The sequence below is a fragment of the Ceratotherium simum genome, chromosome 21 (assembly GCF_057802395.1).
Source record: "Ceratotherium simum simum isolate JZ-2026a chromosome 21, ASM5780239v1, whole genome shotgun sequence".
In the NCBI taxonomy this organism is placed as follows: domain Eukaryota; kingdom Metazoa; phylum Chordata; class Mammalia; order Perissodactyla; family Rhinocerotidae; genus Ceratotherium; species Ceratotherium simum.
The window spans coordinates 38,828,247-38,900,335 of NC_141920.1; the positions used below are offsets into that span (position 1 = coordinate 38,828,247).

General features: G+C 40.6%; 1 protein-coding gene across 4 annotated transcripts; it reads left to right on the forward strand.

Moving 5' to 3' along the window:
• Nucleotides 1-13,011: 13,011 nt before the first annotated feature.
• BTBD3 (BTB domain containing 3) lies at nt 13,012-45,096 on the forward strand. 4 transcript variants are annotated; one of them, XM_004433750.3, is made up of 5 exons: nt 13,012-13,123; nt 36,505-36,775; nt 37,263-37,353; nt 37,919-38,037; nt 41,051-45,096. In XM_004433750.3, the coding sequence occupies exons 2-5, from the start codon at nt 36,633-36,635 to the stop codon at nt 42,081-42,083; spliced, it is 1,386 nt and encodes a 461-aa protein (XP_004433807.1). In that variant the 5' UTR covers nt 13,012-13,123; nt 36,505-36,632; the 3' UTR covers nt 42,084-45,096. The 4 variants fall into 4 exon arrangements, with proteins under 4 accessions (XP_004433807.1, XP_087301738.1, XP_004433806.1 ...); XM_087445612.1 differs by lacking the exon at nt 13,012-13,123 and adding an exon at nt 33,589-33,654; XM_004433749.3 differs by lacking the exon at nt 13,012-13,123 and having other exon boundaries at nt 34,601-36,775.
• The last annotated feature ends 26,993 nt before the right edge of the window (nt 45,097-72,089 follow it).

Sequence of the window (72,089 nt, forward strand, 5' to 3'; positions counted from 1 at the left end):
ATGACTTGCTTCAGCCAGTGGGATATCAACAAGCATAATACTAGCAGAGGCTCGAAAAGCCCATGAACAACTAGGCTTTCTCACTCTTGCCTTCTGCCATCACCACGGGAAGCATGTGCCCAAGCTAGCCTGTTGGTCCCAGAGGAAGGAGGAACAACACCTAGAGCAGAGACCAGTCACCTCAGTCATCCAAACCATGGCCATATAGACAGCTAAGAATCTAGACATGTGAGTGAACTCAGTCAAGACTAGAACTGCCCACCTCGGCCCAGAACAAATCGCAACCCTCAGACTCATGAACTAACTATATGCCTATTATTTTATGCCACTGAATTTGAAGGTGGTTTTTTTATAAAGCATTATTGTGGCAATCCACCCAGTTAATAAAATAAAAACTAGGATTAGAAAAGATAATGAGCAAAATATTCTTCTATTACAGTCACTCTTTATAGATACTAGCAACCCTGTAGGACATTAGAGGCCTATGTATTGAAGGTTGAACATATCCAATGTAAAGAGTCCAGATTCCTCTCCACTTCTTGGGGATTATCCATCTTGAGTAGTTCTGTGACTTATCAGTGGGAGCATACAGAGATACTTCTTTACACCATGAACAGCTCATGATTTTCTATCTTCGAAAGTATCTCTCTTATGAGAAAAAAAATGTTTAGAGCACATTATCCAGGATGTGCTACATTGTGATTTGGAGACCAGTTGTGACTGGGGAACTGTTAGATGAGGTCACTCCCTCATGGGAGGTGGGGGGTGTGTTAGATGGAAGTTGTATATATAAGTACCTGCGTCTGAAATGGGAGAAGGAAGAGATGGATGGAGAGGTCAGTGGGCGATGTTTCTTCCAAGCCCCCTCTAGCAATCAAGTATAATGACCCCAGAGAGAGAGAGGGGAAGGTCATGAGACGTGAGCTGGAATGTGGGATTTGGATGGGATTTGGTCAGTTGGATCAGGGCAAGAGGATGGAGGGGGAGGCAGAGATAATACTTTGGGGCCCAGATAACAAAGAATCTTTTATAGTAGAACACAGACTTTGACTCTTGTGAAGGGAGAATAGAATGGAACACAGCATATGCTCTTCAGAAGCCCTGGACTTTGGCAGCATATGGAGTGTTGAGCAAAATCTCTCTTGGTGGAGACACAGTACTCACTAAGAGGGTTTGGCATCCATGGTTCTGGTTAAACCACTTGCCACATACCTCGTGAGCACCAAACACTACAGAGTGGTCAGAGGCAAAATCCAGAAGATTCCTCTAGGTTAAATGGATAGTTGGAAATAATTGAGTGGCTTTCAAGTGGGTGTTAAGGCCCTGCATTTATGTAGGTGGGGACTAAGGACAACAAAGCAAATTTTAGTGTTAAAATCAGCGTTTAACCTATAGGCTTGTGATGTCAAGACACTCAGGTTCCAACTATTAAAATTAAAGTTGAAATTTAATATCTCCCTGATGTGATACCACACCTAATAGAATGAATAAGATGGAAGAAGACAGATAACATGAAGTGCTGGCAAGAATAAGAAACAAGAACTCGCACGCAATGCTGGTGGGAGTGTAAATCTGTACAAGCGCTGTTGGGCAACGTCTACTAAAGCTGAGTATATGCAAATCCCTTGACTCAACAATCCTACTTCTAGGTGTAAGTCCAACAAAAATATGTACCTACGTTCACCAAAAGACACGTATAACGAAGTTCATAGCACCACTATTTGCAATAGGAAGAAACTGAAAGTGACCAAAATGCCCATCAATGATCATCTGGATGATTCAGTTTTGAAATATTCACACATGGGATGCTATACAACAATGAGAATGAACAACCCACAACCACAATAACCTGCACGGAGCTCACAAACTTAATATTGAGCAAAAGAAGTCACAAAAGATACATACTATATGATTCCACTTACATCAAGTTCGAAAACAGGCAAAATGAACGCATGCCGTCAGAAGTAAGGATAGTGTTATCCTGGGGAAATTGGGCAGTAGTGTCCAAAAAGGGCATGAGGTGGGCTTTTGGGATGATGGGCATGCTCTCTTTCTTGATCTGAGTCCTGGTTACATGGATGTTTTTAGATTGTGGAAATTCATTGAGTTGCACACTGAAGATTTGTATACTTTTCTAGGTACATGTTATACTTTGATAAAATTTTTAAAAATTGATATTAAACACCAAGTTGAAGTAATATAATATGATAAAAAAATCAGTTGTCCTACAAATAATGGACACTGTCTTCATAGCTGAATCAGTAAATCATATCTGAGTTTCAGCTTCCTTATTTTAAAAATGGGGAAAATTATATCTGTTCTGTCTAGTCATAGCATTGATTTGAAAATCAAGTGAGTTAATGGGCATATAAAAAAGAAACTTTGTAATCTGTGAAAATGTATACACATGGAAAGTATTGCTGGAACAAAGCAAAGAGGGGCTTTAATTTTAATTTTTAAATGATTTTGCACTGTTAAGAAATAACTCCCTTTGGCAAATGATAGTAATTGTAAGTGTTTTGGATCAAGTTTTAAAAAGCAGGTTTGTCAATTATATAATGGTCTTTAATGTACTCAGATTGTTGCTTTTGTTTCAGAAAACAGAAAATTACATGATAGCTTGTAAATGGCACATTCAATTTCACACACTGAGAATGCCTGAAAAGCGAAAGGTCCACATATAATGCAGGAACTCAAATTTAATGGCACCAAATGATAGATAATTTGATTCGTTCAACCACATTTCCAGAAATTAATCACTGAGTGTCAGTGTCTTTCTATCCTTCGTGACTTGGTTTGTCAAAAGAAAACTGGCCTTTTTGCCATAGCACTACTAATCAGTAATAGTTGGTTCTTTGGATTTAGCATTTCAATCCAGAGCTCAGCATCTGGAAACATTTTAAAAGATCAGACTGCTACTCCCTTATTCAATTTAGTAGTTTCACAAAACATAATGAGTTTCCTTTTCGTGCCTCCCAACACGCTTTAGAAACACCTTTAGAAATCAATGGAAAATTTGTTCGAGTTAAAATTGAAAGTAAAGATTAGGAGAGGAAATTGGAGTGGGCGACCTGTAGCTTCTTCCTCTCGTGCTGATGTTTCTCTAGATCAGTGTCTGAACAGTGCCACAAGTGAACTTTTAGGATGGCTACTTCTCTGTGGGGTGGGAGGGTACTGTCCTGTGTATTGTAAGATGTTTAGCAGCGTCCCTGATTTCTAACCACCTGATGCCAACAGTACCCTCCCTGCAAGTTGTGACAACCAAAAATGTCTCCAGCCATTGCCAAATGTCTCCGAGGAGGGGAAGGGGGTTAAAATTTCCTCCAGTTGAGAACAACTGCTCTAGATGGATATCTGCTAACACCTTTGTCTTTAAATCTTCTCTAAGATGTCTACACCTTCGTACAATATCTTCCAAACTTTCTGGAAACAGTCTGGATTGAAGGTGCCCTGCTCAGAGGATGTGCAAGTAGCCTGGTGGTTTGGCAAACCTGTGTTGTCATCTGGGCGTAGTGGGTCACTCTTTGGTGTGTACATCTTTAGAGCATACCTCTATTGAGAGAATTGAATTTTGAGAGGATCACAGAGGACAAGAAAAGAAAACATGGGAAAAGAGGAAATTGTTGAGGGGAATGAAGATAATAGTCGAGTCTGCCTGGGAGGGGACTTCATGATGCCATTTCGTGTCCCTATGTACTTGGTGCATACTAGTGCTGCCCTGCTCATATAACCTTACACTTACTGGTGCAAGAATTCCAATTGCCAGCAATTGAGATTCTTCCCCTTTTTTCTGGCCACAGAAGCACCTTGAGCTTTGAGCAAGGGCTGAATGAAAGTGCAGGGAAATTAGTTTCCCTGGGAGCAGCCCTCAATCTCTGATAGACTAGACGGGAACTGGTGCATAATGATTCCAGCTGTCTTGTCCTTTGATGAATGGGAGTAGTGGACAATGATCTCAGCTCCCTTGACCCTCGAGTGGGATATCCCTGAGTGTGTGTTCTGTGCTGGCTCCCCAATTTCCCCGCAGGCTGGAGCTCGGGGGGAAAACTGGCTGCCTCCCCTTCATTGTTTTACTTCCCCCACTTCACCACCCGTGTTTCCTCAGATCACAGCCAAGTAAACTACCTGCACTTGAATCCCTGTTTGGAAGTTTGGTTCTGAGGAAAATCAGACCAAGCAGGTCTGGTAGGATACAGCTTTATGCTGTCACATTAGATTCTGGAATATTCCCAACCCACAAGCTAACCTTGGGAGAATTAGAACCCACGGGGCTTCTCCTGGTCCAGGTTATTTGATCAGAAAGAATACCTTCTCCAGCTTAATGAGGAGTTACACAGTAACAACCCTCTTTAAAAGGGCAAACAGCACAACATAAGTGGGTGGTGTTTTCTTCATCTATTTTTTTTGTCATTTACTCTATATAGGCACAAAATCTTGCGTGGTAATTCAAAGCTCTGTGAACTGTAATTTACTCTTACAAGGTTATAATCTAGTAACAAACAATTTACGATGCCTGTTTAAAGGGAAAAAGAAAAACGGTTTCTGTAGGACTCTGAACCCCCACAGACTACAAATAACCCCAGAGAAGGAAATGTACTTGTTTTATTTCTTAAAACACAGCTTAGTCATATACCCAATTGATAAAATACAATGCCTTTTACTTTAATGTCTGGGTTTAAGAATCTCTCCATATATAACTCTTCTGTATGTTTTCCTCAAAATTCAACTGGAATGGTTTCACATGATGAATTGAGCCATCGATTGTGAAGGAATGCAGTGCAAAACACAGGTGTGAACTACAGATGTTAAATGGACAATGGACAAGCAGGAAGTGAGTGTTAATCAATATTGTATGCATATGAGCACTTATTTACTTAATGTTTTTGAAATCAGATGAGGATTTTGACAAAACACATAGCATTTAAAACCTTTTTGGAACTCAAGACAACGCATGAAGTCTTTTAAATACATTGGATCTGTCTACTGATTGTTTCGTTGATCAAAGATTGTATTCATTTTTATTATTTATCCACATAATCAAGTTTAAAAAGAGTTTTAAAAGTGTAAAAATGACTAACCCAGGGGCCGGCCCAGTGGCACAAGTGGTTAAGTGGGTGTGCTCCGCTGCAGTGGCCCGGGGGTTCACCGGTTCGGATCCTGGGCGCGCACCAAGGCACCGCTTGTCAACCCATGCTGTGGCGGCGTCCCATATAAAGTAGAGGAAGATGGACATGGATGTTAGCCCAGGGCCAGTCTTCCTCAGCAAAAAAAAGAGGAGGATTGGCAGATGTTAGCTCAGGGCTGATCTTCCTCACAAAAAAAAAAGATAAAAATGACTAACCCACAAAGAAAAGGTCTAAAAGACAGAAAGATACTAATAAAACTTAAGAGAAAGATCTCATTTAAACATATTCAACACTGCAATAGCTAAGACAGAGAAAAAATGATGCAGAGTAAGAACAAGTGGAAATGAACAGAATAAAACACAATAGGACTAATCAAATAAAACACTAGGCATGGCAGATTGAATATTCCCAATCCCTGTATCCATGCCCTTTGGTAGTACCCTCCTATACAGACTCTGGGCTTGCCCATGTGGCTTGATTTGGTCAATGAAACAGTGTCAATTTGATGCAATCAGAGGCTTGAAAATGTGCTTGCATATTTTTACACCATCTCTGGAAGGCCACCACTGCTCTGAGAACAAACCTGGGCTAGCCTGCTAGAGGGTAAGAGACCACAAGGAGCAGAGCTGAGTTGTTCCAGATGAGACCATCCTAGACCAACCAGCTTCTATGCACCCCATGGCTCCATGTGGATGCTTGAGAGAGCTCAGGCGAGGTTAGCCAAGCCTGGCCCAGAAGCAGGACTGTACAGCAGACCAATAGACTTGATGGAAGTAATAAAGGTTGTTGTTTTAATGCCCCTAAGTCTTAGAGTGTTTTGTTTCTGAGCAGTATTAGATATATCCGATATATTAGGTACAGATAATCAATAATCACCGGAGTAGAAAACAAGATGGGAAATATTTGTCATGAATGTGGGTTAGTTCTTATACTTGCAACAGGATATTGAACACAGAGTTAAACTTATCAAATAAATGCAGGCATCATATAAAGTTTTCATGACCTCATTGTCAGAGGTGATTTCTCTATTATGAGATTTGCTAAACAAATATAAAGTAAAAAATCCACAGAATATATACAGAAGTGCCACTATTCAACAGTTCTCATCAAGCACTAACAGTAAACTCTTGCCTGGACTGTTACATTTGAACTCATGGCCAGATTAATCAGAGCTTTGGAATTTTATTAGCAATTATTAATTGTATTAAGCAATACTAGTAAGGTACATATGCCATGTATGCTATATATGCTATACCATTAGTATGTTTCAGCATGATTTTTAAATGTTATTTTTTTAAAGAACAATTGCCACTGATTTCATAATAAAGTTTTAATAATGGTCTTTTAAAAAGAAGGTGAGACTAGTGATTTTCAAACGTTGCTGCATATTAGAACCAGCTGAAGAGTTTTTAAAAAAATCCTAGTGCCCAGGTGACACCCCAGAGCAAATACACCAGAATCATGGGACCATGACCCAGGCATCAAAATTTTTTCAAGTTTCTAAGGTGATCAGGGCTGGCCCAGTTGTGTAGCAGTTAAGTGCGCGCACTCTGCTGTGGCGGCCCCAGATTCACGGGTTCAGATCTCAGGTGCACACTAGCACACCACTCATCAAGCTATGCTGTGGCGGCATCCCATATAAAGCAGAGGAAGATGGGCACAGATGTTAGCCCAGGGCCAATCTTCCTCAGCAAAAAGAGGGGGATTGGCAACAGATGTTAGCTCGGGGCTGATCTTCCTCACAAAAAAAAAAAAGAGAGAAAAAAAAAAAGTTTCTAAGTGACCAATGTACAGCCAAGTTTGAGAATCAATGACCTAGTCCTAGATCTGTGCTGTCCAATACCATAGCCATTAGTCACATGTGGCTATTAATTATTTGAAATTTGGCTAGTCTAATTTGAGATGAGCTGTAAGTGGAAAATACACATCAGATTTTGAAGATGTGGTACTAAAACAAATGTAAAATATGTCAATAATACTTGTTTATATGTATTAAATGTTGAAATAATATTTTGTATATTTGGATTAAATAATATACATTACTAAAGTTAATTTCACCTGTTTTGTTTTACTTTTTAAAATGCGACCACTAGAAAATTTTAAAATTAGATATGTACCTTGCATTTGTGGCTAACATTTCTTTCTATTAGACAGCACTGACCTAGACCGTCCCACTAAAGTAGAATATAAGGTATGTAAATAATTATTTTAATATTCACGTGGCTTTATAAAACCTTGCTTACTGAAGTACGTGTTTACATTCTAGAAAACTGGATACAATGTTCTGTAGGAGGTTCATTTTTAAAGAAAAAATCCTCTGTAACCCAATTACTGGGTTTGTTGCACTGTTTATGTCATTGCTTATGCAAAATAATTTATACGCATTTAATTTTTTTGATTATACATACTCAATTTAATATTTTAAATGTCATACTCATGTAAAGTTTATTTAGGATTCAAAATTACAGGTATAAATAAAATGTGCAAAAGTCAGCTTATTGAAAAGTTGTGTCAATCAATCACATTTTGTCAGCAGGATAAAATATTAAAAGGAAGAGGAGGTAGAATCTGAACAGAATAACCAATACTGTGCCTGCTAACCATTTTATTAAATTTTGATTTTGCATCATCACATATTCTTATAGTAAGAAACACTTATATTGCCATTCTCTTTACTGGGTGGGCAACATTCTACTTGTGACACTGATCAGGGTGAATTCTTGTGAATAGCATTAATAAAAGAAAAATCCTGGCAAGGAGAGTGCTGCATACGAATAGTGTAGAGCTAACTGTGTTTTAAGTCTAATTTAAACCATTTAATGCTAGCACATTGGTTAAATTTACAAGGCACCCTTCCAGGGCCTTTAATTGTTAAAAAATCTGTCCCAGGATGTATTTTAACTTATTTCACATCTCCGAATATCATGATTATTATTCATCAGATGATAATTAACATCCATGGCTGGAGGCCATTCCTTTCAATTTTATTAAAACTCTTCCTTTCCTAGTATAGGGTTTCCTTTAATCCTAGATTAATTTATTTCTCATTCACTGTGGCAAAGCTCCTGAAATGAATATATTCACTAATTCTCATAATAAAATAACATTCTAATTATTTAAAGTATATAAATATATATTTTAAAAAATATATAAGTGTAAATTAATAAATTACATAATAATTTATAATTATTTATATAAATATTGATGAATAAATGACAAGCAGTAGGATATACTGGAGTATATGAGGAAGCTATTTGGTTTAGAACTAATTTGCCCTGAACTTGTTTTTCCAAAAAGGCCTGATGTGTCCTGGGAGTATGCACTGTACATCTGCTTTAAACATTTACAATGTCCCAAAGCCAAGAATGATGCCCTTAAAGATAGGGATGTGGCTCCCCCCATATCAGCATTTCTTTAAGGATAAGTATCTCTTCCCAGAGACTATGGGTTAATTGTTGACTTGCTGTGTTCACCTTGTGACCACTGGCCTGCTGACCACCAATCTGCTAAGTTCACCTTGTGACCACAGACCTGCTGTGCCAGCAACAGTATCCCTTGACTGTTGTAAAAGGGATATTCTCTTCATATGTGATGTGTGCTCTTTGTTCCAAGACGGTATATAACCACTCTGTACACCCCACTTCTTTGCAGTGTTTCCTTCCTTCATGAAGGTATTCTCCTGGGCTATATGGTCCTTAGGTTTGGCTCAAACTCACACTAATTTTGCTTTATAGATTGATTATGGATTATTTGCGTCGACATTTCATAAATAAATATAATTATTACTAAAATGCTGTGTGTTTTCCCCAAATCACTTGCTTTTGCCAGTCCTGGAGTTGGTTTACTCTCATCGACAGTGGAATATTTCATTCTCAGCCAAAAGGAGAAAAGGGGTCACGTCGTGACAGCACTGGTTACAGGACAAACATGATGGCCATCTCTATCTACCTGGTTAACAATTTCCAACTCAGTCATTCTTTGTCCTTTTATGAACTCAAACCCCACCTTTTGTTATTTCATGTTAGTTTTTATGTATTTTCCTCATAAATCTCCATTAGGTCAGGAAAATTTATCTCAGTTTTTTGTTTTCATTTTTTTAACTCTTAAGTTAAATTTTCCTTTAAACAGCCATACAGCCATGATGATAAAGAAAGAGAAAACAAAGAGAAAAGGAGATTACATATGAATGGGTTGTAAATGCCTCTCCTGCCCCACCCTCCCTTACTGTATCCTGTAAACTCTGAAGCAAGTGAGTCAGTGGAATGAGAAGGTTATTTTGATATTTTTTATACTTATTAACTTTGCTCAAAATCTTTTTAAAAGATGCTGCTCTATCCCACTGCCTTGCACCATACTAAACTGTGCAAAGCTGGGGCCACAACAGAGGCAGGATTGGAGAGTGAGCCCCTAGCATCACCTTCCTGAACAAAGCACAATTGGCCCAATAATTTTGTCCCTCACAAGACACTTGCCACATTCTGCCTTAAATTATAGTTATGGTTACCCATGTTTTTCCTGGGCTATTTGATAAATTCCCAGAGGGCAATACATAATAAATGGCAATATTTGTAGATTAAATGGAATATTTTATCCATTTTTGCATGCTCCCAATAGCTATAGGTGCGCTCCAGAACGAATTCAATAAACAACACATTTGTTACCACACAAAGGGCACAATCTGCTCGCCATGAGACAAAAGCCGATCATCAAGAGGCAAAATGGTGGCAGAGAAAAAGGGCAGTTTATTACAGCATGCTAGCAAGGGGGAAGATGGCTGACCAATGTCTGAAAGAACCATCTTACAGGACAAAGACTACAAGCCAGTTTTATAGAGGGCTGGTCTCCGGGTGGGGGAGGCATCCATCTGATCTCTGGATGGAGGCATCCCTCTGGTCTTATTTCCTGACAGTCTTTTGTTTTACTGGATATGCATCAGAGACTAGAGCAGCGCCCTCTACCCTGTTCTTTTAGTTGTCATTGATGATGGCTATCAGCAGAGACTCTCTGCCCGGGGGTCATCACGTTCCTAGGGAACTCAAGAGAACAAAGTTATCAACTTATAGCAGCTGGGAGGGGCCATAAAACCCACAGAGTTAATCAGAGGTCATTCCAAGTTACACATGGCTTCCCCTCTACAATATGGGTTCCCTTATGTCAACCTTGTGTTGAGCTGGTATCACACTGATTGAGTGCTATATCACAGACCTACTCTGAGACTGCAAATTATTTCAAAAGTAAGCTCTTATTAGGTTTCTCCTTCCTAGTAGCAAGTAGAGTGAATTGAACTGGCACTTAAATTGGAATAAAATATTCAGATGTGAATTCAAATCTCTGCTTTACACGATTGGTGTTTTAAGAGCACACCTAGAGTTTGTGTTTACTTAATGGCTCATGTGGCATTTATTTGGAAATAATTAAAATATTAATATGTATCACCTTTTTATCATGTCAGAGCTAGGGAGACCAAAATTTTCTGTTACCTCTTAAATCTGTATTTTGAATTTAATATTATTACCCAGTGAACTGAGAAAATGCTTTCACAGTGCCAATACTCATCTTCTCTTCTCTTTTTGTTTTGTTTCTAGTATTCCTTCACAAGTAATAGCAGTTGCCATTTACTCAGACCCTCTTATGTGCTGGGTGCTCCACCCATTTGTATTTCATTTTTCATAACCTCACAAGTTAAAGATTATAATCTTCGTTTTTCAGATTCAGATGATAATTTATGTAATCTTCATAACCTTGCAAGGTATATTAGTCAGGGTTTTCCAGAGAAACAGAACCAACATCCATCCATACATCTATCTATCGAGAGACACTTGTTTTAAGGAATTGACTCACATGATTGTGGAGGCTGGCAAGTCCAAAATCTGCAGGGTGGGCCTGCAAGCTGGAGACCCAGGGAAGAGTTGCAGTTCAAGTCCAAAGGCAGTCTGCTGGCAGAATTCCCTCTTACTCAGCAGAGGTCAGTCTTTTTCTATTAGGGCCTTCAACTGTTTGGATGAGGCCCATCCACCTTATGGAGGGCAATCTGCTTCACTCAAAGTCTGCTGATTTAAGTGTTAGTCATCTTCAAAAAATATCTTCATAGAAACATCTTGAATATGTTTGACCAAATGAGTACTGTGGCCTAGCCAAATTGATACATAATATTAACCATCACACAGTAGATGAGCACATTAAGGCACAGAGATATTAAGTAATGTGCACAATTTCAGACAGCTTGTTATGGAGATTCTAGACTTTATAAAATGGATTTTTGTTTTCTAAAGCCCATGTGTCTTTCACTATCAATTTGTTGTTAGCGTCCTTGAGTCGATTCAGACTCCTAGCCACTCTGCGTACAGGAGAGCAGAACCCTGCCCGGCCTTTTTGTGCCATCCTCTCACCTTCCCATGCTACATCAGACAATGCTCTACTGTTATTCATAGGTCTTTCAGGGCCAATTTGTTTTGGAAGTGGGTGGCCAGTCTCCCTAGTCTGTCTTAGTCTGGAAGCTCCACTGAAACCTGTCCACCATGGGTGACTCTGCTAGTATTTGAAATACAGTGGCATAGCTTTCAGCATCACAGCAACATACAGCTGTTACAGTATGATAATTGACAGATGGGTCAACTGATGGGGAAACTGAACCTGGGTTGTGGCAGTGAGAACACTGAATCTTAACCACCATCTCTCAAACTAACGGTTTTTCAACTGAGTAGAAATAAGTTCTTCCCGGGCCAAACTCATGTTAAAAGAAGCATTTAGTGTCTGTAGCTGTATATTTTGGAGGTTTAATTTATCCACTAATAAATGTTTGCCAAGGATGATGATCTAATCTAATGAAGTAGGTGTCTGTCATTATAAACAGCTCTGTACACCCAAAGTGGCACTGACAAAAGCTAGGGAATCCTGTCCTTCACAATCTGACAACTTTTCCATGCTTTCCATTCCTGGTGCCAACACTTGAATTTAGGACCCTCCTACTTCTTACTAGAATAAATACAACATTTCATGTCTCTAGTCTTTATTTTCCTAAATTCTTCATTTAATCAGACCACGACCGACCCTTCTTCCCCTATCTTTAGTATTTCTCAATTACCCACTGGAAAAACCTAAAGTTTTGAGGCTAAGCATTAAAAATCATTCCCAGACAAGCTTCAACTACCTTTCCAGCCATCGTTTTTGCCCTTCACTATGAAGAATACACACTCAGGTTAAACTTGTCCCCAACAGGGCTCATGAGCTCACATATTATTTGATTTTTTTGCCACCTATGCCTTTGTATTCACCTTTCTCCTCAGGTGAAATTATCTTCTGACTCCAGCTTTTACTCCATCAGGCTTCTCAAAGAAGTTTTCCTCATCACCCCAGCCAGCAGCAACTCTCCTTCCCCAAATTGCTTAAGAGTGTAGTTAAGATTTGCAGTTTTAGGTATTAGGTGATCTCTATTTATGCACTCTCCTTATACGTTCAAAGACTGGGCTGGAATCTGTGCCGGAAAAAGAATCCCAAAGCCAAATGCAATGGGTTCCCCATTACCGGAGGATGCCCTGTATCCTGCACAGAGGCTCCGCCAAGGTAGGTGCTCAATAAATGTTTAACATATTAACTGATGAATGAACCAGAGAAGAAAACTGCAGTGTGTGGGACAAGGGTGAACTTGCCTCTCAGTCAGGAGGACTCCTGGCCCTCTTCCATTTTCCCCCCTTTCACTGGTCCACGGTCACCTGCTACTCCGCAACCGGACCCCAGGCAAGGACAGGCAGTGCGCATGCCCCGTAGCCAAGGCCGCCTCTGGGCGCGCCACTCGCTCGGCCCCGCCCCCTCCCGGCGCTAGGGCACGCGCGCGCGGCCTCGCGGAGCGTGCCCTGCGTGCGGGTGCCCGCGGAGCCCGCCGGGGGCTGGATCCCGAGTGCCCGGGCCGGGGCCTGAGGAGCGGGCACCGGACCGGGGCGGCGGGTGGCGAGCATTGCAGGAGGCGGCGGCACCCGAGGCGACGAGGAGCTCGAGCGGTGAGTGAGGGCGCTGCGGAAGAGCGAGCGGGCGCCTCCGCGCGTGCGCAGCGCCGGACCGCCCGGCCAGGGGCGCGCTCCCGGCCGCGGGCCGGAGGGGTCGAGCGCGGCGGGGCTGGGACGGGGACTACGGGGGTGGCGTTGGCCCCGGGGTGCGGGGCGCCGTGATACCCTGCCCAGGCTCTAGAGGTGCTGTTCGCGCGGGCGAGCTTCCCCAGGGGTTCCAGGCGGGACGGTGCCGGGCCGGCGCGGGGGTCCCTGCGTCCCAGGCCAAGGGGCAGGGCCAGCTGCTGCCGAGGGGTCCCGGGAGGGGGGGCAGGGCGAGGCGCGCCTCCCTTCCCCGCGCCCCGATCTGGCCGGCTGTACCGGCGCGCGCGCAGTGCGCGACCCCCGGAGGTGGCGGACGTCCAGGGAGGGGGCGCGGCCGGGGGCCCTTGGCGCTGAGCAGGTGGCGGGGGCCGCGCCCCTCGCCCTGGGAGGCGCACGGTTGGAAACCGGAGCAAACTTTTCCCAAGTAACTTTATTGAGGCTCTGCCAGCGGGGTCCGGGGGCCAGGACCCGGACTCGGGGCTCCAGGGTCCGACACCCTTGCCTTGCCCAGCCCTGGTCCCCGCAGGGCCCTGGCGAATGACGGTGGGCTACTGGGGGTTCAGTTTCCTTCTGGTCCTGGAGCTCGTCTTCCAAGTTCCGAGCGGCATTCACGGCCCATTCGCTCTTAAAATAGATGCATAAGTTTGGTGTTTTAGTGAGAAGGATGTTTGGTCTCTTGGGAAGAAAAGGCTTATACCGCCTGGTCTTTTTATCTCAAAGAAAGTATTGTTAGGGCATGCTGGGGATTCCTATTTATCAAGAAACCTATTGTCCTGTGTGTGCTTGGAGAAAGCCAACTAATTCTATTATTAGACTTAAAAAGACAAAGAGAGATGATTGTGCTTCCTTTCTTCTTTTTCTTTTCTTTTTTAATACTCTCCGCCACTTCGTCAAATCATGGAATACAGTAGTTCCCCAAATTGTCTGCACAAGAGTGACTGGGGAGTTTCAAAACTGTGCTCAAATCGCACCGCTGACCAATTAAAACAATGCATCTTTTAAAGATCCCTGGGTGATTCCAGTGTGCAGCAGAGTTTGGGAACTACTGGTTTAGTATAAGAAAGTCAGCATTTTAGTTTTACGAAGTAGCATTCGGTTATAATTGACGAGAGGAAACTAGCTTTATTTTCCTTAGAAACTCACAAAGGCTGATTTGTTTCCCCCCGGGGAGGGAGGGAAACGTCTCTAATGCTTCAAACTTTAGCTAACTATAATATGACTAGTGTCCAGAACATTGTTCTAACTGGTGTTTTGAACTTGTGTTGGGGTTACTAAGCCCACCTTCTCTGCCCCTTGCCACAGCCAAGGAGTTTCATCTTTTAACCCTCTCTCAACCCCCCCTCCGACCCCCCTTCACCCTCTCCCGGACCGCTCTTTTAACCATCCCCCAGCCTCCAGGAGGATCCTTCTACCCCAGACTGTACAGGCTCTAAAGGATTTCTCTGGGTTCCCATAGCAACCGGTCCTCCAGGGGAAGTAGGCGGGTCCCCTTACCTTCGGGTTCCTGAATAGGACTCTTCCTTTTCTGAAGATTTTGAATCACCTTTTTCAGATCTTGGCCTCAGTGCAGGTAAGGGTGAGCTCATACAGTTCTAGTTTTTCTTTCTAAGTAGTTACAGAATTATTTATTAATGGTGTTGTATGGAGTGATACTGCTAGCAGCTGTTTTGTTCTCCCCTGAATATTCATTCTTCCCCAGTCTTTGCAAGGAGAACTTCTTTAGCAAAGTTTCAAAATGAGGTAAAAACAATTTTTTTTAAAGAATTTTCCTTGGGGCACACAAACCTAACAATTGTACATATCATTTTTCTAAAGTCCTAAGATATATTTAAGAAATTTAAAAAGTGAAGTATAAACCTATGTCCATGCCAAAAACCTTAGATGATTTGTGGCAAAAATGTTATTATCAGCTTTTAAATTATTCTGTTCCTAGAAAGTGCTTTGCCATAATTCTTTACAAAAAGTTAAGCCACTTGTAATGTTACACTTTAAAATAACAAAGGAAAGGCACACTTTGTCCAAATATGCCCACTCCTGTCCTTCCCCAACACACACATCCAAATAAAGATAATTTTTCAATCTTTTATGGTCAAAACAGGTATTCTATAGCCATCTAATTCCAGTTTGCCTTGCAAGGAACTGTTAAAACGGCTCTGAACAAAATAGTACAGAAATGTGTGATTTATATGTCTCAGGCTTTTTGGTTTTTGAAACCTTTCAAACTTTATTGTGTAAATAGTAAGAATTCAATCAGCTGATTCCAAAATGCTTTTAGTAGTAGTTCAGTGACTGAGCATGTATTGGGCATTGAAGAGATTTTCTCTTGCTAGTATCTCTTATTTTATGTGCTAAATTTCAGTTAACTGGACTATCAAGCAAATTCTGTAAGGCTGATGTTTCCCATTTCACTCTGAGAAAAGAATAATGATGGGAAACCCTCTCATTTGATGGAGTTTGTAGTTCAACAGTAATGCTGTGCTGCTAAGATAGTACCCTGTCACCAAATCTTTCCGTTTTCGTTGCACATTTAAAAATTGAGGGCTTGCAGCTACTGTTGAGAATTTCTATTGTTTCTATGGTTTTTAAGCATTTTTTTTTTTTTTTCAAAAAAGCAATGATCCCTGTTGTAGACTTTTTGGGAACTACCAAAAAAATTAATAAAAATCACCATCATGTCATCCAGAAGTTGACAACTGTGCATGGGATGATGTGCTTCCTTTTGTCCCTTTTTGTTTGCATAGACGTGTTTAAACAAAATTGGCATTTTAACGTCATCTGTAGTTTTGAATACTGTCCTTTCACTTAATATATCATAGACATTTCCTGTGCCTGTAAATCTTCTTTGAAAATAAGATTTTTAATGATGAATATGTGAAAGTTTAACTAGTTTTCTATCGTTTGACATATTTCCATTTTTCGTGGTCGAGAATATGGTATTACACGCTGGTTGCAAATCCTAGCTTGGCCACTTTCTGTCTAAGTGACCTTAATTACCTAATTTCTTTAATTGTGTTTCCTTTCTCCATAGAATGAGGGTAGTAATGGTGCCTGCAATATAAAGTTTTGGAGGTGAAGTAAACCAAGTAGAGGAGGGTCCTCAGCAGAGTCTGGTGAAGGAAGTAGGCTCAGAAAGTACTAGCAAACACACAGGTGAAGCTGGCATAAATGCCTTTGTCTGAAAGTCTCAGTATCTGAGTTGCTTAGGGCTAGATTTATAGCAGAATTCCTGGGGCAGAGGTGAATTCTTTTATGACTGTTGAGGCATGTTGCCAAATTGCTTATGCCAAGACACATAGATTCCCTTACACTCTGAATGGTCTCCCCATAGTGTTGACACACCCGTGTTTAATCTTTCCTAATTTTCTATAAAAATGTAGTCTTATTTTAATTTATATTTTTTGGTAACTATGAAATTAGTCATTTGCTGTTTATTTGTTTTACCTTTTGAGATTTGTCCAGTCAGGTACTTTGCCCGCTTTACTCTTAATTGGTGATTTTTTAAAAAAATGGTTTTAAATACCTGTTGTATATAAAGAGTATTGTGCATTTATCATATTTGTAGTGATTTTTTTTCCCCACAGCTCATTATTTGTCTTTTAATTTACTTTATGGTGTTTTCCAAACAACACAATAATTTCACTTTTATGTAGTCAGCTCTCTCTATCTTGTCCTTTATGATTTTCCTTATAAACATTTATGTTTGGAAAGCCTGAAGGTGAGGTAAATGAAACAAAACTTTTGGAAATATATTAGATTCTAAATTCTGTATTAGTATGTGGATATGAATTGTCTTATACTACCTCCTCCTCCCCAGCTAGCCAGTTCTACCAGCACCATTTGTTATAAATAGTCCATCCTTTCCTCATTGGTTTGTGGTCTTCCCTTTATTATATTTTAAGATCTTGACTAGCTTTTGGGTCTGCTTCTATTTTAGGTCTTACTCGTCCATGAATTGATTTCTAATCTTAATCAATGCCAAATCTTTTTATTGTAGATTTAGAATCCATAGTAATATCTGGTAGAGCAAGTCACACTGTTCTTTAAAAAAATCATAATTACATTCATCTGTCCTTTCAGATAAAGATTATTTTATTATCTTTAATACATGTACGTAGTTTGAGTCTAAGAGTACTAAAAGGCTTAATGTAAATCAAGTGGTCCCTTCTGCACCCCCAGTCCCCTTAGTCCCCCTTCCCAGTGGCAGCCTTTTGATTGTTTTACTGTTTCTCCTGAGTTTTTCACTGGGGCCGTTTGTCGGGTCTTTCCTCGGGGCCGTTTGTCGGGTCTTTCCTCCTGGGCTGGGCAGAGTGGTCTTTCAGCGCCTGCGCTGAGGAAAGGGTCTAGCTGCCTGTGTTCGAGGAGGCATCTGGCTGGAGTCTTAGCATCCTCTTTGTACAGAGTCACTTTGGGGAAGGTTCCCGTGCTCTCACGGTCCAAAAACTTACCTGTTGTATCTGTTCTTCCAAGAATCAATCTCTAGTCTTGCTGGGTCTGGGACTGTCGTCAGAGCTCTACAGTGAAGTGGGAAGTGCTTCCAGGGTGTAGGGCTTCTAAGACAGCCTTCACTAGCCTTATTTAGCCCGCCACCCTTTCACCTCCACTTTTTGAGTAAATTGGAGTGCTTCTCAGCTTTCCTCACTGATGGTGTAGGTTTTTACTCTTTTTGGTCTGCTAAGTTGCTACTTGCCCATCTGCTTTCCACTTGCATGATTTTGTTGTGGTTTGCACTATAGTTCTTTAAGTCCTTGGGTCTTTGTCTTCTAGAAAGATCTCTCATACTGCCATTTTAGTGGAATTTAGAGAGGGTATAATTGAATGTTTTGTTAAACCTGCCATCTTAATCTGGAAGACTGCAGATGAATCCTTAGAACTAAGAAATATCCAATTATGTTGTATTTTGGTTCTTTGACAAGGACTGCCATCTACATGTAGAGTAGTCAATGTTTCTATTAAGGGATGTGACAGGTTATTCAGACCTTCTGTCTCTCCTAGCAGAGGTTTCTTTTTTTTTTTTTTTTTTAGTGTAATTCCTAGTATTTCTTGTTAGGTTTCTTCTTAGGTATTTATGTTTTTCTTGGTGTTGTGATAGGTTCTTCAAATTGGCTGTTGGTAGTATAAGACGGTTCTTGATTTTGTATATTTATTTTATAGCTGGCTCTTACTCAGAGCTTTGCAGTTTATTCTCTTGGGTTTCCTAGTTATAGAATCAGTTGCGGATAATGACACTGGTGTCTACTTCTTTCTAATAATTATACCTTTTATTTTGGTTTTATGGCACTAGTGTTAGCTTTCTGGAATATTATAAAATGCTTCTGGAACATTTTCAAATAGTAATGGCGATAATGTGCAAACTTGTGTTGTTCTTTATTTTAATACGGAAAACAGGAGTACAGTATTGGCTTTTGGTTTATCATAGTTCCTCATCAGGACAAAGAAAATCTGTCCTTTTATTTCCAATTTACCTTGAGGTATTTTCATTTTTTTAAGGATAGAAATTGAATATTAGCAAATTACTGTTAGCATCTGAAGTTTATCTCAGGTATTTCTTAATAAATCGATTGATTTGAATCCCAGATTTTAAATTGGAGTAAATCCTTCCTTTTGAATAATTCTTTAGAAAAACAAATTCAATGCATGAGAAAATTGAAAAATAACATCATATTCAATGGGTAATCTTGTCTTTTGGGGTGGGGGTGCAGTGGGATACGGTCATCAGGGCTTTTTCAAAAGAAAGTAATCCAAGTCGCTAAATCCAACTGTCTGTTCTCATCTTTCCCGTTGGCAGCATCTGATATAATTGGTCACTCCCTCTTTTTTGACATACTTTCTTCATTTGATTTTGAGGATACCATACTCTCTTGCTTTTCCTCCTATATCACTGGCCCTCTGGTTTCTTCTTTTCAGTTGTTTTTTAAAAATTTGTGCTGTTTTTCTCTTCCCACCAACCTATTATTTTGGAATGCTGCAGGGCTCAGTTCTTATAGGACTCTTGTCACAAAGAGTTGTAAGACTTCAGTAAAATACCATGTAGCTGCTTAAGACTCCCAAATGTATATTTCCAGTTGGGGCAGCTCTCTTAAACTCGTGGTGCTCATATCCAGCTACTTTTTTGACTTCTTCACTTGAATACATAAAAGATACCTCAATTTTAACCGGACTAAGACTGAATTTCTGATCTTCTCTTCACACCTGCTCTCCCAGCGGCTTGCCCCATCTTAGTGGGTGGCAGCTCTGCTTTTTCGGGTTATTCAAGCCAGAAACCTTGGAATCGTCCTGACTCTTCTCTTTCTCTCCCACTCTACATCCAGGCTGTGAGCAAATCCTGCTGCTTTATCTTCAGAATGTGTCCGGAATCCTGTCTTCCAAAAAATCCAGGAATTCGCTCTGTTTTCCCACCTCTACTGCCAGCACCTTTGTGCAAGTCTCCAGCACTTCTTGTCTGGATTACTGCAGTGGTTTCTCCTTTCTTCCCCACTGGCTTCCCTTTAATTTGTTATCACCGTAACAACCAGAGTGATCTTTGTAAAGCAGAAGTCAGATTACGCTTAAAACCCTCCGGTGGATTTCCATCTCACAATAAAAGTCACATTCCTCATAATGATTCACCAAGCCCAACACAATCTGGTTACCACTAACTCTGACGTCTTCCCCACTTCCCTCCCTCTGCCACTCTCCATTCCAGCCATCCTTGCCTCCTTGCCGATCTGAACATATTATGTCTTGTGCTGGGTTTTTCCTCTGCCTGTAATCTTTTCTCCCCGGATATATTCATGGCCAACTTCCTCACCTCCTTCAAGTCCTCACTGAAATATCACCTTGTTGGTAAGGTCTCCCATTTATAATTGCAAGCTATGCCCTGTATCCCTTTTGCGGTGCTGTCTTTTTTCTTTTTCCATTGCATTTATTACCTTCTAAACTGCTATTTGACTTATTTGTTTGTCTGTTATTTTTAGTGAATTGTCCCTTTCTCTGACCCTTTCTGGACCATAAGTTCCATGCGGGCAAGTATTTTATGTCTGTTCATTAATGTGTCTCCAGTGTTGGTACATAGAAGGTGCTCAGTAAGTATTTTTTGAATACATGAATGAATGTAGTCTGCCTTCTCTTTTTTTTTCAATGAATTTCTCATAAAACAGCATAGTCTTTTGGCATCTGTGGATCCAACATTGATGATTTAGCATCCAACTAGCAAGGGTGAAGTTCCAGAAAATGTATAATTTATAAGGGATATAATAATACATAGAGTGGTTATAAGGATTAAATAGGATGCTGTCTGTAAAGTGCTGAGCTGTGCCAACCTGTAGGACCAGGTCGCTTAACTGTGTGAAAAGCCTAGCCACCTGCCTTGATTCACATCTCTATGATGTCAATTGTATTCTAGAAACTACTCTCTTTGGATTTCAGTTTTTAACCAAGAGTGAGCAGTGACATCACCTTGGGAGCTTTTCAAAATACTGCATGCCTGGAGCTCCCTGGGAAATATCAGTGATGTACTGTTACTGTATCAGGTCTGTAACGATCTGTTAAATTGGAATGGAACCCTTTGTTTTCTCCTTTTGTGCTTTCTTGCTGTTCAGGACATTTCTTATGTCCCCCACTTTTTGTCTTCTAAGGTTCTAGCTGAAATAAGTTCTTCTATAAGGTGATTTTGAAACCCTTCAGCTACAGAGAGGCACCTAATTGAGCATGACACTAAATCCACAAAATCAAAGGATCTCAGTCCTTTACCTTCAGTTCCCAGACAGGAGTACATTGTAGTCATCCCTATGGCAGTCATTGTAGCAGTCATTTTAAAGTTTTGCTTACAGTGTTTCGAGAGTCTCCTTTTGTGTCCTTCAAATCCAAGAGTATCTCAAAAACCTCAGACACCCTTTCCTTCTCTTTTAATAGAGGAAGAAATATTTGTATGGTTTGTACTGTCACAATTGCTGTGCAAATAAATGTGGCTCATGTGCAAGAAAAAGATGATCATTTTAGAGATTGTGTAAGCAACCGAAGAATAGACAATAAACCAAAACCATGATCTATGTATCTTTAGAGATGCACAAACCCGAATCTGTTACCTAAACACAAAATGTAAACATTTTCTTCAATTTCTACTGTTTGTCTCAAGGCCTATCTAGTTCCTTATTTTTTTTTATTTACCTCTATTTTCTATAATAGTATATGAGCAAGAACAGTCCCCGTATTCAGTTAGAGGGTGTAAACGTTTTAGCCATGGTTACCATACACATTAGAAATAAAATTTCACAAGCACCACTGTTCTGAACGCATCTACCCAATGAATTTGCACTGCCTTTCAGACTCCAGTTAGCATTGTATCTGGGTTTTGTTATTGCGAAGACTCATTCTCGAGTGTAATAGGTGAACCACACTTAGATGTGTTATTGGGGAAGTTATTAGGGAATGATCTACATTCCTACCAAGTCTAGAAAATGATAAAATTCGTAGAGTTACAGCAGGCATCTCTTCCCAAAATAGTCTTATTGTCAATGTTAAAAATGGTAAGAAGTTACCCAGAAGCACCTCCCGCTCAAGATGCAGGTTCAGGCTCCAAACAGCTGTTGCTTTCTCTTGCACAGCCCTCCCCTCACACCCCATGTAAGACACCCATTCTAGCAGGGGTGCAGCCAGGAGTGCTCCTTCCCACCCTTGGTTTTTTCCCTCACCCTCTCCTGTGGCCTTAGGAGATAGGGTAAGTGCTTGAAGCTGGCGCCCATCTGTTGGGAGAGTGGGCAGTCAGCAGTGGAGGGAGGGCGTAGTCACTTTTGATCCCCACTAGTCAGTCCCTCATGGCAGACTTCTCATCCCTCCTCCAGGTGGTTTCAGCACGTATTTTAAATAAATGCTGTAGAACTTCTTTATATGAATGAGTAGATTTTCTACTTAACTTAATACTAGTCAGCAAGTATTTCTCTGGGACCCCTGGGATCAGCCCATGCTTTCCTGAAATTCTTTGTTACTTTATATTTCTCTTGTCGGTGCCAGGAAAGATTCCTCAAGATGCCAAAATTGATCCTGAACTCTTGGCTAGCATACAGCTCCATATACTCAAAATCATCACAGGCAGTGACATACTCTACCGGGTGGGTGTTGGTTAGGGATGTCAATATATAATGGTGTTTGGGTTGGGTTATAGGAAAATCAGCTGCTCAAGATTTTTGATTTTACAGTCTTTCTCTAGTAATATATAATTATTGAGTGTAAAGTAATTATGAGGATCACGATCCTACTAACATAACACAACCTCTAAAATCTTTTTAAGAATGAAGCTGAGAAAGTGTTTGAACACCAGCTCTTTAGTAAAAGGCTATTTTTATATGAAAAGTTACTGCTGGTAGATTAAATATTTCCTTTGTCTGGACTTCTGCAAAGTCCTAACCTAAACTTTATTTCCAAGAAACTGTTTTCTACTACTTAATATATAGGAAGATTTTAATATAATATGAAATACTATACTATATAGAAATGATATACAGAAAATATTAAAATGATGTGGGAGGAGGCATATTTTACCTTATGTGTCTCTTTAAATGAAGGAAAAAAGTGAACAAATTTTTTTAAATGTTGGCAGCCATGCTTACCTTGGGGGAACAACATAAGTTGCTACTTCTAATTCTCCTAAAGAAATGTGATGTAGGAGAAAGCAAATTATCAGAGAGATTTGCTTCTTTCTTGATGGTTTATGTGAAGTTTCTAGGGATAGTTGTTGACTCAAAGTCCATGTAAATTTTTCTCTTAAGGTCCTCAAGGAAAGTTTCTATTGATGTATCTTGTACCTTGTAGTCTGTGAATTTTTAGAGGTTGGGGCAAAGCTAAAGTGCCAAACAATGTCATAGAACAAATAGAATATTAGCTCCTTGAGTACTAGTAATTTTTGTGGCAGAGATTGTCACATTTCTGTTGTGTCCTCCATTCTGTCTGCCTAATGTGCAAAAAAAATTTTTGGTGTGAGTGGTTGAGATTTATGCTCTGAGAATTAGTTATTGTTTTCTAGAAGAATAAAACTAAAAAGCAGGTATGTGTTGAAACCTGGCCCTGGTCACTTACAGTTTTTTTTTTTTTAAGAATCTTTGTTAAAAACTTCTAGTGGCTTACCACCAATCATGCTTACAATAAAATACAATAAAATAAACTCCTCATGGCCACCTGTGGTTCTCATACTTTTTGGTCTTGGGACTCATACTCTTAAATATTTTGAGAAGCCCAGAAAGCTTTTGTTTATAGGGGTTGTATCTGTTGGTATTTACTGGAGGAGAAATGAAAACAAAGAAAAATTTTAAATATTTACTTGTTTAAAAATAAATAAATGTTTTGGTTGAAGCATATGAAGAAAATTCGGCCTCACACAGATATGTAGCTGGAAAAGGAAGGAGTATTTTAATAGCCTTTTCAGATAATTATGGATGTTCTTTGATACCTCAGCAAAACTTGAATGGTAGTTTCTTAAAGGTTAGTTGACATGTGGAATTCAAAACCATCAGTGAACTTTTTGTGCTCCTGTTATACTAAAATCCATCGGTCTGTCTTGTACATTGAATGGGCCTTTTACCCATGCGTGGTTCTGTAACGTATTTACATTGTTATTAGAAAACATTGGTTCACTGAGTTATGCAAATCTCTTAAATGTTGATGTTTCATTATACAATATCAAAAAAATTACATTCATTTAATATCATCACCAATCTCATCAGAAACTGTCTGTATTGGGAAGCTCATAGTGGTGTGATGAAGATTTCCAAAATTCTAATTTTTACTTGAAGGTTTGACTTGTATCATTGGCAATAGTCAGTTTTCCTTGAAGTGACAGGCTCACTTCATTCATTTTTGAGAAAATGTCTGCTAAATACCTAAGTGTGAATAAGCATGCTTTGCATATTTTCTCAGTTACAGTGGTGTTCCGTGGAAAAAGTGGCTGGTTCAGCTCTAACACAAATAGTTTCACGAGTATTTTCCCTCAAGGCAACCATTCTATTTCAGTTTCACCAGAAATCCTTTGAGCATACTTCTCATTACATCATATGGAATATTAAAAAGATGTGTACTTAAGGGCCTAGGTTTAGTAAAATCAACAATTTTTACTACTGCATCTCCCATAGATTCCCCATGAAACAGTACAGTGGTTATAGCACAGTAGCTGATCTGCATTCATCCAGCTGTTTCACCACTGTTCTAAGTCCCTCAAGCCCCCAGGTGTGAGTGGGAAGGAACGGAGAAGGAAAGGCAACTTGACTGGTCCTTCAGCGTGTGTTCCCTCTGGCTGCTCAGGGTCCACTGGTGTGACCCTCAAGTGGCTTAGGAACCAGCAGCCTCAATAGTGAAAAGTCAAAAAGAGTCACAGAGCCAGGCTATGGAATAGTCCTTCTGGTGTGGAGCACCTCGGGAAACCCTCCCTCTTCTGTTGGGAGCAGATGGCTTCTCCCATGAGGCCTTTGGTTATGTCGTGCACTGGGAGGTTTCCGAGGGCTTCAGTCCCTTGTCCCTACTTCAGGTTCTTTCTCAGCCAGTGCAATTCAGAACTTCTTAAAATGCCTAATAGTTTAAAATCATACACAGTTTAAACAGCAGGCACAAAACAGAATGTATTTACCTCATCCTACCTTCCAAAAAATACACTTTTATGACCAGTTGAACTCGTTATTTGGAAATTGAAGCTATTTTTTTGTTTTTCCAACACACAATTCAAACCATTACTTTATAGCAGTTTGTTTATGTTATCAACCCTATTAATGATTTTTAAAATCATTGCTGATGGTAAAAGTTTCCTTCCATAAACACATCAGCCCAGCAAGAGACTTTCCAGCCACGGTTGGAATAATCAGTTATTCCACTACTGATATTACCGTCTCCATTTATTCTTACTCCAGTGTTTTAAGAGAGTATATGGACGGACATTGAGAATTCTTTATTTTAGGGAAAAAATCAAGCACTTGATTACTTAACACTGGTTCTTCTTAGTAAAGTGCGGCATGGAAATGCATGCGTGTAAGAAGTGCACTTTTCTACTTGTGCTGTGCTCTACAGTCATCTGAAGTATGACATTGCCCATCCCTAGCAGTGTGGTTTGTTTGCGGGGTAGGCGTGGACTTCTAAACTGTTCATGTACTCAGCCCTGTACACACAAGCCTGTTTTATTACTTTGTTTGAAGATTGGGTGTGTCTAATGTAGTGGAAATTCACCCATTCAATATTAAGTACAGACAAAACACGTTTCAAAGCCACATATAAAAGTCTTTTTAATCATCCATATTTTTAGATTATTCATATGACTATCTTTTTTCATGTGAATTGCTGAGAATTTTGTTATCCTTTCCAGTTCATTAAGTCACTAAAATTCTCTGCTGGTGCTATGAATAAATATAGCCAGACCATGAATTGAGACTAGTTGATAAAGGCAGCTTTGTCCTGGTAACTGACTCTTGCTCCTGGTTAACCCACACTTTTCTTTGAATATGTGAATATCTACATTGCATTAAATTTTAGACTTCTAATGAAGCAAAGCCTGTCTTTGAGCACATGTGGGGACTTGCTTTAAGTTGAGCTTTAGTATTTTCAGTTGGCCTAGCTGCAAGATGAATGCAATACTATAAAACCACATTTGTGCTTAGACATGTTCAGGACAGCCTCGGGACACATTTAATAGATGTTACCACTCTACCTCTTATAAACCTGCATCTCAGACAGCTAGAAACATCAGAAACCTCAGTTTCAGACCATTTTAGCCCAGGACCAGCTGCTCTCCACAAATGCAGTCTAGGTGGACTTGAAAGTGTTGGACTTGATCCTCCCTCGTATGTAATGATTGAAAGCCATGTGTGGATGTGGTGCTGTTAGCTCTTATTGGGAGATAGGGACATGCAGCCCTCAGAAAACTCACTCTAATCAGACAATGTAAGGCAAAATGGAATATGAGAAAGTGCTGCATGGAGGGCCTGGAAGTGCTGGGAAACCTTCCTTGTTGAAGTGTTTTTAGACTGCACTGTAAAGCTTGGATGGGCTTCTGATAGGTGGGGTTGAGAGAAGAAAGGGCAGGGAGGGTGGCAGGAACAATGGGCTCATTTGCAGTGTGGAATAGTCCTGTTTGCAAGGTAAGTGAATGAAGAGGACAAGTCAAAAAGCTTGGAGTCAGGTCATGGAGATCCAAAATGCACTGCAGACCATGTGGCTTCCTCTCACTGAGAAAGGTGAGACCGAATTCCTTCTCTTCTTCCTGGTTAGATGCTTGGCCCACAGTGCTGGCATGCTGATAGAACAGGAGAGGCCATCATCCTCTTTTCACGTGGTAATCTCTAGTTTAGGAAGAGCAGCACAGAGTAGTAGGTTAAGACTTGGCCACATGCCACTTAATAAATAACGTTTTTTGTTTCCTTTTTGATGCTATGTTTTAAATTTTATGCGTGTTATCTTAAGAATTACTGACATCAGCCAGGTCTTCTATACTGAACTCTTAGTGGATCATGGCATCCCTAACAGCTGTCTAATGAAATGCTTACCCAGAGACCTGACTCATGTAAATTTTGATCACCACTTTCAGACTGGCTGCTCTTCCTTGGTCTGGTTCCAGTCATTGTTATTACCATGGATCCTATGTGTATCCATGTAGCTCTTAGCTATGGTGAAATGGCTGCTTCTCTGTGTTATTAAAAAAAATAGTAATAAAGGACTAATAGTTGAGTTGCCACTTTTTGAAGATGTATTTTGACTTGAATGCTTTTGATTTGCTCATTATAGTTAAGGTACACATTTAAATACTGCCTGTCTATTGTTATGTGATGCAGAGATTGGGGAAACCGAAATTTCAGAACATATTTCTGTGAATAGTCTTGACTTTCTAAGTGAGACTTATTTGAGCATTATTTTATGAGCAATTAAATTATTTTATTCTACACCTCTGGACAGTTCAAGAATTGACCTACTTATATGGTAGCTCTTAATTAAAAAAAAAAAGACTTGCTGAATGTATTATTTGAATTGAATTTTTGTTTGAAATACCTTATTTTTTTAGTTATGACATAGCAATGAAGTTAAGTATAGAGCCCCCTGAGCTTTTATTCCAGTTACAACAGCGTGAGAGATGGAAGCAACAAGGGAGTACTTTATCAGTGCCAAATAATGATTTCCTGCAGCAAATGGAAGCCATCTCTGAATGTTACTTGGTGTTGATACAGTTAAGGTTATGCCAACATTTACAGTACAATGTGCCTTTATATTGTGTCCTTCACAACAGTCATGGGGAATTGTATACTTTAAAGCTAACTGAAAGTAGCATAAAACATATTTTTTGATTTGGACTTAGAACAGATTTTACTTTGATTTTTTGCCAGAAGCTGCTTTCTGTAATAATCCTCTGTCACAGGCTTCTAATTGTACTTGAATTTTTTGTTAGGTAATATTTTTGTGACTCAGTTTAGAAGTGTATGTGCCTTTTTCATTTTCATTTAGTAGTTTCCACTCCAGAAAAGATATGTTACAAAGTGGGTGAGAAGATTTCTTATAACTTCATATGTGTTCCTGTCTTCCCAAAGCACAATTTCTCGGTGTAGCAGATTTCTTTTTTTAGATCTTGTATTGTTTACTTAAAATAACTATATTTCATTCTAGTCACATACATGGTAGAAATGAAGGAAGGCATTTCATTAAATGGTAATTAATCGAAGCCCTTGTGCATGTGTGTATTAGGATGGTAAAAATGCAAAATTAGTAACTGGTCTGTTCTTTTTGCTAAAATAAGAAATGAAAGTTTTTTTTTCCCCCCTGGCCTTGCCTTTACCAAATCTATCCTGTTGATTTTACAGTGATAAAAATTTAATATCTAAGATAATTTATATCATTACTTTGGGTATTTTAGGGGGTTGTAGTAAATTGAGGGATGGGAGAGCAATATTCGTTTCCAAGCACCCTTGAGTGACTAGGGGCACAACACACATTTAGGCAACTTATATTTAGGAATCTTTTTTTATCTTATAGACCTTTTCCACCAAGAGTTGTGGATGTTGGGGAAATGGGTCTGTGACGCTTACCCCTTAATAATCAGGTTTGATATAAAATCTCTGTTGGTTTGAGGGTTGTCTGGATTTTTTCTTCCCGTTCCATGTGCTCATTGGAAAGATTGACTTTCCCAAATAGAGCAAGACATTCTTTGATTAAGTTATAAGTGAAAAGGGACTTTGGATTTTAATGATCTGATTGTGGAGATGTTTTTGGTTGTCTTCCTAATCAGAAAAAAAAAATGTCACTGGCAGAAGTGAAAAATGATTATCTATGAAAAAATTTTTTTCTTTGACTAAAACACATTATTTTCCTCCTCTGTCAACTACAGCCAACAGACAACCTGGAGAAAGCCACAGCAGGGGTTGGCCAAGGTTGTTTCATTCTAGTATTTCCAATAGGATTAATGCCCCTGTTAGATCAGCACCCCCTGGAGCCTTCTCAGAAAAGACCTCCTGATGCCTGATTTTACTTGTCTTTTGATAAATTGTTTTCAGGTACCTAGGAGAAAGTCATACATATAATGGAATCATTGTAATAGGATAATATTTTTCCTTCTTAAACTAACATTTTAATATAGATTCTATTTGTTTGAAAATAATAATTTCTAAGGAGTCATTTAGCTTCTGGTTTAACCTATGTATAACGTTGTTGTAAGTTGATAATAAATCTTAGATTGCTTGATAAAATATCTTTAGCAAATATTACCCGGAGAGTTAATAGGCTTCTGCTAGTCAGTTTTACGTACAGTCATGTGTCGCTTAACGACGGGGACATGTTCTGAGAAATGAGTTGTTAGACAGTTTTGTCATTGTGTGAACATTATAGAGTGTACTTACACAAACCTAGATGGTATAGCCTACTACATACCTAGGCTATTGGTACTAATCCTATGGGACCACTGCTTATATGTGGTCCATTGTTGACAGAAATGTCACTACGCAGCACATGACTTTATGTGTATAGCTGTGTGCCATGAGAAACTATTAGAAGTGTGTTAATGCTGGAACTCGTACTAGTCCCTTCGGTGGAAATTCTCATTTTGGAGTTTCCATCCTGACTTTCTACTATATCATCGGTTGTCATAGTAGCAGTCTCAATTGAGAATTGTGGTTATATACTTTATCAAATGACTACTTGATGAAAGCTCAATTATTCTAATGTAGCTCAGCCAGAATTCTGAGCTGTCATCTTGCCTGGTTAGGGGAATAATTAACCAACCTAAAGAAGAGAGTCCTTTCTTTCTGTTGAATTTTATGTATTTTACCTTACTTCACTGACTGTAAGATGCTATCAGTATAAGACATGCCATTATTTTATGTACCAACAAGAAAGGAAGAAAAAACCTAATAGTTATACTCAAAAGATGTCATCATTTACAAGACACAACCCAATTTCAGAGATATTAAGGGGGGGGAATCTTACAATAAATAAAATGAGGCATATATACACACACACATAGAGTTTTAGTTGGGTATTGATCATAATCATAATATTAAAATGTTTAACTAAATGATTGTTTTTGCCGAATATTATACAGATTCTTTAATCCTAGAAATCTACAATTGGAAAAGAGATTATGTATATAGTCAACACTTTTACACATGAGGAAACTTACTATGAGATCGAGAGTATATAAAAATCAGCAATTGATTACCTTGTTTACCAAAATATCTTAAACTTTACAAAAGAATTCATAGTAGTATTCCTTTAAATAGCTATCTTTAGAGTATCTCATATGATAAATTTTCTGTATTCCCTTTCAAGGTCACCTCATTTAACGTATGATAGAGAATGATTTGGGATTTAGATGAGTTGTTTGGTATTCCAGACAAGGTACACATAGACACAGCTACAGTCATCAAGTATCATGTTAAATGCCATATGGAATTTTACAAAGAATCATTGTTCCTGCCTTCAAAGAATTGTCACTTTCTACCTTTGGGCGTTTGTTTTCAAATCTAAAGTATAATTTAAGGTTAACTGGAGCTCTTTGTGGTGAAAAGGAGATGACTTAGTGAAGCTGTCCTTGAGCTTTATCCTTCCAGCAGCACGGAGGTATGCCTTGCCCAAATGCTTGTCTTAGTTATCACCCTTGGTGCCAGAATTCAAACTGGGTCATTGTTGAGAGGGATCAAATTGAGTTGCCAGTGTAGACATTGCTGGGTGGCTATCTTTGGGCTCTCTCAGGAGCAGGGTACAGTAGGGCATCTGCCAACAAGTGGCCTCACAAAGCTTCCAAGTCAGTCGACACATCCAGCCTGGATCGTGGGTTCCTGGTGCAGATTTGGGTGTTGGGTGGGGACCTGATCATGGTCCACAACACAGATCTTGATTTTTGAACCTCACCTACAAAATCCGAGCAAGATCCACAGCACCCTGGGACCTGCTTTGCCGGTGGGTGGGGCTGGAGCAAGCCTGCAGATGGGGTGAAATGTCAGTAGCTGTGAAACCTGGAAGATTACAAGGGCAGGGAGCCAGATTAATCTTTGAGTTTTTGTGTTTTGGAAGATTGTATCACAAATGTTTCCTGCTTTGGGTACAATTGCTACTAATAGTGAAAGTTTACCTTTGCAGAGTGTTTTCAACTTTTATCAAAATGCTTTCACAAACATGTAATCTTGCCTTCACAATAAATCTGAGAGGGATGAGAGCTGGTATAATTACCCCATTTGGCAGATGAGGAAAATGAGGCTCACAGATATGAAGTAACTAACCTTAAGGTCTCTTGTTATTGGCTCTTGCTTTTTTCACTATACCATGCTGCCAATACTGGACTCCCTATTTATTGCCAAATTTAGAAAGCATATAGTCTGTTTTCCAGCAGCTGCTGCTGTCTTTAGGGACTGCCAACATTTTGTTGCTTATCTTTTTTACCTCCCAAATCATAAGCATAACTTTTGCTCAGTATTGAAGAGAAAAATAAGCCAACACAAAACATTCTTCCATTGTGACTTATCAGGTTAAATTAGTCTCCTCTGTTATATTCTGTCAATAATTTTTGGATAATACATATCTCTTCAGTTCACCCTACTTTGTTTAAACCTCAGTTAACCTCATTACTGTAGCTGTTTAGGTGTCTTGTAGTAAACCAAGTACAAGTCCAGACAAGGAGTCCCGAGTTAGAGCAAGTTAAACAAGAGTTGTCAGCATTAGTTGTTGACATAGAATTTGTTGCTGTTAACCGTGAGTGGCAGGTGTTCTAACTTTCCTTTTCCCTGGAGAGCCTCTTCTGTTGATGAGCAGCTTCCTTGGGGCTGCTTTGCTTTTATGTTCCTCCTGTTATAGTTCCTCTCCATTTCTTTCCAGAAAGTGTCCTTCCAGCTTTCTTCCTGCAGTGTGCCTCCTGCAGGGTGTGGACTGTCTATGTTCATGGTTTTCATCTCTAAATTTTGCACATATATTTTTCTTTTAAAGTAGATTAGAAATATGAAGATAAAGCATTATGTAAGGATGTGGGGTAGTTACTGTGGGTGAAAATTAGAGCGAGTGGAACAGATAGAATTAGTCAAGCAGTCAGGAAATCTGCATTCTCGCCCAGACGTTGCCCCACTGCTTAACTGTGGACTTATCACAAATCCCTTAATCTTCTAGACACCTAGTTACCTTATCTGTGGGACCAAGTTGCATTAAGTGATTTCTAGAGTCCTTTTCAGTTCCAAATCTCATTCAGGTCCCCACACTGAGTAAACAAGATTCTGCTGAATAAAGGTAGGGTGTCTGGCTGACCTTCCAGTGGTAAAGAGGATGGTTTAAATGAGCTTGAATTCTGTTGATTTTTGTTACTATTGGGAATTGAATGAAAAGAGATAAAGGTGATTGAACTTTCTGACAATTATAAAAATCATCTGAAACTCTAAGTATTATTAGCTAACCTTTAAACTTGGTTCCTAAACTTGCTCACCGTTGAATGCCCGACACCTAATACACTGCATGATCAGCATGTTGTATTTTGAGAGTACTTTCATAAAAGATTGATGGGCTTCTTGACCTATTTACTTCATTAGGGCAGATTAACCATGTTTCATAACAGCTTTAAAATTCAGGAGATGTAGGACCAAGTGATACAATGGTAGTTGGAAAGAAATTTTAGAGGTGAAATTTGACAGTAGATATTGGGCTGGTATCCTTTATTACCCTTCAACCCAGTAGGTGATGTTTCTGGGTTACTGATTCAATAGATGGGGTTTTAACTATTTATATTTAATTTCAAGGGGAGAAAAAGAAGCCATAATTTGTGTTTAATGAAATAGAGATAGAAATGAAAGCAGAGAATAAGTGATAGAAATATTTTGTATATTAAAATGGATCTTAGATTTTCATAGTGTCTTATTGTGTTCTGAGTGGTGGATTACTCTGAAAGACAGATGACAGCTATGGCTTCTCTTTCCAGAAAAATAAATGCACACTCCCAATTTGGCATGCGATTTTAGGGGTTTCATGGGCTCCTTTAAGTCGATGCAAACTTGTCTTCTTCCTCTTCTGGTGGCCTCTGGTCCAAATTCTTGGCAGAAAAGAACCCTGGAATGTTAAACCTTAAAAGCCTTTAGAAATAATCTAGACCAGGGTTACTTAAACTGTAGTCATGAAATCAATGGAATGAATCAAGACCAACATTAAAAAGAAAAGCAAAAAAGAATAAAATATAAAATGCATTTTTTTACTGTAGTTTGAGGGTAAAGTTTGAGAAACACCCATCTATTCTAGATGAACCTCTTCATTTTGTAGCTGAGGAAACTGAGGCCCTTAAAGGCTAAATGATTTGTCCAGACACACCCTGGCCCCCGCCTCCCCCACTTGTACACCTTAATTTTTAGTGGCCAAGCCAGAATTGAACCAGATTACTTGATTGCTAATTTTGCTGTGCCACAGTGCTAATTTTTTGAAATAGAATTGTGAAGTAGATTATTTAAAAATATTGTGTTCATCTGTTTTATACTTGGCATTTTTTAATCCTTTATTTTTCCCACTAAAATCGTCTTGTCGGTATCCTTGAAGATAATCTGGGCTTGAGCTGCTTTTCTAGAGAATTGAGAAATATTTTAGGGCCTCTCAGTCAGCTGTCTACACACCTGCACCCTAGAATTTTGACATTTAGGGCCTAAGCAAAAGACTTTCAGAACAAGACATGAAGGTTGTTAGGTTTTATGTCCAAACCAAATTAAATTAAAAATTATTTGTCCATTCACTTGATAATTGAATGTAAAATATGGGCATCAGATGTTGGTACTGGATCATTGGGAAGACCCTGTAACATTGTTATGTTATCTATATGAGGTTAGTTATCTATATGAGGTTCTCTTAACCCTGAATGTCATACAGATTACCTGGAGGGTCTGGTCCACATCTGGCTGAGATTCTGGGTTTCTAACAGGCTCCCAGGAGATGCTGCTGCTGCTCCTTGGACCACACTTTCTGTAGCAAGGACCTTATGTTACCTGCCTATTACCATGGTAAGAAAGATAGCTCTCCACTGTCATTGTCTTGATTTTATTAACATTTTCATGCTTTTCAAATTGGCTGCAAAATTAAAATGTCATTCTTACTTTTTAAAAATTGGATTAGTTTTTGTAGTTAATAACATAACTTTAAAACAGCCGTGCTTTTCAGTCCCCACATCCATGAGTTGTAATGTTCCCCTTTGCAGCCCTGTTCTAGGTGATTCAGACTCAGCATTACTTCATTTTACTGGTATATTCAGGCTTTTCCACAAAACTTAATTTTCCAAATAACAGAAACCTTTAATTTCAGAAGGAACGTTTTCTAAAATATATAATATTCTGTCTTAAACTATTCCATGCACCTTACTTTTCTCTGTATTTTAGTCTTGGAAGAGCACTATTTGTTGGAGGCTTTCTTGGTAAAGGATATTGAACTGTATGTGAAATGAATGAAAACCACAAAGCCTCCTAAGTTCTTGTGTCTGCTCTTTGTGCTTTTTCTATTTTCTGTGTCCAGCTGCCAGTTATGAGTATGTCTGTCTCAAAGCAGCTCATTTCCCTTTCCGTTCTAGTTGATTACTCTCTCACCTGCAAAGCCAGATACGGATGGGGTTCATCCTGGTCAGAAGGACCTCCCTGTCGTGGGGGCTCTCCTAGGAGGGTGGTGGTCAGGAAATTCAGTAGCCATTGAGCAGGAGAGAAATCTTCTGGTTTTAATAATATCCTAAATAGTTAGCTCGTATAGGAACTCATTTGTTTCTTCTTCATGCCTTTCTCCATATGTTTTTTTTTAAAACTAGTTTCTGCATCTCTGTCTTTCTAACGTTGTGTGTTTGCGGGCGGTTTGGAAGTGTGTGTGTGTGTGTGTGTGTGTGTGGGGGGGGGGTAGCCCTGTGATTGGGAACAGGATAATTGTGATAAATAAGCAGCATGTCAGGGTCCGTCTAAAATGGGTGTGAATAACCTTGTGCTAAAGATCATGGTTCTCTTTCACGCTGTGGCTTTGCAAACAGTTTTAAGAATAGTAATGATGACAATAAAGAGGATATTCCTTGGTTCAGTTGAGTGATTTAGGGTCCCAGGAATTTAGGGTCTGATTTCTGGTGTGTTATCTCTAGTAGATTGTTAGTTATAATACCAGTCGGAGCTCCCGTTTGTGGAGCCCTCACTCTGTCAGGCGTTCATGATTCAGATGAATGTTGTGCCACGAGCAGGGCTGTGGTCAGGACCGGTGCGTTAGGCGGGGGGGCAGCAAATGGCTGCTGCGCTCCCAGCAAATGAGAATAGTGCAGATAGACAGCGGTGAGATGGAATTTCCTCGTTAGTCCCTCTTTAGAATAAATAAGCATGTGTGGAAGCTACAGCAGGTGTTTTTGTTTTTTCTTACTCAACAAAGCCAGAAATTGATAGAGAATTCACATCTATGAAAACCACATAGTAGTTTATATTCTTCTGATTCAAAGCAGAGAGAACATGTTTGCATTTTAACTAGGCAGCATCAGAACATTTATCATTTTGAATAGCCTTATTACTGGTTTTGTGTTAGAAGTTGTGGATTATATTCTTTAATTTAAAATTATGACAAGGCTAAATGTAGCCATAACATTTAAGTTGGATTTTGAGATCCTGAACAGGACCCCATCTGACATTTTTTAGTGAATTACAACCTTCAAACACTGATTACTGATATTACTGAACTGATATTGTCTCATTTGAATCTTATTTTTACTGTAGAATTTGTCTTATGTTTCAGTGCACCTAAGCCTTCTGGTATAATCTTAGTCTAATTAACAGTATTTTGTAATCTGGGACTGCTGTCAAAGATCATTATAGGAGCTAGAAAACATTGGGAGGTAAAATGAACACATGACCTCATCTCTCTTATTTTGCAGGAGACTATAACTTGCATTCAAAGAGACTGAAAAAAGAAAAATAGCGTTCTTTCCCATTAAGCTGTAATAAATGTGTTTAGTATGGTTTTGCTATTAATAATCCCTGTTAGCTGGTAGAATGGAGGATTTTTGTTGGATGTATTTGAAACTAAATGCTGCCAGGATAAAGATTTTACTAGAAATAGAGAGTAGGAATCAGTCCCTACCCTTTGTTAATTGATCCTACTTGTTTAACTGGAAAAATAAAAATGTACATCTACTGAAGAGAAATCTGTGGGCATAAACTCTTCCTTTCCTGTTTTCAAATATATTTCATAGGTTGTTTATCTTATGTAAATATGCAGTAATACAGTAGACAAGAGAAAGCAACTGCTGTTCCTTTAATATCAGAACTGTGCACTTTACAATAGGTGTCACTGTTTTGCTTGGTCCAATCATGATTGGTGACTTCAGCTATTGGCTCTGAGCACTGGCTGTCTGACTCCATCTGCAGGGCTGTAATACCTACTCTCCTCCGATCCATTCACCACACAACTTCAGCCGGCTGAGCAGACTCGTGTGGCTCCAGCACATCTTGCTAACGTAATTCAGAAAACAAGTGCCACGGCTCTCTGCCTGTCATCTTTGCTCAGTGTAGTGTTTTCAGGTGATCTAGGAAACTGGGTTATTTTTATGAGCAAATAAGAGAAACAGGAATCATGATGGGGATGTATTTAACAGACCCAGTTCTGGATAAAACTTAAAGCCAGTATTCTATTCAACATAGTGAAAAGGTCACCTTGCCCAGCTGAGAAAAGAAGCAAAATATCATCTCGTTGGTTTCTGTTACCATCTCAGCTTGTGCTAGCCTTCTTTCCTTGATGTTCGCACCAATTTGGGATATCTAGCTGTAAAGAGAGACATACTGTACTCATGGTAGATGACAAGGAAAAGAACATGAAATGTCTCACCTTCTTCTTGATGCTTCCAGAGACGGTAAAGAACAGGTCCAAGAAAAGCTCGAAGAAAACAAATACCAGCAGTAGCAGCAGCAACAGCAGCAAGTTGCCTCCAGTTTGTTATGAAATAATTACCTTGAAGACTAAAAAGAAGAAGAAGATGGCTGCTGATATATTCCCCCGTAAAAAACCCGCCAACTCCAGCAGCACCACTGTCCAGCAGTACCACCAGCAGAATCTCAGCAACAACAACCTTATTCCGGCCCCCAATTGGCAGGGTCTCTATCCCACCATCAGGGAAAGGTAAGTGCTGGCCAGGCCAGCATATTTACTTTAAAAGTTTTCCTGTGTTGAAGTTTCTACTTTTGCACAACCTGTAATGTATTTTAACATAAATCTGTCTTTCCTCTTTTCCCAGAGCTTTATTGGTAATGGAAAACTGCCTTGTATCTTTTCCAAAACAGTACAGCTGTTTTCCTCTTAGATAAAAATGTTTTTGCAAGCTGTAACATTTAAGTGATGGGGTTGTGTCTATGGGCCATAGAAGATAGAAACCTTTTATTTGTCCTTGGTCTAATGAAAAGTTTGGATAACTTTGTTTTAACTTTACTTTCCATGTGTTTGCAATGATTACAAACACAGTTGTTCAGTTGGAACTTTTATTTGTAGTTTTACCCTGAAGTTATTCAACTGCTGCTTAGCTTGCGAATCTTTTGTGGGTTTTATGTGTTGGGGAGGGGGTGTTAAAAACGCTGGCTGCTATGAATTAATGAATTGCCTCTGTTTATAGAAATGCGGTGATGTTCAATAATGATTTGATGGCAGATGTACATTTTGTGGTTGGGCCACCAGGTGGGACTCAGCGGTTGCCAGGACACAAAGTAAGCAACAGCTGCATTACCCATTTAGTCCTGAGGTTTACAAAGAGGGACCCTCTCCGTGAGCCTGGAACTTGGGGTGGGCAGCCGGCCTGTGGCAAGCCGTGCGTGTGGCACCCGATCACAGAGAAAGCACAGCCTCTCCAAAAGGCCTTGGCCACGCTTTATTTTTTTCTTTGTTTCCTTCTACCCTGCTTCATGTCCCAAACAAAAACATGCCCTCTTAACTCTCCAGTCATGGGAAGTTGTTGTGACAGGTTAGGAAAGTCATATGTTTACTCTTCCCCTAGAAATCAGTTAGGTAAGCTTGTATTTTATTTATTTATTTTATAATGAGGGAATGGTGCATTAATCTCTTAAATCCTTGAGATAATTAGCAGCCTAGAGACAGGTGTGCGTTCTATCTTATCGTTCACGGCAAGATACACTGTACCTTGACTTTTTCAAAAGAGCAGATTTAGGTGCTCTGTGCCCACTAAACCTCATTGCTTAGGGTTGTTTTTCTGGATTGATTTGCTGAAAATGCTTTCAATTTAGTGCATGAAATAAGATTTCCCTTTTTCCACAGTATGTTTTAGCTGTCGGGAGCTCTGTGTTCCATGCAATGTTTTACGGAGAACTTGCTGAGGACAAAGATGAAATCCGTATACCAGATGTCGAACCTGCTGCTTTTCTCGCTATGCTGAAGTAAGCATCATTCGTCTGTTTGGCAAGAGTTTGTTTATGCTGTATTTGTACTCTGCTGGTTTCACATTAAATCTAAGTTCCGTTTAAGCAAAAAGGGAGACTGATGAAGAAAGAGGGTGCTGCTTACCTTGTAAATGTTTTGGAGAAAACTGCTGTGCGTCTTTCAGTGGGAAGCGTGTGGGAAGGCGTTGGGAAGCGTGTGGGAAGGCGTTTATGTCACATCATGACATGGGATTTGGGGGCAAGTGGCACGTATAGTGATTTGATTTTTAACAACTTAAAATGAAAGAAAAATAACTTTCTGATGTAGGCACCATCTAATCGAGTATGTTCTCTCTGGAAGCATTGTGTGTGAACAAGTCTTTAAGGACATAAATTATATTTTTGTTTCACAATTCCAGAAATTACATAACTTGTTGGAATACCACCAGTTGGGAGATTTTTTAGTTTTCTGGGAGTTATTATTTCCTTTCAGCAAATGTAAGACGTTATTTGTTGAAGTAGTCTGATCTTTATGCATACATACTTACGCATACTCTTACATAAAGTCAGATACTGTTTCTCAAGGATAAGAAGCATTGCATTTGATAGTAGAGGAAAAGTTTTTGAGAGATATGAATAGTTTTTGATAGATTTATACAGAAAAACTTTAATTGGTAATATAGAAATGTAAAGCTATAAGATATATATTTATTTAAAAAATAGTTTTTATACGTCATGAGTCTTTTTCAGAATCCAGTACACATTAACCAGGATTTGCTTCTTTGACATGTGCCGGTGCTAGACAATGTGATAGTCCACCATGTGATTAAAATCCAGCACACCAACTATATCAGAGTTCAAGGTTATCTGCTGCTGTAGGGATTTCAGTTCACTGGAATAAATATAACGTTTATTGAAAAAGTTACTCAGTGTGTCAACAAGTTGGACAGTAATCCCACAAATGGTTAAAATGTTGCTATGTATTGTCTGCTGCCTCCTGAAAAATAAGTATTTATAGTTAATTTTAGAACTTAAAAGTATTTAATTCTTTATTCATGTTATGGTTTTGAAATCTAATTGCTGCTGAGTAGAACTTTCACAGTGAGAGGTAGGGAAATTAAAGTCAAGTGAGCATGTGAAGTACGAAAATGTAAACTAATCTACCTCTTTTAACCAGCCAACACTTTTGTGACCCTTGTAATCCTTTAGAAATGTATGTACAGAAACCAATTTTACCTGTAAGAGTTTTTGTTTTGTTTTGGTTTTTCCAGTCAAGTCAGCTTTGTGTATTTGACATATCTGTTGCGGAGGAGAATGCTTACACTAGTTCAGTGTTGTGGCTTTGCTGCAGTTGAGCAGTGTTATGTTGTTCTGGATATACACGTAATTAGGAAACATGAGTAAGAATCACAGGGAGTTACAGTTCACCTAAGTCATTTGATTCATCATTTGACAAGCATCTTTTCTCATAAATGTATTGCCTAGAATATATCTCGATACAGCTTTTTAAAATTCTACATGCAGACCTCGTAAAGTGGTAAGCATCAGAAACGTAGTAAGGTGCCATTTGCTGTTGTGCCGTACTGGGTCAGTATGGTGTTGTCTCTGGGGTAGTGGAGGCCAGGTTGTCCTCACTCCTGCATTGTGAATGAGTAGCCAGGATACCTGGAAAGGGGGTTGTCAAGAAAAAAGGAAGGTTGCTCACCTGACATTTCCAGGGTAAGTGCTCTAAAGTGCTGACTGTGCTGCAGAATCCTCCCGCAGTCCTGGTTCTCTGGTCAGAGCATCACTAGCTGCAGGAGTTTTGTCCAGCTGGTGGTAGATGACTTAAGCAGAGAAAGGGCTTCCTGGGAGCAAAAATGCAGGTTCCATTTGTGATTGTGGACATTTTTCGTATTGCCATCGTTGTGTTTTTTGACTTTTGTACAGAAGCCATTGCACATTTCTTATTGTGTGTGAAAGGAAAACTGTGTCTTATTATGTGTGAAAGGAAAACTTCACAGCAAGTGGCTAAGCACCTTAGTTGGAGAAAATTAAAAATTAAGTATCAGTATGTATTTTTCACCCGTATGTAGTTCTCACTGACTCTCCTCGTCGACCACAGGAATCTAAGGGAAGCAGATGGTTTCTTCCTTTACATACCATTTGATCGACTGCCACCATCTCCCAAAACACCAAGAAGTATTTTATCTCCTGATATAGGGACACTTCACAGAAGCACAGAGATAGTGCATATGTAGGCTTTCTTACTTTGTCTTTTAATTAAATATATCTGGAAACAATATGTTCTTTAATTCTGAAAGTGGAAGGAATGTGTGGAGGAGAAGAAGAAGAGTTTTTAAAAAAAAAGCCAGATACGAAGCCTATGTTGGATTCTTTATAAGGGTAACTGGAAGGTAGTGTTGAAGTCCATGTTTGATAATCCATTGAATTTGGAACTACTTGCAAAATATCTTATTTAATCTCAGGTTTTATTTTGTGTTTAGGAGAAATCCAGGTCATAGTGAGTTAAAAGCATTAAGATGCAGTCATTGCTGACATTATAATATTAGAGGCATTTGTTTCTATCTGAATGTACAGAAAAATTTTAAAGTAAAACTATGTATATATTGCTCCTAAAACATAGGAGGATTATACTTTGATTAAATATAATACAGAATATGTAATAGATTTTGCTATTTCTTCCCTAATATTAATTATCTCTGATATGCAGTTCTTTCTCAAACAGTTCTAGTATCTTCTATCTAGTATCTTCTAGTTTTTTTGAGAAGACATTGAATACAGCTTATAAAATAGAGGCTAGAATGGGTAACAAAAAGTTAATGTCTTTAATTATACAAACTTACTACAGAGTTGAAATATTAATAATTATGAATATATTTCAGATGTTTCTTTAATCCCGAATCATTTTTGTAATAGCTGTCATATAAGATGATTTTCTTGGAACTGACTTGAAAGTAGTTGCATCTCTTCTTGCTCTGTGCTCTCATTTTGTGAAAATTCCATTGACGTGCTATGTGCTTTCTTTCAGATATATCTATTGTGATGAAATTGACTTGGCTGCTGACACAGTGCTGGCTACTCTTTATGCTGCCAAAAAGTACATTGTCCCTCACCTCGCCAGAGCCTGCGTTAATTTTCTGGAGACGAGCCTGAGTGCCAAGAACGCCTGTGTGCTCCTCTCCCAGAGCTGCCTGTTTGAGGAGCCAGACCTGACCCAGCGTTGCTGGGAGGTGATCGATGCCCAGGCCGAGTTAGCTCTCAAGTCTGAGGGATTCTGCGATATCGACTTCCAGACACTAGAAAGTATCCTCCGCAGGGAAACTCTGAATGCCAAAGAAATTGTGGTTTTTGAGGCTGCTCTCAACTGGGCTGAAGTAGAATGCCAGCGACAAGATCTAGCTTTGAGCATTGAAAATAAACGCAAGGTCCTTGGAAAGGCACTTTACTTGATCCGCATACCTACAATGGCCCTGGATGATTTTGCAAATGGTGCTGCACAGTCCGGAGTTTTAACTCTCAATGAGACCAACGACATCTTCCTTTGGTACACTGCAGCCAAGAAGCCTGAGTTGCAGTTTGTGAGTAAAGCCCGCAAGGGCCTTGTCCCCCAGCGCTGTCACCGTTTCCAGTCATGTGCCTATCGGAGCAACCAGTGGCGCTATCGGGGCCGCTGTGACAGCATCCAGTTTGCAGTTGATAAGAGAGTGTTCATCGCTGGCTTTGGGCTGTATGGCTCCAGCTGTGGCTCTGCGGAGTACAGCGCCAAGATCGAACTCAAGCGGCAGGGCGTGGTCCTGGGGCAGAACTTGAGCAAGTACTTCTCAGATGGCTCCAGTAATACCTTCCCTGTGTGGTTTGAGTACCCGGTGCAGATCGAGCCAGACACGTTCTACACAGCCAGTGTGATACTGGACGGCAATGAACTCAGCTACTTTGGACAAGAAGGCATGACGGAAGTTCAGTGTGGCAAAGTGACAGTCCAGTTTCAGTGCTCGTCGGATAGCACCAATGGCACTGGGGTACAGGGAGGGCAGATCCCCGAACTTATATTCTATGCGTGAACACACTCCCCAAAGCAGTGTGAGCTCCGAGGTGCACGTCTGGTTCCTCCTTGCTTGATGCTTAGCTCATCTGCAGATATGTGATCAGCGCAGGGAATTTGTGATGAATGAAGCTGTAGGCAGTTTCTCCTTTTTTTCAGCCTTTTAATTATGTACAGGCAAAAGTGCAGCATTCAGCTTTTAACTATATGCTTAAAAGGGCCAAGTTCTTATTAAGGCTTTGTGGTTTTTAGAGTGTGTCTGTACGCTTGGGGAGATTTTGTGCCCTTTTCTAAGTACCCCATTGACCTCCTAGTTTTGTCCCTCTTCAGAAAATTTTTGGATCACCTTGAATTTCCTTTTGGGCTTTATTTTGACAAATAGAAATGAATAGTGTAAAATAGTAATGACAAGAATTATTTTTAAACAGAACCCCTCTGCCACAAAAAAACAGATAAACCTCAGTGTACAATTTTGAAAGAAGTTTTGCTTCATAATAAGTAATAATTTAGAAAGTAGATAGTAGTCATGTTTAGCTCTTATTTTATTTCCTTTTAAATATTTTACTTCTGGGCATTGCATTTTCTTAAACCCTAAATTCATAAGATTGTTATATATTAAACACCACGAAGTGTCAATGTAAAATAGGAAGATAAGAAATCGGATGTTTGTTTAGATCACGACTTCTGCTACAAGCAGATTTATATTCTTTTAGTTTAGAAGACAGAATATTGCAGTACAAACACTTCTTCTAGAAGTAACTAAATTATAAAATTTTATTGTCATTAGAAAAAAATTGCAGCCTTATTAATTTAAGCTAAAACAGTTTAAAAAGGAAACCTAAAAAAAGTCCCATACTACAAATAGTTTAATTGATGGCACATTTGAATACACAGTTTGAAAAACTCAAACTCTTTTCTTCCCTCACTTAGCTTCTGATCCTCAGCATTTACTTGTTTTCGTCAGTCATACTGTATAGAATTCCTTTTCCCTTTTTCCCTTTAAAAGAGGACCAAACAATTCCTTAGATGAATGGAATAAAAATTAATTTTGTAGCATTCCGTGTTAATGTAGTAAGATATTTTATTCATTGATTTTTTTTTTTTAATCTGAAATATACTTTACCTGATCTACTTTGACCACATACTGTCTTCTTAGTTTATTATAATTCTGTCCTGTTCCTGGACTGCTAGAATCTGTCTGGCCTCTGGCCGTCTTCAAGTGCCAATATATGCGTGCAGGGTTTTAAAAAAATGATCTGGAGTGATACACTTGATTATACCTAATGTTTACTGCATCAGCATCACATCCAGCTCGCTTATGTGTCCGTGGATGATAGAAACAAAGGAGGGAAAAGCTCATCAAAAAGTTCTCCACTGATTGCTTGTGATGGTTTCGTGCCCGTGACCCTGGTTGTGTCCAGTGTGTTCACTTCCAGGTGAAGTATCCATGTGTTTCTGGGCAGCTTTTCTGCTCAGTGTGATCCTGAGATGGCTTCCCCCGCCACCCAGAGTGTGGTCCCTGGCCGCCTCCTTCTCCTGCTCCACGAGCCCGAAGCTGGCTTGTCTGGAGCCAGGGGTTAGTCCTGGGGTGGGTGTGTGTGTGTGGGCGCCGTGCGCATGCAAGTGCGTTTACTGACTCAGGAATTGCCTCCTCCCTGCTTGGCCAGTGAGAGGTGGGACAGAAACGGTCCCCCTGCTGGCCCCAGCAAGGCCCAATCAGTGACTGCCCTTATCTTATCACTGTGCTTCTGGGCCACTTCTTCCCCTGTAGACGTGGGCTTGTTGCTTTTGGCTGGCTTCCCTGATGGAGGAGAACACTGGATTATGGGAAATGTTTTAATCCCCTTTGCCATTACCTACATCTGGTAGCATAGATGATCAAAAGCTGTTACTGGTGATTATAGACGAGTACTCCCAGGACAGCTTTCCAGAATTATTGAACAATTATTTGTTATTAGGGAGATGACAGATAGTAGTTTTGGCAAAGCATCGATGAAATAAAGGTACATTTTCAATTTAAAAAAATACTTCCTCAAAGGATTTTGTTTTTAAATTATGGTTAAACATTTCAGTAACTCATAGCTACCATGCAAATTGGTAGACTATATAACTGATTAGAAGGCACTCATTTTTAGGCCAGAGGAGAAGAAACTTTATTGAGCACTAATTTCATCATATCAGATCGTTGAGGTAGGTGTGATAACCTTAGAGTGAAGATCGTTCATTGAGTAACACTCACTGTCAGTGCTCCTGTTAGCTGAGCTGCCCTCCATGTGGCTAGGGAACAGCTAGTGAAAGCCGCATGAGATCCTGTACACTGGGTAGAGAAGAACTTAATTTTATGTTAGTCACTATGACTTTAAAAGGAAAAGAAAAAGACACATCCACCATTTGATTGGCTGGTGCCGACAGCTGTGTGTTAAATTTGAAATTATATTTAGAATAAGAAATTTTATATTTTAAATCCTATTCTCCCTTCTGCATTTTCAACAACATGGCATGAAGGCTAATGTGCTTGCTTTATTTTCTTTGGTAATCTCTAAATTTGTAGCTTTTAAAACTAGAAACCATTGTTCTGACAAGGCAGGGAACTCTAGGGTATAAACACAACTTTATTAAACAGAATACTCGGTAGATGCTTTTCCCAATGTATCTGGCAGTCCTTGTCATTGTTCGTACTGGGGATAAGGGGAACTAGGCTAGCAGTTCTAATGTAACCTTCTTTAAGCATAGCTTAATATAGTATTTAAGTAAATGGTCTAATTTCTACATAATTATTGCACTGAACTGTCTTTTGTTTTTTAAGGTGTTTAAATAAGCTCGGCTAATTCAAGACACTAGCCTCTTGTGCATCTGAGTGCTTGAATTTAGTAGCTTACAGCATTATTTATGAAGGAAAAATATATAAATATGAAGTACCTCATGTTGAATGTTATTGTACTGTATTTTTAATGTAACAGTGCAGATCTTGTTAGACACATGAATGTGTATAATCATGTTAAATGCAAATAAAAATAAAACTGGTTCATAGATTTGTTTTCCTTAGCATTTTGTAGGTCCCTTGAAATAGTAAAAACATCATTCTGGCACTTTTGGTGCCACTACATTTTACACAGATGGTTTTGCAGGAGCATTTGTTTGCTAAATATTCACATATCTTTGATACCTAAAGAAGTAAAAATTTGAGGCAAAAGCATAAGAGAACAACGAATATGTTACCTAAAGAAGTAAAAATTTGAGGCAAAAGCATAAGAGAACAACGAATATGTTAATCATTTGCATTGTTCAAAGCTTGACTGTTGAGATAATGAGAGGGAGTGAATGGATGCATTTATATTCCCCTTATGGAATTCGTGGTTGGCTGGCATTCTGATGCTATAGTTGCTCAAATGTCTGTGGCTCTCGCTGTACTAAGGGGGTGTTGATACATCTAGCTTTAGGTGTGACCAGTGCTGTTTGTTCCTGCTGTGTTATAATAGCTTAAGTCTAGGAATAAAAAAAATAAATGTCATATTAGACTTCTGAATATAATTTTTATGTGCTCAACTAGTTTGCCGTTATATTGCCCCGTATCAAGTACATATATACACATACACATTCATACATAATTATGTACACACATACAAGTTTTTTTCTTTTCAGCTTTCAGTTGCAACTCTGTGTGTTTGCTTAACCACTTCATCTACTCAGGGTTCAGTTCCTATAGCATATCTGCTCAAAGGATTTTTGAAATTATTCCAAAGAATAAGGCAACTGGAAATACCCATTCTCATCAGCTTAATTACAGATACAACATGAATTACAAAGATCTTTAATCCTGGAAAGTCTTAGCCATTATCTCTTCTTGGTTGCTATTTAAACTTAATCCATATATGTTTATTTTCAGTATCCCAAGACAATTGGAAATGATCCCCCTTTGTTGGCACTCAGGATCAACATGTCACTGAGATTGCACTTTCTTCCCACCTGACTCTGTGGCTTGCCGACAAAACCAAACCTGGGGAGAAAACAGGAAGGAGGAAAGCTTTCCTGAGGAACTAAATGGTATGAAACTTGGAGGCCAAAACATGCAAGTGGCCCTGAAAACCTGTGGTTATCATCAGTGTTCGTTAGAGTAGGGCTTTGCATGCCTTTGAGATGCTTCAGTAAAGATGACTACACTTGATTTCTAATTAATACATTTCAACATTTTTTCTGAGCCATTTACGTTTATTGACCGACTACTCCCTTTGCTCAACACTTCATGTTATCCTCCCCTTTTTAGACTATATCATCTAACAAAACTAAAATGGGAAATTTCCAAAACTAGAATATCCTCATTTATTTTCATAACTAGCATAAGCACTGGTGAGAAGAGCTTCTCAACCAAGAAATTATCAGGTAGGTGAGATGCAAATATTTGTGAGGAAGAAGAGATGAAGATGATGGTGACGTCATACACCAAGCAGTGTAAGACACTAGCAGCAGTAGTTCGGTTGCTGAAGAATCTTTGGGTACATTTTCTCAACTTGAGCATTTCTGTCTGTTGCTTCTTCTGAACCATTTTTGAGGGAGGGCAGTGGGGAGGTTGTATTTCCTATTTATGCAGACCCTAACCTTATAATCATTGTTTTCTATTTTGCCTCTTTACTTAAATGTCCATTGGACAGGAATTTTACCAGCAGATACTGCTGTTTCATACTCGGCCATCTAAAAAGTCCCTAACTTTAAGATAACGTAGTTAAACAAAACACCCGCTCTTTACTTTGTCAAATCTGTGGTTTTAATAAATCTGTGTACAAGACATAATTAAAGTTACCTATGAGACTACCGGTACTTAAACATTAGTTTACTCCTTGTGATTTCTCTAAGCTGCTCTGGGTAGTAACCAGTCTAATTGGTGTGAAGGAGGGACTGTGCGTTAGACTTCCAGGATGATGTCCTTTTTCACTTCATGTAACAACAGTACAGAACATTATTGCAAAATTAAGGCATGTTTTTTGTTTTTATGACTTTGGTGAACAGTTTAACAGACTATCTCTTTTACATCAATTTACTTTAAAGTAGGGATATTATACCTGAAAAAATGTAAAAATAAGTCATACTAGTGGCCTTGTTAATTTTAACATGAAGTGCTGCATTAAATCTTTATGAGCAGCATATAGCATAAAGACCATTTTGTGAGAAACCAGAAAAGTCTATGAGATAATATTTTGATATGTAGCAGTCTTTAGTATGGGGCTGTACAATTTGCATTTTCCTTCCTAAAGCATATTAAAAAAGTCGATAATGACTATTTAAGGCAGCTGCAAAATAATCTTTCCAAGCTTGAAGCGGAGGATAACACCTTCTGCTATACAGTAGAATACCTGAAAATGTACTTTTGAGAGACGTTCTATGCATCTTATGGAATTTTCATTTTTGTGCTTGTCTTAACCAGCTCTAAACTTGTAAATTATTTCAGCACCCCTTTATAATAGTGCTGAAACAAATCGGGACACCTGAGCCTTAACAATTTAAAATTAAGGAAAAATTCCAATTCTAAGAATATTTGGAGGCATTAATGGACTAAAGAAAAGTTAGTGTTTCCTGGATAATTTAGCTCCCCAGAAAAGACATAAGGTTTAACAAATCATTCGAAGAATTAACCCAACGTTCATTCATTCATCCATCATTTATTGATCCTTCCCCCCATCCCAGGCAGTAAGACAGGTGCCAGGGAGTCAGAGACCAGTAAGATATGGTGTGTGCTTTCAGGAGTCTGGTCCAGTGTAGTGCTGCGCTGCTGTTAGCACACAGAATCATGGATTGCTGGCCTCCACCCCAAGAAATTCTGATTTGGTGTGTCTTGTGTGGAACCTGAGAAATTGCCTATCCATTGAGCTTCCACAAGATGCTGGTGGTGCTGTCTGCAGATCATACTTTGAGTGGCACTGATCTAAGTGAGTGATGTGTAGGGGAGGAGCCTGTACAGGAATAAATCAATGGTGCTAAGGGGTAGTAGAGAAACACCTTGGCTACTAGGAGCACTAAAAAGGGGCATCTAGATTAGCCCCGTGGTGGAAGAAAAAGTGTTGCTTGAGTCAGGTTTTGAAGGATGCCTTAGAAGTATCTAGCGAAGATTGGTGATGCTAGTTGGAGGGAGCGGGGAGGAATGAAGGGTATTCCAGAGGAGAAACAGTAGAGGGGTAGATTGGCAAGCAGCTCAGTATGGCTCAAGTGGAGGGTACATTTGGAAGAACGAGGCTCCTACTGTGTGCCAGGTTGGAGCAAGGTCATGAACTAGGCAGGAACATGAAGTCTTCATCTGTTCGGCTAAATTATCTGGCTTTTATCCACAGAATAAGGCAATGACATTGAAGGGATTTCAGTTAGACAAGACAACAATTTTGTGTTTTAGAGACATCTCTGTACTCTGGGAAGGATAGACTGGATCAGACTAGAGGCAGGAGGAGCAGTTAGGACTGTGAATAATACAAATGACGACCAAAGAGGGCCAGGGAATGAACAGAAGGGTGAAGATTCTAGAAACATGGAGGGGCAATCCCCAGCGTGCAGTGGCTGTAAGATCGAGTTAAAAGGGGGCTTGCTGAAGTTGGAATGAAACATCTTGCCTTACCTTTATCCTTATGGAGAGGGGAAAAAAACAGTTTTTTAACTCAGCCATCTTCTGTAGGTACTTGTTTTATGGATACCCATCCTTGATTCTAAGATTCTTTTAGGAAGAGAGAACAAGAGAGTTGACATAGTGTAGTGGTTACTAACTGAGACTCTGGAGCAAGACTGCCTGGACTTGAAGCTTGGCTCTAGCTGCGTGGGACTTCAAGCAAGTTGCTTAACCTCTCTGAGCCTCAGTTCCCTCAAGAAAGCTGCCAGTAATAACAGTGCTTTCCTCCCAGGGTTCTTATGATGGTTACATACATTAATATTTCTAAAGCGCTTATAACAGTACCTGGCAGATAGGAAGTGCCATGTAAGTGTTGATTAAGTGAAGCAAAATTTAACAGGCCACAAATTAAACCCATGCACTTTCTCCATATGCCTTTATGAGAACCAGGTTACTTTTACTTGATACACACTTTTAACAAGTTGTCAATGCAGACAGTTAAAAAGAGTCAGTTTGTTGCTGTTCTTTTAAATTACTGTGGTCAATAGCCCGGGAGTATATAAAGCTACAAAGAGCTGTATTGTTGAGGAATTCTCATATTTTAACTGAATTTCTAACAAGTATTTCAATTTTGTCATGTTAATGAGACAAATGGTATAGATGGATTCTAGCACATCAGATGCCTTGTATGCTAGGGAATTGTCTAGGATTCCTCAGCAAATTACTCTATAAAGGCTGACCATGAGAGTACATGATGAGTTTTTGAGAGACGTTTTGAGGACATTTTCCGAGAAAATTCTCTTTGCAGGTAAAAGAATATCCCCTTGACTAGTTCTGCTAGAGTCAAAATAAGCTCCTTTTTCTTGGTTTACAGTCTTAGACAATTTTGGATATAACCCCTTCTCTGAATATTTGGGGATTAAAATCAGCTTTAGCATTGAAATTATTTGTTGTGTGTTGAAAGCCGGTTTGACCTTTATCATGAGTGGTATGAATATTACAGGGAATATTTGAATTGTTTTTATTCAAGCAAACTCAGAGTTGCCAGTACTCCTGGCACACCTGTGTTTGCCAGAAGTACTGGCAACTCTGAGTTTGCGTGTCCCCATTGTTGTTGGCACTTCACCTCCCTTCTGTTGCCTTCCCTGTGAGTGTCGCCCATCTGCAGGTTCACCTAGTCCTGGGCCAGGGCTGGGACCTCATTGGACAAGGAAGTTAATCCTGGAAGTTAATTCCAGGTCCCTTGTTCAGGGCTGGATTCTCTGTTTTACAAAATAAGCCTTCAGAAGGTTCATCCCGCAGAGATTCTCCCTCAGGAGCCAGTCACCGTTATATGAAGCTCAGCAGGTGTGTGGGGATTCTGATGCATATGAAAGGTTGAGAACCCCTGGTGTAGGCACACCTCCTGTAACCTTCACTCACACTCACGTGGACATCTGTCTTCAGCACCCTGTTCCCTGCTGGGGCCTCTGGCACCACACACTCCCAGAAATCAGTCTGGTGCCATGAACCGTAGAGCTGACCCTCAACAAAACCACAGTCTGCATTAGTGGATGAAATAAACCAGGGGTATCAGAAGGCCCAGCCTGTGACTCCCTAACGTCTTGACCCTGACCTCTGCTGGTTGATCTCAGTCTGTCGGTCGTCCTGTATCCCCAGCCCTCCATCTTCACTTCAAAAGCCCAGAGATCCAGTCCTTTCAGCAGTGTTCTGGTGCCAACTCTAGTCTACTTGACCATGCACCTACTTAAGTTCTGCTCACCATTAACTGGTCTCAGTGCTGAGCCTAGTTTGAGACTCTAGTTCTGAGCCCTGTCTCTGTAACCGTTCCACTTCCTTCAGATATGTGCTGGCCATATCCACGTCCACTCACCCTGCAGCGTCTGCTCTCCCAGCCTCCAAACCCAGGCTGATATTCCTGCCCACTGGTCTTGACAGAGCTCCCTGCCCAGCCTGTTCTATAGCCCCCACTCCCTGCTCTTTTCTTCTTACCTCTGACCTGACTCCCAGAATGACATACTTAAAATACACTTGTGACAGCTTTCTGTTGCCCAAATAATGCATAACAAACATATAAAACCTCGGTAGCACACGGCAATACACTTGTGCTCCTACATCTAGGAAAAGCTGTGGGTTGTCTGGCAGCTCTGTGGACTTGACTGGGCTCACTCACATGTGCGAGTTGGCTGCCGTTGCTTCAATTGTCACATCTTCCAGCAAGCTAGCCTGGGCATGGCCTCATGGCAGTGGCTGAGGCACAAGAAAGTCACCTGCAATAGGAAAAAACATGCAGGGCCTCTTGAGGCTTGGGCTCAGAACTCATATACCATCCCTTATGCTGTGTTCTATTGGCCAAAACAAGGCACAAGGCCACCAGGGGTGGGGAGTTAGACTCTACCTCTTTACTGAGAAGTGCTGCCATGTCGTGTAGCAAGGGCTGTGGATAGAGACAGGGGTGTCCTATTGGGTCATTTATGCTATCAGTTGGCCACAGCACTTCACCTGAGTGTTAGAGGTGCCCACATGTAGACACTGTGCTCCTTTCCAACCTAAACCCCAGACTCAGTGTCACTTGAAGTTACCCACAGAGAATCTACTTGCTCAAAAAGCCTTAGTGAACATGAAGATTTTACTGAAGATTTTGTAGGAGAGAGGAAGAGGAATCTCTTTCTCATACTCACAGTGTAAACTGCCCAAACATCCATTTGTTCAGTCTCCTCCCCATGTTACCAGTTGGTTCTGCTAACCAGAGTTGCTTCTTGGCACCAATCCCCCAGGCACTGCTGTATCTTCTCATCAGACTACATCTCATCCTCTAGCTCCAGCTCCTCAAACTGGACCCCTCACCTGGAGTTAGTATACACCTCGTTAGATGGAATATTTTCATCTTGTCACTTACAACATGACTTCCACTCTTGTATACTTCCCAGTTCGCATTGCTGTACAATTTTACTTGGAAGACCGGGCCCTAAGAAAGCAAGAAAAGGTTGTGGATAGGAAGGAGCCTTTCCCTCTGTGTTTCTTCATCATTATGAACAGCAACACCACTAGGAAACCTTAGATGGTCCGTGAGCTTCTTCCAGGTACGAGAAGATGGGGAGAGACTAAGTGTTGGCCCTCAGAGGGTCAGCAAGGAAAGAGCGAGTTGTACTTTGATATAACAGCTCAGCCAACACTTGGGATCCGGAGGAACTGAAGAAAGAGGGTTGGCTGGAGGAGGGAGAAAGGATGGGGTCTCAGATAAGCAGGAAATCTCACACTGCTTCTCAACCTGGAGCTTCTCTGCCATTTTGTCATCTCTTCAGGAATCTCTGACCTGGACCAACTCACAGTATTTGACCTGGGGAAGCTCAGCAGGTGGAAAAGTTTAGGATAAATCCACCAGCCAGTGGCCTGGACACATCACCTATACTCCTAAGGCAAGGACTGTTTGGCAGGGACTTGCTTAATCTGCTCTGCATTTTGTGACCGTATCACTAAGTCCTCATCAGTAGAACAGGTTTCTTATGTGGCCTTTCCTACACTGCTTTGTCACCTCACATGTGCATATTCGTAAGTTAGCTCTTTACTCTCCAGTCTTTGGGGAAATAATGCCATTGATCCTGCTTCCATCCCGTTTTTGTCTGAAGAACCCTTCCCTCACCAATGCCCCTGGAGGAAAGCCCTGGCTGCTTTCTCTCTTTCCTCTCCCACAGTGCAGGAAGTTTTAACTGCTGGAGTGTTCCAGATCCTGAATTCCTTACTGAGAAATTGTACTTGGTTACCATTAGTAACCAGTCAGAAACTTGATTGCTGAAAGAGTTGTTAAATCACTCCACACCTTCCCCAAATTTCAAATTTATTTGCCACATGAGTTTATCAGAAATCGAGAGAGAAGCAGCTTATGCCATTTCGTTTGTTTACTCTTCCAACATCTATTTTCCTTAAAGAAATACCCAAGTGGAACAATTGTAATATACTTTAAATATTTTCATGTTCACCAATTAGTGTTGTTACCCCTTATAAAAGTTCCATGACTATAGGTATAGTTTGGGTTGGGGGTAACATTCAGGGTGAATGGGAGCCATATGACTTCCCAGAGATTGGCTGTCATCCATCCCAATCAGGAAACCAGGGCTTCAGAAATAAACCCAAATATATACAGTCAACTAATGTTTGACAAGGGAGCCAAGAATACTCAATGGAGAAAAGACAGTCTCTTCAATAAATGATGTTGGGGAATTGGACAGCCACATGCAAAAATGAAACTAGACCCCTTATCTTACACCATATACAAAAATTAACTCAAAATGGATTAAAGACTTAAATGTAAACCTGAAACCATGAAACTCTTAGAAGTAAACATTGGAAAAAAGCTCCTTGACATGGATCTTGGCAAGGATTTTTTGGATATGACACCCGAAGCACAAGCAACCAAATAAAAAATAAATGGGACTACATCAAACTAAAAAGCTTCTGCATAACAAAAGAAACAGTGAACAAAGTGAAAAGACAATCTATTGAATGGGAAAAAATATTTGCAAACCATGTATTTGATGAAAGGTTAATATCCAAAATATATCAAGAACTCATACAACTCAATGGCAAAAAAACAAATAATCCAATTAAAAATGGGCAAATGACCTGGATAGACGGTTTTCCAAAGAAGATAAACAAGTGGCCAACAGGTACATGAAAATGTGCTCAACATCACTAATCACTAGGGAAATGCAAATCAAAACCACAGTGAGATATCACCTCATGCCTGGTAGAGTGGCCATTATGGAAAACATAAGAGATAACAAATGCTGGTGTGCATGTGGAGAAAAGGGAATCTTTGTGCACTGTTGGTGGGAATGTAAATTGGTACAGCCACTATAGAAAACAGTATGGAGATTCCTCAAAAAATTAAAAATAGAACTACCATATGATCCAGCAATCCACTTCTGGGAATATATCCAAAGAAAACAAAAACACTAACTCAAAAAGATATCTGCACTCCCATGTTCATAGCGGCATTATTTACAATAGCCAAGACGTGAAAACAACCTAAGTGTCCGTCAAGAGATGAATGGATAAAGAAGTTGTGGTATATATATACACAATGGAATATTATTTAGCCATAAAAAAACAAGGAACTCCCACCATTTGCAACAACGTGGATGGACCTTGAGGGCATTATGCTAAGTGAAATAAGGCAGACAGAGAAAGACGAATACTGTATGATCTCACTTATATGTGGTATCTTAAAAAACAAACATTCAAACTCATAGAAAAAGAGATCAGATTTGTGGTTAGTAGAGGTGGGAGGGAAGGGAAGGGGGAATTGGATGAAGGTGGTCAAAAGGTACAAAATTCCAGTTATGAGACAGATAAGTACTGGCAATGTAATGTAAAATATGATGACTGTAGTTAACACTGACGTAAAATATGTGAAAATTGTTAAGAGAGGAAATCTTGAGTTTTCACCACAAGGAAAAATTTTTCTTTCTTTTTTTGCCTTCTTTTATTATTGTATCTATAGGAGATGGTAGATGCAAACTAACTTATTCTTGTAATCATTTCCCAATATATTAAGTCACTCCATTATACTGTACACCTTAAACTTATACAGTGAGATATGTCCATTATATCTCAATAAAACTGGAAGAAATAAAGAAACCTGGGGCTGAATTTGAGCACCTCGCAGATCAAACCTCTTTCCAGGCACAGAATGTTAGAGCTTCTCATCCTCTTTTCTCCCTCCTTCCACTGCATTCAGGGGAATGCACTTCTCCATTAAGAAAACACCCCAAGAAAGCATAACTAAGCAGAGTGAACTGCATCCATTTCTAATAAGATTCCAGTGTACAGATTTACTATATGTGCAAGAAAACTCTATTTGGGGGTGTTTTGGGGGATGTTTGTGGTGGGTTTTATTGCCTTTCTTTAATATTTCATTTATTCAGCCAGAGTTAAGAAGTCAGGTGGGAAATGAACTGAACTCTTCCCTGTAATTACAAAGAAACACCCATCTTTTCAGGTAAACAGTTATTATATTGATAAAACCAAATCTTCCATATATGCAAGTCACCTTGGCCTCCAGCTCAAGAAAGCTTCAGAAATGAACATGGATGTGACTAGAAACAGGATCCTGCAAGCAAAATAAATCAGGGGTGGGGGAGAGAGAGAGCGTGTGAGTGCCTTACCACTTCCTCTGAAACGCAAGTCTTTGGAAGAAGGGTGGAGGAAAGGAGTCACTTCCCTTGGGTGGAAGGAGTTATGCCAGAGTAGTGACAAGCCGCCAGGGATAGGGGAGGTGGCTCTGTCAGATCTCCCTGGTCTGCCACCCACACCCTGTCAGGACCTTTGTAGGTTTGCCAAGCCTTTTGCTAGAGTCCCATGAATGACCTTCTTAGGTCTGTTCCTCTGGGGCTTTTCGGCTTCTGGGCCTCTAAATAGAGCCCAGAGTGCAGGCCAGATCCGCCAGCCATTCAGGGTTGAGGAGTGAGGCGAGAAACCAGGCCATTCTCGTCTCCTCCCTGTGAAGTACTGCCCTTAGGCCTTGTAGCAGCTGAAAATATTATGAGCTTTGCCCTTCACCAGAAAGTACCAAGTCTAGCTCATGGAGGCCTCGGACGTACCTGGAGTCCAGAGAATGGTGTCGAAGTTTCTTTACTGCTCTGCCCACCCCTCAGGCTGGGTGAAGTCAGCCTCACATGGGGAGCCTCATAGAGGTCTCTTGGCTTGCATGCATCCCTCCTTCTTCTTCTACTCTTCTCGCCTCAATGGCATCATCCCACCATCACTCACTCGCCTCTAGCTATAGCCCTTGAACTTGGCAATCCATCTCATTTCCTGACCACCCCCATCCCCACATTCATCAGTGAAGATGTTGAAGGTGAGGGAGCTTTTCTCTTGCAGAACTGCGTTCACCTCTCCTGGCCAAAAGACCACTTCGCAATAGATGGGAGAATAGGGAGGGACAAAGCAAGTGAAGAGCAGGGGGATACCAGGTCGTCACAGTAATGAAGATGGGTGAGAACAAAGAGGTAAATGTAGCCAGACACCTGATCACCAACCCATGGACAAGAAAAGACAAGACAAGTGGCTTCTTACGGCCTAAATAAATAAAATGAGACAGTTGTTGGGCTTTGCCATGTGACTGCCTTTTACACAGGGACTGTGCAATCTTCCCAAACTCCTGCTAAGATGCCCTGCTTAGAAAAACAAATTACAGTGTGGGGCCAGAATGCAGTCTTTCATAGGTCATTATCAGAACCGGTCTCTTGTCAATACCATGCCTGATTGGGAGCAGCTCTCAGAATCATTTAGTTTCTCTTGTCAGGGGAAGCTTTTTAACTGCTTCCTGCTGTCCTGTCATTTTGTGCTAACCCCAAAAGGCAGTGTTAAATTGATGTCATCTTTCCAATTTCTTCCCAGAAGCATTTTCCCTTCTGGTTAACAATGGAAACATTTGCGCAATAATCGAGGGAGAAGAGTGGCCAAACATGAGTGCTGTGACAACCCCTCACTGGGATGAATGCATTTATTTATCTGTGGGTTCCCATCACTCTGGGTGACACAAAGAAGAGTACATTTCATTCAGGTAGCAAGACAAGTAAAGAAAAATCAAGAAGTAAAATAAAAGCAAGCCCAAACCAAGAAGAAACCCATTGCCTATAGTCAAGAAGAGGATTCGATTTGAGACTACTGTAAAATTACCACCAAACAAAATATTGAAGAGAATGTTGATAATCATTGAACTGGGATACGTGGTTTTTACTGGACAATCTACATTTGTGTATGTTTGAAAATTTCCATAATAAATAATTATTTTAAATTGTGGTTGGAATTGGATCAAAAAGCTCATACATGGCACATGGTTCCTAGGCAGAGACCATTTTCCCCCTCACTTTAATTTGCAATTCCAGCAGGACCAGTTCCAATAACTAACAGCTGAAAGCAGGTTGAAGGTGAACCTGTCTTGTTTTAGATGCACATGTGGAAAAAGGCTTCTCTGTGATCAGCCCACCTTTGGCATCATATGACATAGACTAAGGTTTTCACAAATGCTGGACTTCTGAATTTTAAAATCTAAATGATGCATCCCCTCAAATGCAGGGATTGACATTTATGTTTAGCTCCTTAAATGAAGACTCCTACTTCATAAAAATTCCTAATCAAGTGGGAAAGCATTCTAAATTCTTGATCTTTGTTAATCATGTCTGGGAGAAGCCTGAAAGTTTAGATCGTGATTTCGTTAGGGCATTCTTACAGTTCCCCTGGTGGCAACATAATCTAATTTTAGCAAATTTTAATTGCAAGTGCAGCGAGGGTTTATGTGCTTGGGAGTTGAGTCTCATATATTCTGGCTTCTGGAAGTTGCACCACCATCCCCGCCACCTCAGACCCTCCATCTAGCCATGCCCAATCCTAACAGTTACAGGCTCCAGGGCAATTGTACAAATGGCTACCTACATATTATATGTCGAAATATTAAAAGTTATAAATCAAGCTAACAAACTGCTAAATAGAATGTATTCTAAATGATCTCATCTGGTTCCATGGTTTTATATCCTCAATTCATTCATTTGACAAATATTCATATTTCTAGGTACTGGGCATACAAATATGATTTCATAGCAACCTGGAAGTCCAGGTTCAAATTTTAAATTCTCGGCGCCCCTGAGTTCTGCAGCAGGGAATGTGGTGGTTGAGGAGTGGTAGTCCCCAGCTCCTGGGATCCTGCCCATAGCCCACATCCTTTCTCTTTCAATCTCTGATTTTATGTCTCCTTAACCCATACATTCAACTTTGTCTATCCCAATCCAAAACCAAAGAGCTATCCTTTGGCCATCCCTGGGGCCTAGGGGTACACATACTGTTGGCATGGCCTGTCCTCATGAGGAAGTAGGCTTGAGGACATGAGGACAGAGAATTCCAGGATCCCAGATACTATGTGATGCAGAGCTTGAAGCATGGGTTCTAGGCAGACATGTCCCCTTGATTCATTTGCAAAGGATCCAGAGGATCCATGGGAAGGAACTTTGTCCCCTCCTCCTCTATCAGGCCCTAAATGTTAGAGTGTCCCCCAGGGCTCAGCAAAGAACCCTATAATCTTTCCTCTCGTACTTTCTTCCTAAATGATCTCATCTGGTTCCATGGTTTTATATCCTCAATTCATTCATTTGACAAATATTCATATTTCTAGTTACTGGGCATACAGTGGTGGACAAAAGAGACAAAAATCTCTGTGTCACAGAGCTTACTTTCTAGTGGGGAGACTGATGATGAGTAAGATGTGGCAGTTTTAAGCATGACCAGAAATTCTTTGTTACTCCATCCAATGCAAGGCAGGGTCAAATATCTATTCTCTTGAACTTGGGTGATCTGTAGAGACCAGTGGAAGTGATGCTGTATGACTAACAAGGCTAGGTCATCAAAGGCCATGACCTTGGTCACTGGAAATACTCACTCCTGGAGCCTTGTATGGTCACATAAGAAATATACTACCCTGAGACCACCATGCTAGAGAGGCGGTGTGTTGGAATTCTGGTCGACATTCCCAGCTGAGTCAATTCGTCAGCCCAGGCAGGAGACATGGGAGTGGGAAGCTTTCTTGGAAGTGGATCATCTAGGCCCAGCTGTTCCAACCCTAGCCATTTATATCACTCCCAGCTGAGGCCCCAGACATCGGGGAACAGAGAGGGTCTGTCCTCGCTGTGTCTTTTCCAATACTGACCCACAGAATCTGTGAACAAAATAAAATGATTGTTGTTCACTCCACTAAGTTTTGGGGCAGTATAATGACTTCTAAATTTATGTCTTCAACCCAGACCTGAGTTCCAGGTTGTATGTTCAGCTGCCTTCCCACAACTCCATTTGGATCTCCTAGTGGGCATCTCAAAATGTCCACTTCCAAAATGAAAGTCTTGATTACCACCACTGCCTCCCAACAAAAAACAAAACAAACAAAAAACAACTTGCTCACCTTCCCAGTCTTAGTAAAAGTCACAACTCCCAATCTAAATGCTTTAGGCAGAGTCATCCTGGATTCCTTTTCTGTCACTTCCCATATCTATCCATTAGCAAATCCTGCTATTTTGACACTGAATATATATCTCTAATCTGTCCATTTCTCCTCCACTCCGCTGCATACATACTAGCCCTAACCACCATGGTCTCTTACCTGAAACAGCTTCCTAACACATTTCCCTGCATCTAAGCCTAGCCACTCTACTCTGTTTTTCAGACAGCAGCCAGGGAGATTTTTCAAAAACATAAATCAGGATTTCCAGGTCACGATTGTGCAATGAGTGAACACTTCAATGATTCTCAACAACCTCCCCCGCCGAGTTCTCTATGCAAATAGTAATGAAGGTTATATATTAAAAGTGAAAAATGGAAAAGACAAACCTGGGATTGAAAACAGAATAAACATGTCTAGGAAAAGGAAATGGAATGAAATAGTAGGTCCTAGAAAGGTATAAGTGCTCCATGAAATATTTCTTCTGAGGAGCCCCTTGCTTGAAGTCATAGGCTGGCAGTGGTTTCCCAAACGCATAAAAGGAGTTGGAAAAGAACCATCCCACTGCTTCCTTTGACTATAGCTCCCGGCAAGTGCAGGCATGGAGAGATGGATGGCACACACACAGCCTTGAGACCAGGAGCTGAGCCCCCACTGGCTCTGCAGCACTGTCTGTAGTCTAGTTCTGAATTGTGGGAGTGGAGGGCCAGGTGAAGACAACTGTGAAAACATTAGACAGGGAGGGCTATGCACAAAAGGAAGGAGGTGTGTGTTGGGGAGGATATTCTGTTTAAAATAAGCCTATAAACTAAAAGTCCAGTACACATGAAATAATCTAATGCTAAGAAAAACAATAAAATAAAAAGTCAGAGTGTAAATTCACTCTTAGGAGATCTGTGCATCAGTTAGGTATTGCTATGTAATGAAATATCCCAAAACTCTGTTGCTTTAAACAATTAATTTAATAAAATATTCCAACAAAGACTTTCAGTATTATTGAGACCTATCTATCAAATAGATATATCTACTTGCACTAGAAAGAGAATCAGAATTTATGAATCACAGTCAAGGTTTTGGCATAAAGTCCGACAGACTTGGTGGGTGGAACAGTTGAAGCCAGAATGTAGGAGGTGGCATTGAGGTCAAGAGGGGAAAACAAAAATCACCATAAGTAAGGAAAGTTACTGGTCATTCTCAGTAACTGGGCTGGGAGAGGGGAGCAGAAATGTTAGGGGTTTAGTGTGAGAGCTTCAACTGGTAGGGGTTCCTTTGCACCATGGTAAGGATAGAGATGTAGACTAAAATGGGGAAATACATTTCACTAAGGGACCACGCAACTTATTCTACCCACAAGCACGTACACACGCATGCATGCATGCACACATGTGAAGAGAAATAGAGTCACTTCCATTCAGCTAGAGAGGTGAGCACCAGAGCTCAAGGAGTGGCTGGTGGCCCTGAGAATATGACCCACTGGAAGCCTCTTCAACACCCGTGCATCTGAGGGCGTCTGGGGGTGGAGGTTCAGGTGGCGGTGGCAGCAACAGCAGTAGCATCAGAGAGAACAGGTGCCCAGAACAGATCCATGCAGCGATAGCCATGTGGACCAGTGAGCTAAGAGAGGCAACTGCAGGTGACAGAGCAGAGGTTAGGAAGAATTAAACATGCGACAAAGAAGACTAGCCTCTGCCAACTCTGGTGACTGCTAGAGAGATACAAGCAAAGGGATGGGCTAAGATCCTGCCGTTTGGCTATGGTAGCTGATGAATCCATGGACTTTAGAACAAACAGTCGAAGCTGCATTCTCTGGGAGCTGTAAGCTGGTAAGGCCAAGAGGACATTCAGATAATGCAAGAGATTGATCTGGAAGGAAACATATAGCTCTTTGAGCACTAACTTCTGGTTCTAAATCTGAAAAATCATTTGTGGCAGTCAGCCTCCAAAATGGCCTCCAATGATCCCCATGCCCTGGTATTCAAACCCCCACTGTGGGGTTCTGCAAACATTAAATGGTCTGATCTGTGAAACCAATAGGATATCACATAAATAATGGTGTTTGATTTTATCGGCTAGGTCATACAAGACATCATAGCTTCTGAGCTCCTTTTTTGGATCACTCTGTGGGAAGCCAGTGGCCATGTGGTGAAGACACTCAAGTCATTCTATGGAGAGATCCAAGTGGTGCAGAATTCAGGGGTCTTGATACCTGCCTAGTAAGTGAGCCATCTTGGAAGCAGACCCTCCAGCCCCAGTCAAGCCTTCAGCTGACTACAGCCTCAGCCCACATCTTGACTTCCACCTCATTAGAGACCTCAAACCACAACTACCCTGTTAAACTGCATCCAGATTTCTGACCCACAAAAACTGCATGGGATAATAAATGTTTATTGTTTTTTAAGCCCCTACGTTTTAGGGTAATTTGTTATGCCCCAAGAGATAACTAATACAGATTTTGGCACCAGAAATGAGGTCAGACAAAAGATCCTTTAAAGATGTTAAGAATGTGTCTTCTCACAGATTATTATGGATATAGTATTCTCATGGGTTTAAACCCCACTGGCTGGGATGACTCAGTCGGCTTTGCGTGACGCCAGCAGTCTATCCTGGGCTTGTAAACATGAGGGTGACAGGAATTGGAGAAAAAGAGAAAACACAAAACACTTTTCAAGCCTCTACCTGTGTCACATTTGTTTCTGCCCCACTGGGCAAAGAGAATCATATATCCAAGCACAGAGTCTCCTGGGAGGGTAATACTCAACGGCATGGGTATAGGCAGTTGTGATAAATTGGAGCTGTTAATATGGTTAATGTACCATGACAATCTACTAAGGTCTCTTTAAATATGTCAAGTTATAGGAAAATGTTCAAGATGACAAATCCCTTATTCACATGTCCCTGTTTTCCATAGCTGTTTAATCTAATCCAATTTTTCTTAAGTTTTAATGAGTGATTCCTTAAATGTACACAGAATTTTTAATATTAAATCCTTTCCAATCCGTTTGGCCAGTTTTCACACCAAAATCCTTTAGAGTTACCTTCTTTCATCAGTTGCCAGAGGCTTCCCCTAAGCTTTGATGTGCTATCTAATAATGAAAACCTGACTGCTTACAAATACTGTTTTTAAAATGCCATTAAATTGTTTTTTAGGACTGCAGATCACTGCTCCCAGCACACACATTCCTAAGTTCTTTTTCTTCCAAAAGCAAAAGGGAGATTCAAAAAAGAAGATGCAGTGCACGGGATATTTGCTAGCATAAACCCCATGATTCTCTCTCCCCCCAGTTGGAAGGAAATGCTATCCACCTTCCCTTAATGGTAGCTCTTTGCCCTTTGAAGTCCAACTGCCATTACTGATTTTGTACTGAATGTTTCTTTTGCAACATTTGTACCTGTCGGATTAGCATGCTTATATTGCATATGCTTTCTTTTCCTTTTTATTAATTTTAACGATGATTTTAATTTCTTTCCAGTCCCGTTTCAAAAAATCTTAGATCACAAAATTTTAAAAGCATATTTAAGCAAAACTTAATGGTGTTTTAACTCAACTCCAAACAGAGTGGCAGAGTGGTTTCATTACATTGATATGTATTGCAGAAGGAATCCCTTGTTGTAGAAAGCAGTAGGAGAAAAAGATTCATGAGTTATGGGTCTTGAAAGTCTACATTGGATACTCGTGGGAAAAGGTGCCCCACTTAGTGCAGTCAGTCCTCTTCTTTGAAGGCTTTCTGAGTTTAAAAGGCATGGGATTAGGTCTATTAATGTTTTTGATATGGAGTGTGAGAAACCATTAGTACTTAAAACATTGGCATTCTTGGATCTGACATTGTGATTTCAAGAATTTTCAAGCAACTTGAAACTTCAGGGCAGTTAGAAATTTGTAACTTTGTTGAGGCAGGACATTTAATCTGAATGTGCTGTGAACATAGCTTTTGGGTAAGAGTCACTCAACCCAGTGGGGCCACCTCATCATCCTCATCTCATTCCATCGTTACCCACTGGAAACTCCTTTGAAGTAATGGTAGTAGATAGGTTGTTAGCCCACAATGGTTGCATCCATCTCCACTCTCCACCTTTCTCTTGTCCCCTTCCTAATAATCCTTGATGTTGTTTCAGGTTTCCACTTCTGCTTTCCTATTACAGCTCAAGGTGGCCCTTGACTGGATTGGATCCAACCATAGCGATTGGTTTCTGGGTGACCAAGTGACTTAAAACAATACAATCAAGGCAACCTTAGAAGATCTGTGTATCATTTAGCTGTTGCTATGTAACAAACCACCCCAAAACTCAGTTGCTTTAAACACTAAGTATTTGTTATAACTCTACAAGTCAGCTGTGTGGTTCTTCTGATCTCAGTTGGGCTTTCCTATGTGTCTGTGGTCAGCTGCACGTCAGGACGTGGCTCTGCTTCTCCAGGCTGGACTCTCTCCTGTGTATGGAGCTCAGTTGGCTATGTGTATGGAGGTCGGTTGGCTGTAGCTGGGTCTAGGTTGGTCTCAAGTGAGATGGCTTGTCTCTGCTCTTTGTGGTCTCTCATTGCCCATAAGGGAAGTAAAGGCTTGTTCTTATGGTGGAGACAGGACTCCAAGTGGGAGTGAAAATGTACAATTTTCTTGAGGCCTAGACTCAGAACTAGCACCTTGTCATTTCCACCAAGTTCTATTGACTAAGGTGAGTCATGAGGCCAGCCCAAATTCAAGGGGTAGAGAAATAGACTCCACTTTATGATGAGAGGAACTACAAGCTCATGTTGCAAAGGGCATGGTTTCTGGGAGAGGTGGAGAATTGGGGCCATTTTTACAGTCAGTGTACCTGAGTCAGAGTGAAATGTCAAGATCAAGATTGACTCGCTCTCTCTGTCTCACTTCTGGATATCAGCAAGGAAGTAGACGGAAACTCTCACAGCTGCTTGCAGCCTTCTTGCTATCCCGAGGGAAGCCAGCCTAGAACAAGGACAGCATGTGGGGGGAGACAGAACCAAAAGAATTGCAGAAGAAAAGTGCCGCAGCCTCATGATCGTGTGGATATCAGGATCAAACCAGCACTCCTCCTGGACTTTACAGATACGCATGCCAGGAAATTCTGACATCCTTTGAGCTTGTGTGATTAGCGTTTTCTCTTTGGAACAAAAAAACACCTAAATGATTTTCTTCTTTTTTTCTCTTTTAAAATTGCTCCTCCTCCAAGAAATTCAGCTGCTGGTGCTTTTGTGGAAGTGAAGAGAATGCAGAGACGTGTAGGAGACGGTTCTTAGTCAGAAAGCCAAAGTTTCATATAAATTAAAGAGTGAAATATCTTATTCAACAGAAGTTCACATCTGTGACTTTAATCCTATATTTATGGAATATTTAAGAGTCTGAACTGGTCACTTAAAATTTTTGGTTATAATTTACTGTCTCTTATGGAAAAAATTACATGTTTCAGTAGACAATTACTCAAGCTGTTCTTTTTTTTTTTTTTTAATTATGTCTTTTGAAATCTCTCTCAGTTTATTTTCTCTCTATTCTCACCAGTCAAGATTTTGTTGACCTCTGTGTTCTATGGCTTATATTAAAAATACTATTGGTGTGTTGAATATGCTTTTCTTTAACTATACACAATCCTTCATTATTCCAACAAAAATTTCTAAGGGACATTGAACTTACGCTGTCCTCACGCAGTGTGAGAATTATAGCTTTAACAGTATTGGAAAATTTGGAGATTCACAAAGGACCTTTCCCAAGTGTCGAGGGTCTACTCTACTCACCATTTAAACAATAAATGGATATATAAAGCTTAGTGTAGTCACTATTGGCCAAATAATGTATTAATGGTTTCTAGTTCCAGTGGAAAGAACCCTGGGAGGAAGGCCAGGCATATAGCTTCTAAACCCAGTTGTGCTACTGAATGGCTGTGAAGCCTCAGACAAGTCACACGATGACTCCCTAGGACAGTTCCCTTGTTGATTAAATCAGAATCACTCTTCATTTTCATTTACTCATAGATTTCAGCAAGTTCAGGTGAAGAATAGGTAGAAGCACTTTTGATTGACTTGAACTCAAGATGCAAGAAGTTTAGAGTACAGTATTAACACCAACAGTAGCAGTAAAGCATGTGGTACAACTATGAAAACACAGGGGTATCATTTTCACTCCACTGTGATGGGAAATCAAACATGGATGGAAACACTCTAAAAGGGCCTGGAAATCATACACAATCTCAGATCTGCCCTAATTCTCAGGAAGAAAAATTAGTTTGGTAGAACAACCATCCCAAATTTTGCATCGAGTTTGTGTTAGATCTAGTCTAGAGAAAGTTGTCAGTGTTTCAAAGACAAAGGACTAATATCAAAGGATGTCTGAGGATTTCCACATTAGCTTGATAATTTACAAGTTTTCCCCTAAGCAAGGCAGTCATATACTACTGTGCAGTTTGTATACTGCACAACATCAGAGAATACTGTTTACATAGTCTGTGATGTGAATGGTTCCCTGAGGCCTTATGCAGGCACCATATACACACCTATATGTGGCATCCCTGCACTTAGGTCCCCTGTGTCTTTTGTTAATTGGGTTGACAAAAGTCCTATCCAGTTTCAGAAGCTATGTATCTACTTTCTCTGGCTGTTCAGTTTTCCAGCATAAGCTTTTCCCTATTAAGGAAAAAGCGGGTCTAGAGCATCGTTACACTTTAGTTGCCCCAAGTCTAAGGACCCAATCCCTGAGGTCTTTTTCCATCAAGCTGCTCCCAGGGGGCATGACAATAGAGGGCTGGAAAAGGGGAGGGACAGCATCCATCTCAAATCAACCAATCAGCTCTTCCTCCCGTGGGCTGTTATCAGCCAAATGCTTGCCATCCCTCTCCTTCCTGAGAGCAGTGTTTCTTCATCCCAGTAAAGCCTGTTTGCTCAAATATTCACCAAGCCCTTCCCATTTTCAATAAGTCAGCTCCGCTAATACCTGTCACTGCTAATGGAGTCTCTTTGCCCCACTCTCTTTTCATTTCATCCACTCATAAGGAACACTTACTTTGCCTTCCCAGATAATAACAATAATGGTAAATGATGCAATTTACTGAGCACTTACTCAGTGCCCGGCACTGTGCTTTCCCTCCCCCCATTTTAAGGATGAGAGAATTGAACTGGAAGACATTAAGTTGGTTAGGTCAGAACTGGCACAGGATCCAGGGTGTGTCCTTTTCAAGGCCTTTGCTCTCAGTCACGTCATTGGGGATTTCATGACTCTGACTTGGCCTGGGGCAGCGGAGAACCAGCTCTGGACCAAGACATGTGGGCACCAGGGCAAGCTCATAATGTCTTTCCTTCAACATGGTGTTCTTTAAGTATTGGGTCAACGTTGACTTAAAAAAGAGTGTGTTGTAGGGTGGAGTGGGAGGCCATTGGTGAAAGTTCTCAGTCTCTCCTTGGTTGTCTCAAGTTATTCACTGTAAGCCCCAACCTGCCTCCCCACTCAACAATACCAAAGCCACGTGGTCAGGTCCTACTGCCGTAGAGGGCAAGTCAGTGACAGAGGTGGCTTGATTACATTAAGTGCCCACACTGGCTCTGCACTCACCCGTGTGATCTGCTTTCAATGGGATGGTAGCAAATGAGACACAAGCAGGGACTTGAAAAGCACGTATACATTTCTACTCCTCTCTTCAGTCCCTACTACTGCTGAGAGAACAAGCCCAGGCTACCCTGCTGGAGGCATCTGAGAAACACATGGAGCAGAGGCAAGTCATCCCATCTGAGGCCATTCTAGAGCGGCCAACACCCAGCTGACTAGTTAGCAGACACTGGACCCACGAGCAAGTCATGAGATCAGTCAAGCCCAGCCCAGATCAGCAGAACCACCCGTGAAACTCATGGCAAATAATAAACAGCTATTTTAATCCACAGGTTTTCAGGTTGGTTATATAGCAATAGATACTGAAACAGTGACTATGGGTTTTTAATGGACTATAGGCATTGAAATATCATCCCCAGGTGACCCTTGGATGCACAGATGTTTTACACGAATAAGCTGCATATAATCTTTAACATTTACCTAAGGCCACCCATGCAGCCCATGACTTTACTGAGGCTGCTTCTTGCTGAGGCCAGATAGTATTTGCTTCTCAGACCCCTGACCATTGGCTGATGCTTGCTGTCCACCCAGCATGTGTTAAGGCTATGCCTTGCAGCAAAGGTCAGCATCTTTGCTGAGGCACTCAGTTTTGCTTCTCCCTGCCTCCTGCATTCACCAGTGGACAAAGTCTCTGCCAAGGTGAAAGTCTTGTGAGGCTGATGCCTTAGGCTTCAAGCCACTGGCCTGGATCATCGCATTGATACCCAACTGCGAAATAGTAAAACTAAGCCCCACAACCAACACAAGCATCTGTAATTTTCTGTGTTCACAAGCCCACGCCTATGTTGCAGACCCATCCTAAGCTTCTCCACTTGTTACTGTCACCCACCAAGTACACTCCCTCAATGTTCCTCAGAGTTCCTGGACCAGTTCTCCAGTTTCTCTAGTTTTTCAAGGGGGTGCCCGTGAAGAGCATCCCTCCTCCCCACCCAAGTTCTGAACCAACTGAGAAGTAAGATTTAAAAAATGGCAGATGGAGGTGGATTTTTTAAAATGAAGCTGATATTGGAGAACGTGGCTTATATGTGTGGGAAAGTAGGTTTCTGAATACTGAGCCTCAAGTTTGGACTTAATCACCCAGACGAGGTAGGATGCACTGGGTATGCTCCCTACTCAAGGGGCTGAACAAAATGCTTGCTTCTTGTAAGCAGCGTTTCCTGTGTCTGGAAAGCATTTCCCTCGTGTTGTTGTATGGATGGCTTTCTTGTCACTTACTTGTTAGCTTACAATTGACCTTCTGAGAGTGGTCTTCTCTGACCTGCTAAAAGCTCTCTATCACGTTACCCTATGTGGCGGTTTTACAACATATCTACAAATTCTTTGACACTCCTCTTATCCTGAAATGGGGCCTATGTCCCTACCCCTCGAGTCTGGGCCAACCCTGAAGACTCTATTAAAACCAACAGAGTGCAGCAGAAATGACACTGCATAACTCACCTGACTTCTGAGGTCAAGTTATTAAAGGCAATTAGTTTCCACCTTGCCTGCTGGGAGACTTGCTTTCGGAGCCCTGAGCCAGTGTGTTTGAAGGCCGGCTACCCTGAGGTTCCTGTGCTGGCAGGAAGCCCACGCCGCATGAAAGGCCAAAGGCAGGTGCTCCAGTTGGCACTTGCAGCCCATGTCCCAGGTGACAACCAGCATCAGCCACCAGATGTGCACAGGAGATGCCTTCAGATGATTTCAGCCCGCAGCAGTCAAGCACGACAGTCTTAGAATCTTCTCAGATGAGGCCCTAGGTATCGTGACAGAAACAGTCTATCTCCACTGTGCCCTGTCAAATTTCAGAACTGTCGCATCCTGAGCATAATTAAATGGTTTGTTGAATGCCGTTAGCTTTTAGGGTGGTTTGCTTTGGTGCAATAGTAATTGGAACACCTTGTTTAGTATTTTTTTCATTGTACTACTTAGCACTGTCAGAAATTAAATTGTTTATTTATTGATTTATGTACTGATAGCCTATCATCCCTACTCACACGTAGGTTAGCTCTGCTAGGTCAGGGACTTGTCTATCTTAGACCTAGAACAGTGTTGGCACACAGCAGGCAGTCAATAAATATTTGTTGAATGAGTGGACGAACAAATGTCTTTTACCTTGTAGAAAAGAAATAAGAGTTTCTGGGAGAGTATGTCAATCCTTTTATTCTTCATCTCCAGGCCCTGGGCAACAAAACCAAGGCTGTTTGCATGAAGTATAAAGTAGACTCTGCCTTTTATAATATGCAGGCACACCATCCTGTCAAACATTCAGTCATTCATTCAGTGATATGGGCTGAGCACCCGCCCTCACCCCACAAGTCAGCCACTGTAATTCTCACTAGAGACGGTACGGTAGATAAGACTTAGTCCTCAAGGAGTCATTGTCTAAGGGGTGGAGAAGCATCTTTAGCAGAACACAGCCTCAGAGGCAAGCCCCGTACAAGGCAGGGGTAGTCTGTTGTCCACACACCACCATTTCCCCAAAGCCCTGCTCAGAGCCTGGCACGTAACAGGTACTCAGTAATATTTGTTGACTCTTGCATGGATGAAACAGAGATTGTTCTGAGCCAAGCAAAAAGCAAAGCGTACCTCAGAAGAGAAGAGTAAGTAGCTATGCAAAAGGGAACTCTTGTTAAATATCCAAATAACATTTGGTTCTTAATCCGCTTATTCTGCCATCATAAAGAGTCATTACAGAAGCCAATTTACAATTCCATGGGCCCCAGCACCAACACACCGCTGCTTTTCTAAAGCAAGCCCATTAAAACGACATGAAAAAATAACGGCATCTGGTTCAGGTTTTAGCTTGGAGATGGATTCATGCAGTCTCAGCATTTTATCCTGAGCAGTTCCCCTGAGAAGATGCACTGGGGAAGCAATTTGTATCTCTTTTAACTAAGACAGGAAGCCTTGAAGTCTATGGGTTGTCCACTTCTGTGAGACTCCAATCCAATCGCAGGGAAAGGTGTCAGATCTGAAGATTCTGTGTGCTGTTAACTGCATGCAATTTTTTCCCCTGGTATTTACATCTAAGGCAATGCAAAGCCTCTGATTTGGTAGTCAAGTTAGGATGCTGAGAATATTCCTGAGTAGAATGTGCCTGAAATTAATTAAGACATGGAGAAAATTGGGGCATATCACCAGGAACAGAGGAAGTATTGAATTATTATTTGTTGAATGAATGAATGAGAATAATTCATAAGATTGCTTTATGCTTTCTATGGTTTTATGCATTTCAAATACAGTCTCATCCAGCCAGCCTTTACCAAGACGATTTCATAGAGGGAGAAAGGGAGTTTTAAAAAAGTGATACCATGAGCAGTCACTCTATGCAGCAGGGCCCCAATAGGAACTGACTGACTGAGTCCTTACACATGGTGCTTTTTTACCACCTGGGTGCACTTTGAAGGTACATGGATTTTGGTTCCAAAAGTATCACCATCTGAGAAATCAAGGATGGAGCCCAGCCAGGACACAGACGGAAGTAGAGGAATCAGTGTGCAGCATCACCTGAGGAAAGTGTATATATCAAAATAGTGACCTCTGAACGTCCTCAGCTTTCCAACACGGTGCTCATGTGCCATTTAATCCTCAATAACTTGCCTGACAGTTCCTGTGTGTGCATCTTACTTCCTTTCCAGGAAGCAGTATAATGCATTGGGGAAAACAGGTATTTAAGTCAGAAAGTTGTGTTTCCCAGACTTTGTGAGCCTGGGGTTCCTCCTTTGTCAGTTAGGGACTATTACACCTATATTGTAGAATTAGTGTGAAGATCACGTTATAATGTCTGTAAAATAACTTATATGTGGTCTGCCACATAGTGAGGCAAATAAACATTAGTAGCCTGTCCTTATTTTCAAGCCAGCATGTAAGATTCTTGAAGGCAGAAAGCTGGCACAGTGCCTTGCATATGAGAAGATTTTATGAATATTTATTGAATGAGTGAATGCATGAATAACCATGGGATGAAATAGCATATTAATCAGGGTAGCTCTAGCAGCAGAAACAAATATATTGCAGTGACTTATCAGAATAGAATGTTATTGCTTACTTACCTAAGAGTTCAATTTAGGTGTTCCAGTTGGCAGATGGCTTTCCACCACATGTTGATTCAGGGACCCAGGCTCTGTCCAGCAGACGTAATTTGGGCCTTGGTATCTTTGGAGATCAGCCCCAACTGTTTCTTAACCCCAGGCTTAGAAGGGAAGAGACACTCACCACTTCCACTCACATTCCACTGGAGAGACTGGTCATATGGCCACACCTGGAGACAAGGGAGGCCAGGAAATAAGGTCCCTCATTAGGCAGCAGCCTTTCAAATGCACACTATGAAAGAGGGGGCCACTTGTTACTGCCAAATAGTTTAAAAAGAAAAGGAGCCAGAAATTTAGAGATAGGTGAACATATGACAATAATTTGAGTAGAAGCTCCTTCTATAATATGCCTCCTTTAATAATTGGCAAATTCAGATGCCTGTAGGAAACAGGCAGACAATATAACAAGTCCAGTGTAGGACGGTGGGGGTAATGGGAGAACGGCGGCTAATTGGGAGGTGCTTAAACCTCCTTTCTATCTCAGGTTTCTGGAGCAGGGAGTTAAATTCATCATACCCATCCCTTCATGTCATAGGTCCAGACTGAACAAGAGCCCTGTTTTGCCTTATTTCATTTTATTTTGATTTTTAATTAAAGTGTAACTTTCTATAGAAAAGGGTAAAATCTTAAGTGTACAGCTTGATGAATTTTTACATACTAAACACATTCAGTACAACCAGCACCCAGATCAAGAAACAACATCCTCAGTATCCCAGAAGGCCTCCTCATGCTCCCTTCTAGTCAGCTCTTCTGGTATTTCAAAATGAGCTAGAAGTCTGAAATTTAAAGTGATTTTTCTCTGATTTTTAATATATTGTGTGGTAGCCATATGAGAGCCATTTGTAGGCTAGATGTTGTTTAAGGCAACCAGGCTGCCCAACGCTTCCTCCATTCAGGGTGGGCGTCTGTTATCCATTGTGCCTAATGAGCCACCCCCAAATGTAGTGGCTTAATACAATAACCATTAGTTATTTCTCATAGGTCTGGCTAGGCTCACACAGCATTTGTAGACATCTGGAAGGTTACCTGGGGGCTAACTGGTCTAGGATGACCTCAGCTGGGATGGCTCATCTCTATTCCATGTGGTATCTCATCCTCCAGCAGGCCAGCCCAAGCTTGTTCACATGGTGGCTGGGCAAAGTTTGAAGAAAGAAAGGAGAAGCCTAAACTTAGAGGCAGGAGGGAGGCAGGAGGGTCAGAGTCACAAAAGGAGATGTGATGATGGATGCTGAGGTCGGATTAATGCATCAGGAACCAAGGAATGTGGGCAGCCTCTAGAATCTGGAAAAGGCAAGGAACGGATTCTCCCCTAGAGCCTCCAGAAGATACATAGCCTTTGGCTTTAGCCCTATGAGACCCATTTCAGACTTGGGACCTCCAGAACTGTAATATAAATTTGTATTGCTTTAAGCTGCTAAGTTTGTGGTAATTTGTTACAGCAGCAAGAGTAAACTGAGACACCATACTTTTGCCATGTTGCAGACTCTGCCTTTCCTAAGTCCCTGGGATGACTATGAATGTTCTTGTAGGGCCTGCTTTGGACCCTCCACCTCAGAGACAGCCCCTCTCGGGCCTCCCTCCAGCTGTGTCCCTCCATGGAGCCAGAGTCTTCTAGGCCCATGCTACTCCAATTGGGTCTATACAACAGCAGCAGCAGCAGAGGCATCTAGGCGTTTGTTAGATATGCCAATTCATGCATCTCACCCCAGACCTACTGAATCAGAATCCCTGGGAGTGAGGCCCGGGAATCTGTGTTTTAAAAAGCCTCCCAAGGGTT

Coding starts and splice junctions, on each gene's coding strand:
- BTBD3 (XM_004433749.3), top strand. CDS start 36,447: ATGGTAGATGACAAGGAAAAGAACATGAAATGTCTCACCTTCTTCTTG. Junction 37,354..37,918: donor AGCGGTTGCCAGGACACAAA/GTAAGCAACAGC, acceptor CTTTTTCCACAG/TATGTTTTAGCTGTCGGGAG. Junction 38,038..41,050: donor GCTTTTCTCGCTATGCTGAA/GTAAGCATCATT, acceptor GCTTTCTTTCAG/ATATATCTATTGTGATGAAA.